Source organism: Sminthopsis crassicaudata, chromosome 3 (genome assembly GCF_048593235.1).
Source record: "Sminthopsis crassicaudata isolate SCR6 chromosome 3, ASM4859323v1, whole genome shotgun sequence".
Classification (NCBI taxonomy): domain Eukaryota; kingdom Metazoa; phylum Chordata; class Mammalia; order Dasyuromorphia; family Dasyuridae; genus Sminthopsis; species Sminthopsis crassicaudata.
This window is the reverse complement of record NC_133619.1, coordinates 402,677,952-402,748,238: the sequence shown is the minus strand read 5'-3', so window position 1 is coordinate 402,748,238 and position 70,287 is coordinate 402,677,952. Positions and strand designations below refer to the sequence as shown.

The window sequence follows — 70,287 nt, the reverse complement described above, 5'->3', positions numbered from 1 at the left end:
AGTTTAGGGCGGCTAGGTTTTACTGTAGGGCCTAGAGTCAGGGCTTAGCTAGACGGTTAGGGCGGCTAGGTTTTAGGGTAGGGCCTAGAGTCAGGGCTTAGCTAGACGGTTAGGGCGGCTAGGTTTTAGGGTAGGGCCTAGAGTCAGGGCTTAGCTAGACGGTTAGGGCGGCTAGGTTTTAGGGTAGGGCCTAGAGTCAGGGCTTAGCTAGAAGTTTAGGGCGGCTAGGATTTAGGGTAGGGCCTAGAGTCAGGGCTTAGCTAGACGGTTAGGGCGGCTAGGTTTTAGGGTAGGGCCTAGAGTCAGGGCTTAGCTAGACGGTTAGGGCGGCTAGGTTTTAGCGTAGGGCCTAGAGTCAGGGCTTAGCTAGACGGTTAGGGCGGCTAGGTTTTAGGTTAAGTCCTAGAGTCAGGGCTTAGCTAGACGGTTAGGGCGGCTAGGTTTTAGGGTAGGGCCTAGAGTCAGGGCTTAGCTACACTTTTTAGGGCGGCTAGGTTTTAGGGTAGGGCCTAGAGTCAGGGCTTAGCTAGACGGTTAGGGCGGCTAGGTTTTAGGGTAGGGCCTAGAGTCAGGGCTTAGCTAGACGGTTAGGGCGGCTAGGTTTTAGGGTAGGGCCTAGAGTCAGGGCTTAGCTAGACGGTTAGGGCGGCTAGGTTTTAGGGTAGGGCCTAGAGTCAGGGCTTAGCTAGACGGTTAGGGCGGCTAGGTTTTAGGGTAGGGCCTAGAGTCAGGGCTTAGCTAGACTTTTTAGGGCGGCTAGGTTTTAGGGTAGGGCCTAGAGTCAGGGCTTAGCTAGACTTTTTAGGGCGGCTAGGTTTTAGGGTAGGGCCTAGAGTCAGGGCTTAGCTAGACGGTTAGGGCGGCTAGGTTTTAGGGTAGGGCCTAGAGTCAGGGCTTAGCTAGACGGTTAGGGCGGCTAGGTTTTAGGGTAGGGCCTAGAGTCAGGGCTTAGCTAGACGGTTAGGGCGGCTAGGTTTTAGGGTAGGGCCTAGAGTCAGGGCTTAGCTAGACGGTTAGGGCGGCTAGGTTTTAGGGTAGGGCCTAGAGTCAGGGCTTAGCTAGACGGTTAGGGCGGCTAGGTTTTAGGGTAGGGCCTAGAGTCAGGGCTTAGCTAGACGGTTAGGGCGGCTAGGTTTTAGGGTAGGGCCTAGAGTCAGGGCTTAGCTAGACGGTTAGGGCGGCTAGGTTTTAGGGTAGGGCCTAGAGTCAGGGCTTAGCTAGACGGATAGGGCGGCTAGGTTTTAGGGTAGGGCCTAGAGTCAGGGCTTAGCTAGACGGTTAGGGCGGCTAGGTTTTAGGGTAGGGCCTAGAGTCAGGGCTTAGCTAGACGGTTAGGGCGGCTAGGTTTTAGGGTAGGGCCTAGAGTCAGGGCTTAGCTAGACGGTTAGGGCGGCTAGGTTTTAGGGTAGGGCCTAGAGTCAGGGGTTAGCTAGACTTTTTAGGGCGGCTAGGATTTAGGGTAGGGCCTAGAGTCAGGGCTTAGCCAGAAGTTTAGGGCGGCTAGGTTTTACTGTAGGGCCTAGAGTCAGGGCTTAGCTAGACGGTTAGGGCGGCTAGGTTTTAGGGTAGGGCCTAGAGTCAGGGCTTAGCTAGACGGTTAGGGCGGCTAGGTTTTAGGGTAGGGCCTAGAGTCAGGGCTTAGCTAGACGGTTAGGGCGGCTAGGTTTTAGGGTAGGGCCTAGAGTCAGGGCTTAGCTAGAAGTTTAGGGCGGCTAGGATTTAGGGTAGGGCCTAGAGTCAGGGCTTAGCTAGACGGTTAGGGCGGCTAGGTTTTAGGGTAGGGCCTAGAGTCAGGGCTTAGCTAGACGGTTAGGGCGGCTAGGTTTTAGGGTAGGGCCTAGAGTCAGGGCTTAGCTAGACGGTTAGGGCGGCTAGGTTTTAGGGTAAGTCCTAGAGTCAGGGCTTAGCTAGACGGTTAGGGCGGCTAGGTTTTAGGGTAGGGCCTAGAGTCAGGGCTTAGCTACACTTTTTAGGGCGGCTAGGTTTTAGGGTAGGGCCTAGAGTCAGGGCTTAGCTAGACTTTTTAGGGCGGCTTGGTTTTAGGGTAGGGCCTAGAGTCAGGGCTTAGCTAGACGGTTAGGGCGGCTAGGTTTTAGGGTAGGGCCTAGAGTCAGGGCTTAGCTAGACTTTTTAGGGCGGCTAGGTTTTAGGGTAGGGCCTAGAGTCAGGGCTTAGCTAGACTTTTTAGGGCGGCTAGGTTTTAGGGTAGGGCCTAGAGTCAGGGCTTAGCTAGACTTTTTAGGGCGACTAGGTTTTAGGGTAGGGCCTAGAGTCAGGGCTTAGCTAGAGGGTTAGGGCGGCTAGGTTTTAGGGTAGGGCCTAGAGTCAGGGCTTAGCTAGACGGTTAGGGCGGCTAGGTTTTAGGGTAGGGCCTAGAGTCAGGGCTTAGCTAGAGGGTTAGGGCGGCTAGGTTTTAGGGTAGGGCCTAGAGTCAGGGCTTAGCTAGAGGGTTAGGGCGGCTAGGTTTTAGGGTAGGGCCTAGAGTCAGGGCTTAGCTAGACGGTTAGGGCGGCTAGGTTTTAGGGTAGGGCCTAGAGTCAGGGCTTAGCTAGAGGGTTAGGGCGGCTAGGTTTTAGGGTAGGGCCTAGAGTCAGGGCTTAGCTAGACGGTTAGGGCGGCTAGGTTTTAGGGTAGGGCCTAGAGTCAGGGCTTAGCTAGACGGTTAGGGCGGCTAGGTTTTAGGGTAGGGCCTAGAGTCAGGGCTTAGCTAGACTTTTTAGGGCGGCTAGGTTTTAGTGTAGGGCCTAGAGTCAGGGCTTAGCTAGACTTTTTAGGGCGGCTAGGTTTTAGGGTAGGGCCTAGAGTCAGGGCTTAACTAGACGGTTAGGGCGGCTAGGTTTTAGGGTAGGGCCTAGAGTCAGGGCTTAGCTAGACGGTTAGGGCGCCTAGGTTTTAGGGTAGGGCCTAGAGTCAGGGCTTAGCTAGACGGTTAGGGCGGCTAGGTTTTAGGGTAGGGCCTAGAGTCAGGGCTTAGCTAGACGGTTAGGGCGGCTAGGTTTTAGGGTAGGGCCTAGAGTCAGGGCTTAGCTAGACGGTTAGGGCGGCTAGGTTTTAGGGTAGGGCCTAGAGTCAGGGCTTAGCTAGACGGTTAGGGCGGCTAGGTTTTAGGGTAGGGCCTAGAGTCAGGGCTTAGCTAGACGGTTAGGGCGGCTAGGTTTTAGGGTAGGGCCTAGAGTCAGGGCTTAGCTAGACTTTTTAGGGCGGCTAGGTTTTAGGGTAGGGCCTAGAGTCAGGGCTTAGCTAGACTTTTTAGGGCGGCTAGGTTTTAGGGTAGGGCCTAGAGTCAGGGCTTAGCTAGACGGTTAGGGCGGCTAGGTTTTAGGGTAGGGCCTAGAGTCAGGGCTTAGCTAGAGGGTTAGGGCGGCTAGGTTTTAGGGTAGGGCCTAGAGTCAGGGCTTAGCTAGACGGTTAGGGCGGCTAGGTTTTAGGGTAGGGCCTAGAGTCAGGGCTTAGCTAGACGGTTAGGGCGGCTAGGTTTTAGGGTAGGGCCTAGAGTCAGGGCTTAGCTAGACGGTTAGGGCGGCTAGGTTTTAGGGTAGGGCCTAGAGTCAGGGCTTAGCTAGACGGTTAGGGCGGCTAGGTTTTAGGGTAGGGCCTAGAGTCAGGGCTTAGCTAGACGGTTAGGGCGGCTAGGTTTTAGGGTAGGGCCTAGAGTCAGGGGTTAGCTAGACTTTTTAGGGCGGCTAGGATTTAGGGTAGGGCCTAGAGTCAGGGCTTAGCTAGACGGTTAGGGCGGCTAGGTTTTAGGGAAGGGCCTAGAGTCAGGGCTTAGCTAGACGGTTAGGGCGGCTAGGTTTTAGGGTAGGGCCTAGAGTCAGGGCTTAGCTAGACGGTTAGGGCGGCTAGGTTTTAGGGTAGGGCCTAGAGTCAGGGCTTAGCTAGACGGTTAGGGCGGCTAGGTTTTAGGGTAGGGCCTAGAGTCAGGGCTTAGCTAGACGGTTAGGGCGGCTAGCTTTTAGGGTAGGGCCTAGAGTCAGGGCTTAGCTAGACGGTTAGGGCGGCTAGGTTTTAGGGTAGGGCCTAGAGTCAGGGCTTAGCTAGACGGTTAGGGCGGCTAGGTTTTAGGGTAGGGCCTAGAGTCAGGGCTTAGCTAGACGGTTAGGGCGGCTAGGTTTTCGGGTAGGGCCTAGAGTCAGGGCTTAGCTAGACGGTTAGGGCGGCTAGGTTTTCGGGTAGGGCCTAGAGTCAGGGCTTAGCTAGACGGTTAGGGCGGCTAGGTTTTATGGAAGGGCCTAGAGTCAGGGCTTAGCTAGACGGTTAGGGCGGCTAGGTTTTAGGGTAGGGCCTAGAGTCAGGGCTTAGCTAGACTTTTTAGGGCGGCTAGGTTTTAGGGTAGGGCCTAGAGTCAGGGCTTAGCTAGACGGTTAGGGCAGCTAGGTTTTAGGGTAGGGCCTAGAGTCAGGGCTTAGCTAGAGGGTTAGGGCGGCTAGGTTTTAGGGTAGGGCCTAGAGTCAGGGCTTAGCTAGACGGTTAGGGCGGCTAGGTTTTAGGGTAGGGCCTAGAGTCAGGGCTTAGCTAGACGGTTAGGGCGGCTAGGTTTTAGGGTAGGGCCTAGAGTCAGGGCTTAGCTAGACGGTTAGGGCGGCTAGGTTTTAGGGTAGGGCCTAGAGTCAGGGCTTAGCTAGACGGTTAGGGCGGCTAGGTTTTAGGGTAGGGCCTAGAGTCAGGGCTTAGCTAGACGGTTAGGGCGGCTAGGTTTTAGGGTAGGGCCTAGAGTCAGGGCTTAGCTAGACGGTTAGGGCGGCTAGGTTTTAGGGTAGGGCCTAGAGTCAGGGCTTAGCTAGACGGTTAGGGCGGCTAGGTTTTAGGGTAGGGCCTAGAGTCAGGGCTTAGCTAGACGGTTAGGGCGGCTAGGTTTTAGGGTAGGGCCTAGAGTCAGGGCTTAGCTAGACGGTTAGGGCGGCTAGGTTTTAGGGTAGGGCCTAGAGTCAGGGCTTAGCTAGACTTTTTAGGGCGGCTAGGTTTTAGGGTAGGGCCTAGAGTCAGGGCTTAGCTAGACTTTTTAGGGCGGCTAGGTTCTAGGGTAGGGCCTAGAGTCAGGGCTTAGCTAGACTTTTTAGGGTGGCTAGGTTTTAGGGTAGGGCCTAGAGTCAGGGCTTAGCTAGACGGTTAGGGCGGCTAGGTTTTAGGGTAGGGCCTAGAGTCAGGGCTTAGCTAGACGGTTAGGGCGGCTAGGTTTTAGGGTAGGGCCTAGAGTCAGGGCTTAGCTAGACGGTTAGGGCGGCTAGGTTTTAGGGTAGGGCCTAGAGTCAGGGCTTAGCTAGACTTTTTAGGGCGGCTAGGATTTAGGGTAGGGCCTAGAGTCAGGGCTTAGCTAGAAGTTTAGGGCGGCTAGGTTTTACGTTAGGGCCTAGAGTCAGTGCTTAGCTAGACGGTTAGGGCGGCTAGGTTTTAGGGTAGGGCCTAGAGTCAGGGCTTAGCTAGACGGTTAGGGCGGCTAGGTTTTAGGGTAGGGCCTAGAGTCAGGGCTTAGCTAGACGGTTAGGGCGGCTAGGTTTTAGGGTAGGGACTAGAGTCAGGGCTTAGCTAGACTTTTTAGGGCGGCTAGGTTTTAGTGTAGGGCCTAGAGTCAGGGCTTAGCTAGACTTTTTAGGGCGGCTAGGTTTTAGGGTAGGGCCTAGAGTCAGGGCTTAGCTAGACGGTTAGGGCGGCTAGGTTTTAGGGTAGGGCCTAGAGTCAGGGCTTAGCTAGACGGTTAGGGCGGCTAGGTTTTAGGGTAGGGCCTAGAGTCAAAGCTTAGCTAGACGGTTAGGGCTGCTAGGTTTTAGGGTAGGGCCTAGAGTCAGGGCTTAGCTAGACGGTTAGGGCGGCTAGGTTTTAGGGTAGGGCCTAGAGTCAGGGCTTAGCTAGACGGTTAGGGCGGCTAGGTTTTAGGGTAGGGCCTAGAGTCAGGGCTTAGCTAGACGGTTAGGGCGGCTAGGTTTTAGGGTAGGGCCTAGAGTCAGGGCTTAGCTAGACGGTTAGGGCGGCTAGGTTTTAGGGTAGGGCCTAGAGTCAGGGCTTAGCTAGACTTTTTAGGGCGGCTAGGTTTTAGGGTAGGGCCTAGAGTCAGGGCTTAGCTAGACGGTTAGGGCGGCTAGGTTTTAGGGTAGGGCCTAGAGTCAGGGCTTAGCTAGACGGTTAGGGCGGCTAAGTTTTAGGGTAGGGCCTAGAGTCAGGGCTTAGCTAGACGGTTAGGGCGGCTAGGTTTTAGGGTAGGGCCTAGAGTCAGGGCTTAGCTAGACGGTTAGGGCGGCTAGGTTTTAGGGTAGGGCCTAGAGTCAGGGCTTAGCTAGACGGTTAGGGCGGCTAGGTTTTAGGGTAGGGCCTAGAGTCAGGGCTTAGCTAGACGGTTAGGGCGGCTAGGTTTTAGGGTAGGGCCTAGAGTCAGGGCTTAGCTAGACGGTTAGGGCGGCTAGGTTTTAGGGTAGGGCCTAGAGTCAGGGCTTAGCTAGACAATTAGGGCGGCTAGGTTTTAGGGTAGGGCCTAGAGTCAGGGCTTAGCTAGACGGTTAGGGCGGCTAGGTTTTAGGGTAGGGCCTAGAGTCAGGGGTTAGCTAGACTTTTTAGGGCGGCTAGGATTTAGGGTAGGGCCTAGAGTCAGGGCTTAGCTAGAAGTTTAGGGCGGCTAGGTTTTAGGGTAGGGCCTAGAGTCAGGGCTTAGCTAGACGGTTAGGGCGGCTAGGTTTTAGGGTAGGGCCTAGAGTCAGGGCTTAGCTAGACGGTTAGGGCGGCTAGGTTTTCGGGTAGGGCCTAGAGTCAGGGCTTAGCTAGAAGTTTAGGGCGGCTAGGTTTTAGGGTAGGGACTAGAGTCAGGGCTTAGCTAGACGGTTAGGGCGGCTAGGTTTTAGGGAAGGGCCTAGAGTCAGGGCTTAGCTAGACGGTTAGGGCGGCTAGGTTTTAGGGTAGGGCCTAGAGTCAGGGCTTAGCTAGACGGTTAGGGCGGCTAGGTTTTAGGGTAGGGCCTAGAGTCAGGGCTTAGCTAGACGGTTAGGGCGGCTAGGTTTTAGGGTAGGGCCTAGAGTCAGGGCTTAGCTAGACGGTTAGGGCGGCTAGCTTTTAGGGTGGGGCCTAGAGTCAGGGCTTAGCTAGACGGTTAGGGCGGCTAGGTTTTAGGGTAGGGCCTAGAGTCAGGGCTTAGCTAGACGGTTAGGGCGGCTAGGTTTTAGGGTAGGGCCTAGAGTCAGGGCTTAGCTAGACGGTTAGGGCGGCTAGGTTTTAGGGTAGGGCCTAGAGTCAGGGCTTAGCTAGACTTTTTAGGGCGGCTAGGATTTAGGGTAGGGCCTAGAGTCAGGGCTTAGCTAGAAGTTTAGGGCGGCTAGGTTTTACGTTAGGGCCTAGAGTCAGTGCTTAGCTAGACGGTTAGGGCGGCTAGGTTTTAGGGTAGGGCCTAGAGTCAGGGCTTAGCTAGACGGTTAGGGCGGCTAGGTTTTAGGGTAGGGCCTAGAGTCAGGGCTTAGCTAGACGGTTAGGGCGGCTAGGTTTTAGGGTAGGGCCTAGAGTCAGGGCTTAGCTAGACGGTTAGGGCGGCTAGCTTTTAGGGTAGGGCCTAGAGTCAGGGCTTAGCTAGACGGTTAGGGCGGCTATGTTTTAGGGTAGGGCCTAGAGTCAGGGCTTAGCTAGACGGTTAGGGCGGCTAGGATTTAGGGTAGGGCCTAGAGTCAGGGCTTAGCTAGACGGTTAGGGCGGCTAGGTTTTAGGGTAGGGACTAGAGTCAGGGCTTAGCTAGACTTTTTAGGGCGGCTAGGTTTTAGTGTAGGGCCTAGAGTCAGGGCTTAGCTAGACTTTTTAGGGCGGCTAGGTTTTAGGGTAGGGCCTAGAGTCAGGGCTTAGCTAGACGGTTAGGGCGGCTAGGTTTTAGGGTAGGGCCTAGAGTCAGGGCTTAGCTAGACGGTTAGGGCGGCTAGGTTTTAGGGTAGGGCCTAGAGTCAGGGCTTAGCTAGACGGTTAGGGCGGCTAGGTTTTAGGGTAGGGCCTAGAGTCAGGGCTTAGCTAGACGGTTAGGGCGGCTAGGTTTTAGGGTAGGGCCTAGAGTCAGGGCTTAGCTAGACGGTTAGGGCGGCTAGGTTTTAGGGTAGGGCCTAGAGTCATGGCTTAGCTAGACGGTTAGGGCGGCTAGGTTTTAGGGTAGGGCCTAGAGTCAAGGCTTAGCTAGAGGGTTAGGGCGGCTAGGTTTTAGGGTAGGGCCTAGAGTCAGGGCTTAGCTAGACAATTAGGGCGGCTAGGTTTTAGGGTAGGGCCTAGAGTCAGGGCTTAGCTAGACAATTAGGGCGGCTAGGTTTTAGGGTAGGGCCCAGAGTCAGGGCTTAGCTAGACGGTTAGGGCGGCTAGGTTTTAGGGTAGGGCCCAGAGTCAGGGCTTAGCTAGACGGTTAGGGCGGCTAGGTTTTAGGGTAGGGCCCAGAGTCAGGGCTTAGCTAGACGGTTAGGGCGGCTAGGTTTTAGGGTAGGGCCTAGAGTCAGGGCTTAGCTAGACTTTTTAGGGCGGCTAGGTTTTAGGGTAGGGCCTAGAGTCAGGGCTTAGCTAGACTTTTTAGGGCGGCTAGGTTTTAGGGTAGGGCCTAGAGTCAGGGCTTAGCTAGACGGTTAGGGCGGCTAGGTTTTAGGGTAGGGCCTAGAGTCAGGGGTTAGCTAGACTTTTTAGGGAGGCTAGGATTTAGGGTAGGGCCTTGAGTCAGGGCTTAGCTAGACGGTTAGGGCGGCTAGGTTTTAGGGTAGGGCCTAGAGTCAGGGTTTAGCTAGACTTTTTAAGGCGGCTAGGTTTTAGGGTAGGGCCTAGAGTCAGGGCTTAGCTAGACTTTTTAGGGCGGCTAGGTTTTAGGGTAGGGCATAGAGTCAGGGCTTAGCTAGACGGTTAGGGCGGCTAGGTTTTAGGGTAGGGCCTAGAGTCAGGGCTTAGCTAGACTTTTTAGGGCGGCTAGGTTTTAGGGTAGGGCCTAGAGTCAGGGCTTAGCTAGACTTTTTAGGGCGGCTAGGTTTTAGGGTAGTGCCTAGAGTCAGGGCTTAGCTAGACTTTTTAGGGCGGCTAGGTTTTAGGGTAGGGCCTAGAGTCAGGGCTTAGCTAGACGGTTAGGGCGGCTAGGTTTTAGGGTAGGGCCTAGAGTCAGGGCTTAGCTAGACGGTTAGGGCGGCTAGGTTTTAGGGTAGGGCCTAGAGTCAGGGCTTAGCTAGACGGTTAGGGCGGCTAGGTTTTAGGGTAGGGCCTAGAGTCAGGGCTTAGCTAGACTTTTTAGGGCGGCTAGGTTTTAGGGTAGGGCCTAGAGTCAGGGCTTAGCTAGACTTTTTAGGGCGGCTAGGTTTTAGGGTAGGGCCTAGAGTCAGGGCTTAGCTAGACGGTTAGGGCGGCTAGGTTTTAGGGTAGGGCCTAGAGTCATGGGTTAGCTAGACTTTTTAGGGCGGCTAGGATTTAAGGTAGGGCCTAGAGTCAGGGCTTAGCTAGACGGTTAGGGCGGCTAGGTTTTAGTGTAGGGCCTAGAGTCAGGGTTTAGCTAGACTTTTTAAGGCGGCTAGGTTTTAGGGTAGGGCCTAGAGTCAGGGCTTAGCTAGACTTTTTAGGGCGGCTAGGTTTTAGGGTAGGGCATAGAGTCAGGGCTTAGCTAGACGGTTAGGGAGGCTAGGTTTTAGGGTAGGGCCTAGAGTCAGGGCTTAGCTAGACTTTTTAGGGCGGCTAGGTTTTAGGGTAGGGCCTAGAGTCAGGGCTTAGCTAGACTTTTTAGGGCGGCTAGGTTTTAGGGTAGTGCCTAGAGTCAGGGCTTAGCTAGACTTTTTAGGGCGGCTAGGTTTTAGGGTAGGGCCTAGAGTCAGGGCTTAGCTAGACGGTTAGGGCGGCTAGGTTTTAGGTTAGGGCCTAGAGTCAGGGCTTAGCTAGACGTTTAGGGCGGCTAGGTTTTAGGGTAGGGCCTAGAGTCAGGGCTTAGCTAGACGGTTAGGGCGGCTAGGTTTTAGGGTAGGGCCTAGAGTCAGGGCTTAGCTAGACGGTTAGGGCGGCTAGGTTTTAGGGTAGGGCCTAGAGTCAGGTCTTAGCTAGACTTTTTAGGGCGGCTAGGTTTTAGGGTAGGGCCTAGAGTCAGGGCTTAGCTAGAGGGTTAGGGCGGCTAGGTTTTAGGGTAGGGCCTACAGTCAGGGCTTAGCTAGACTTTTTAGGGCGGCTAGGATTTAGGGTAGGGCCTAGAGTCAGGGCTTAGCTAGAGGGTTAGGGCGGCTAGGTTTTAAAGTAGGGCCTAGAGTCAGGGCTTAGCTAGAAGGTTAGGGCGGCTAGGTTTTAGGGTAGGGCCTAGAGTCAGGGCTTAGCTAGATGGTTAGGGCGGCTAGGTTTTAGGGTAGGGCCTAGAGTCAGGGCTTAGCTAGACGGTTAGGGCGGCTAGGATTTAGGTTAGGGCATAGAGTCAGGGCTTAGCTAGACTTTTTAGGGCGGCTAAGTTTTAGGGTAGGGCCTAGAGTCAGGGCTTGGCTAGACTTTTTAGGGCGGCTAGGTTTTAGGGTAGGGCCTAGAGTCAGGGCTTAGCTAGACGGTTAGGGCGGCTAGGTTTTAGGGTAGGGCCTAGAGTCAGGGATTAGCTAGACGGTTAGGGCGGCTAGGTTTTAGGATAGGGCCTAGAGTCAGGGCTTAGCTAGACGGTTAGGGCGGCTAGGTTTTAGGGTAGGGCCTAGAGTCAGGGCTTAGCTAGACTTTTTAGGGCGGCTAGGTTTTAGGGTAGGGCCTAGAGTCAGGGCTTAGCTAGACGGTTAGGGCGGCTAGGTTTTAGGGTAGGGCCTAGAGTCAGGGCTTAGCTAGACTTTTTAGGGCGGCTAGGTTTTAGGGTAGGGCCTAGAGTCAGGGCTTAGCTAGACGGATAGGGCGGCTAGGTTTTAGAGTAGGGCCTAGAGTCAGGGCTTAGCTAGACGGTTAGGGCGGCTAGGTTTTAGGGTAGGGCCTAGAGTCAGGGATTAGCTAGACGGTTAGGGCGTCTAGGTTTTAGGGTAGGGCCTAGAGTCAGGGCTTAGCTAGACGGTTAGGGCGGCTAGGTTTTAGGATAGGGCCTAGAGTCAGGGCTTAGCTAGACGGTTAGGGCGGCTAGGTTTTAGGGTAGTGCCTAGAGTCAGGGCTTAGCTAGACTTTTTAGGGCGGCTAGGTTTTAGGGTAGGGCCTAGAGTCAGGGCTTAGCTAGACGGTTAGGGCGGCTAGGTTTTAGGGTAGGGCCTAGAATCAGGGCTTAGCTAGACTTTTTAGGGCGGCTAGGTTTTAGGGTAGGGCCTAGAGTCAGGGCTTAGCTAGACGGTTAGGGCGCCTAGGTTTTAGGGTAGGGCCTAGAGTCAGGGCTTAGCTAGACTTTTTAGGGCGGCTAGGTTTTAGGGTAGGGCCTAGAGTCAGGGCTTAGCTAGACTTTTTAGGGCGGCTAGGTTTTAGGGTAGGGCCTAGAGTCAGGGCTTAGCTAGACTTTTTAGGGCAGCTAGGTTTTAGGGTAGGGCCTAGAGTCAGGGCTTAGCTAGACGGTTAGGGCGGCTAGGTTTTAGGTTAGGGCCTAGAGTCAGGGCTTAGCTAGACGGTTAGGGCGGCTAGGTTTTAGGGTAGGGCCTAGAGTCAGGGCTTAGCTAGACGGTTAAGGCGGCTAGGTTTTAGGATAGGGCCTAGAGTCAGGGCTTAGCTAGAAGGTTAGGGCGGCTAGGTTTTAGGGTAGGGCCTAGAGTCAGGGCTTAGCTAGACGGTTAGGGCGGCTAGGTTTTAGGGTAGGGCCTAGAGTCAGGGCTTAGCTAGACGGTTAGGGAGGCTAGGTTTTAGGGTAGGGCCTAGAGTCAGGGCTTAGCTAGACTTTTTAAGGCGGCTAGGTTTTAGGGTAGGGCCTAGATTCAGAGCTTAGCTAGACTTTTTAGGGCGGCTATGTTTTAGGGTAGGGCCTAGAGTCAGGGCTTAGCTAGACGGTTAGGGCGGCTAGGTTTTAGGGTAGGGCCTAGAGTCAGGGCTTAGCTAGAGGGTTAGGGCGGCTAGGTTTTAGGGTAGGGACTAGAGTCAGGGCTTAGCTAGAAGGTTAGGGCGGCTAGGTTTTAGGGTAGGGCCTAGAGTCAGGGATTAGCTAGACGGTTAGGGCGGCTAGGTTTTAGGATAGGGCCTAGAGTCAGGGCTTAGCTAGACGGTTAGGGCGGCTAGGTTTTAGGGTAGGGCCTAGAGTCAGGGCTTAGCTAGACTTTTTAGGGCGGCTAGGTTTTAGGGTAGGGCCTAGAGTCAGGGCTTAGCTAGACTTTTTAGGGCGGCTAGGTTTTAGGGTAGGGCCTAGAGTCAGGGCTTAGCTAGACGGTTAGGGCGGCTAGGTTTTAGAGTAGGGCCTAGAGTCAGGGCTTAGCTAGACGGTTAGGGCGGCTAGGTTTTAGGGTAGGGCCTAGAGTCAGGGATTAGCTAGACGGTTAGGGCGGCTAGGTTTTAGGGTAGGGCCTAGAGTCAGGGCTTAGCTAGACGGTTAGGGCGGCTAGGTTTTAGGATAGGGCCTAGAGTCAGGGCTTAGCTAGACGGTTAGGGCGGCTAGGTTTTAGGGTAGTGCCTAGAGTCAGGGCTTAGCTAGACTTTTTAGGGCGGCTAGGTTTTAGGGTAGGGCCTAGAGTCAGGGCTTAGCTAGACGGTTAGGGCGGCTAGGTTTTAGGGTAGGGCCTAGAATCAGGGCTTAGCTAGACTTTTTAGGGCGGCTAGGTTTTAGGGTAGGGCCTAGAGTCAGGGCTTAGCTAGACGGTTAGGGCGGCTAGGTTTTAGGGTAGGGCCTAGAGTCAGGGCTTAGCTAGACTTTTTAGGGCGGCTAGGTTTTAGGGTAGGGCCTAGAGTCAGGGCTTAGCTAGACTTTTTAGGGCGGCTAGGTTTTAGGGTAGGGCCTAGAGTCAGGGCTTAGCTAGACTTTTTAGGGCGGCTAGGTTTTAGGGTAGGGCCTAGAGTCAGGGCTTAGCTAGACGGTTAGGGCGGCTAGGTTTTAGGTTAGGGCCTAGAGTCAGGGCTTAGCTAGACGGTTAGGGCGGCTAGGTTTTAGGGTAGGGCCTAGAGTCAGGGCTTAGCTAGACGGTTAAGGCGGCTAGGTTTTAGGATAGGGCCTAGAGTCAGGGCTTAGCTAGAAGGTTAGGGCGGCTAGGTTTTAGGGTAGGGCCTAGAGTCAGGGCTTAGCTAGACGGTTAGGGCGGCTAGGTTTTAGGGTAGGGCCTAGAGTCAGGGCTTAGCTAGACGGTTAGGGAGGCTAGGTTTTAGGGTAGGGCCTAGAGTCAGGGCTTAGCTAGACTTTTTAAGGCGGCTAGGTTTTAGGGTAGGGCCTAGATTCAGAGCTTAGCTAGACTTTTTAGGGCGGCTAGGTTTTAGGGTAGGGCCTAGAGTCAGGGCTTAGCTAGACGGTTAGGGCGGCTAGGTTTTAGGGTAGGGCCTAGAGTCAGGGCTTAGCTAGACTTTTTAGGGCGGCTAGGTTTTAGGGTAGGGCCTAGAGTCAGGGCTTAGCTAGACTTTTTAGGGCGGCTAGGATTTAGGGTAGGGCCTAGAGTCAGGGCTTAGCTAGAGGGTTAGGGAGGCTAGGTTTTAGGGTAGGGCCTAGAGTCAGGGCTTAGCTAGACGGTTAGGGCGGCTAGGTTTTAGGGTAGGGCCTAGAGTCAGGGCTTAGCTAGACTTTTTAGGGCGGCTAGGTTTTAAGGTAGGGCCTAGAATCAGGGCTTAGCTAGACTTTTTAGGGCGGCTAGGTTTTAGGGTAGGGCCTAGAGTCAGGGCTTAGCTAGAGGGTTAGGGAGGCTAGGTTTTAGGGTAGGGCCTAGAGTCAGGGCTTAGCTAGAGGGTTAGGGCGGCTAGGTTTTAGGGTAGGGCCTAGAGTCAGGGCTTAGCTAGAGGGTTAGGGCGGCTAGGTTTTAGGGTAGGGCCTAGAGTCAGGGCTTAGCTAGACAATTAGGGCGGCTAGGTTTTAGGGTAGGGCCTAGAGTCAGGGCTTAGCTAGACAATTAGGGCGGCTAGGTTTTAGGGTAGGGCCTAGAGTCAGGGCTTAGCTAGACGGTTAGGGCGGCTAGGTTTTAGGGTAGGGCCTAGAGTCAGGGCTTAGCTAGACGGTTAGGGCGGCTAGGTTTTAGGGTAGGGCCTAGAGTCAGGGCTTAGCTAGACTTTTTAGGGCGGCTAGGTTTTAGGGTAGGGCCTAGAGTCAGGGCTTAGCTAGACTTTTTAGGGCGGCTAGGTTTTAGGGTAGGGCCTAGAGTCAGGGCTTAGCTAGACGGTTAGGGCGGCTAGGTTTTAGGGTAGGGCCTAGAGTCAGGGGTTAGCTAGACTTTTTAGGGCGGCTAGGATTTAGGGTAGGGCCTAGAGTCAGGGCTTAGCTAGACGGTTAGGGCGGCTAGGTTTTAGGGTAGGGCCTAGAGTCAGGGTTTAGCTAGACTTTTTAAGGCGGCTAGGTTTTAGGGTAGGACCTAGAGTCAGGGCTTAGCTAGACTTTTTAGGGCGGCTAGGTTTTAGGGTAGGGCATAGAGTCAGGGCTTAGCTAGACGGTTAGGGCGGCTAGGTTTTAGGGTAGGGCCTAGAGTCAGGGCTTAGCTAGACTTTTTAGGGCGGCTAGGTTTTAGGGTAGGGCCTAGAGTCAGGGCTTAGCTAGACTTTTTAGGGCGGCTAGGTTTTAGGGTAGGGCCTAGAGTCAGGGCTTAGCTAGAAGGTTAGGTCGGCTAGGTTTTAGGGTAGGGCCTAGAGTCAGGGCTTAGCTAGACGGTTAGGGCGGCTAGGTTTTAGGGTAGGGCCTAGAGTCAGGGCTTAGCTAGACGGTTAGGGCGGCTAGGTTTTAGGGTAGGGCCTAGAGTCAGGGCTTAGCTAGACGGTTAAGGCGGCTAGGTTTTAGGATAGGGCCTAGAGTCAGGGCTTAGCTAGAAGGTTAGGGCGGCTAGGTTTTAGGGTAGGGCCTAGAGTCAGGGCTTAGCTAGACGGTTAGGGCGGCTAGGTTTTAGGGTAGGGCCTAGAGTCAGGGCTTAGCTAGACGGTTAGGGAGGATAGGTTTTAGGGTAGGGCCTAGAGTCAGGGCTTAGCTAGACTTTTTAAGGCGGCTAAGTTTTAGGGTAGGGCCTAGAATCAGAGCTTAGCTAGACTTTTTAGGGCGGCTAGGTTTTAGGGTAGGGCCTAGAGTCAGGGCTTAGCTATACGGTTAGGGCCGCTAGGTTTTAGGGTAGGGCCTAGAGTCAGGGCTTAGCTAGACGGTTAGGGCGGCTAGGTTTTAGGGTAGGGCCTAGAGTCAGGGCTTAGCTAGACGGTTAAGGCGGCTAGGTTTTAGGGTAGGGCCTAGAGTCAGGGCTTAGCTAGACGGTTAGGGCCGCTAGGTTTTAGGGTAGGGCCTAGAGTCAGGGCTTAGCTAGACGGTTAGGGCGGCTAGGTTTTAGGGTAGGGCCTAGAGTCAGGGCTTAGCTAGACGGTTAGGGCGGCTAGGTTTTAGGGTAGGGCCTAGAGTCAGGGCTTAGCTAGACTTTTTAGGGCGGCTAGGTTTTAGGGTAGGGCCTAGAGTCAGGGCTTAGCTAGACGGTTAGGGCGGATAGGTTTTAGGGTAGGGCCTAGAGTCAAGGCTTAGCTAGACAATTAGGGCGGCTAGGTTTTAGGGTAGGGCCTAGAGTCAGGGCTTAGCTAGACTTTTTAGGGCGGCTAGGTTTTAGGGTAGGGCCTAGAGTCAGGGCTTAGCTAAATTGTTAGGGCGGCTAGGTTTTAGGGTAGGGCCTAGAGTCAGGGCTTAGCTAGACTTTTTAGGGCGGCTAGGTTTTAGGTTAGGGCCTAGAGTCAGGGCTTAGCTAGACGGTTAGGGCGGCTAGGTTTTAGGGTAGGGCCTAGAGTCAGGGCTTAGCTAGACGTTTAGGGCGGCTAGGTTTTAGGGTAGGGCCTAGAGTCAGGGCTTAGCTAGACGGTTAGGGCGGCTAGGTTTTAGGGTAGGGCCTAGAGTCAGGGCTTAGCTAGACGGTTAGGGCGGCTAGGTTTTAGGTTAGGGCCTAGAGTCAGGGCTTAGCTAGACGGTTAGGGCGGCTAGGTTTTAGGGTAGGGCCTAGAGTCAGGGCTTAGCTAGACTTTTTAGGGCGGCTAGGTTTTAGGGTAGGGCGTAGAGTCAGGGCTTAGCTAGACTTTTTAGGGCGGCTAGGTTTTAGGGTAGGGCCTAGAGTCAGGGCTTAGCTAGACGGTTAGGGCGGCTAGGTTTTAGGGTAGGGCCTAGAGTCAGGGCTTAGCTAGACTTTTTAGGGCGGCTAGGTTTTAGGGTAGGGCCTAGAGTCAGGGCTTAGCTAGACGGTTAGGGCGGCTAGGTTTTAGGGTAGGGCCTAGAGTCAGGGCTTAGCTAGACGGTTAGGGCGGCTAGGTTTTAGGGTAGGGCCTAGAGTCAGGGCTTAGCTAGACGGTTAGGGCGGCTAGGTTTTAGGGTAGGGCCTAGAGTCAGGGCTTAGCTAGACGGTTAGGGCGGCTAGGTTTTAGGGTAGGGCCTAGAATCAGGGCTTAGCTAGACTTTTTAGGGAGGCTAGGTTTTAGGGTAGGGGCTAGAGTCAGGGCTTAGCTAGACGGTTAGGGCGGCTAGGTTTTAGGGTAGGGCCTAGAGTCAGGGCTTAGCTAGACGGTTAGGGCGGCTAGGTTTTAGGGTAGGGCCTAGAGTCAGGGCTTAGCTAGACGGTTAGGGCGGCTAGGTTTTAGGGTAGGGCCTAGAGTCAGGGCTTAGCTAGACGGTTAGGGCGGCTAAGTTTTAGGGTAGGGCCTAGAGTCAGGGCTTAGCTAGACGGTTAGGGTGGCTAGGTTTTAGGGTAGGGCCTAGAGTCAGGGCTCAGCTAGACGGTTAGGGCGGCTAGGTTTTAGGGTAGGGCATAGAGTCAAGGCTTAGCTAGACGGTTAGGGCGGCTAGGTTTTAGGGTAGGGCCTAGAGTCAGGGCTTAGCTAGACGGTTAGGGCGGCTAGCTTTTAGGGTCGGGCTTAGAGTCAGGGCTTAGCTAGACGGGTAGGGCGGCTAGGTTTTAGGGTAGGGCCTAGAGTCAGGGCTTAGCTAGACGGTTAGGGCGGCTAGGTTTTAGGGTAGGGCCTAGAGTCAGGGCTTAGCCAGACGGTTAGGGCGGCTAGGTTTTAGGGTAGGGCCTAGAGTCAGGGCTTAGGTAGACTTTTTAGAGCGGCTAGGTTTTAGGGTTGGGCCTAGAGTCAGGGCTTAGCTAGACTTTTTAGGGCGGCTAGGTTTTAGGGTAGGGCCTAGAGTCAGTGCTTAGGTAGACTTTTTAGGGCGACTAGGTTTTAGGGTAGGGCCTAGACTCAGGGCTCAGCTAGACTTTTTAGGGCGGCTAGGTTTTAGGGTAGGGCCTAGAGTCAGGGCTTAGCTAGACTTTTTAGGGCGGCTAGGTTTTAGGGTACGGCCTAGAGTCAGGGCTTAGCTAGACTTTTTAGGGCGGCTAGGGTTTAGGGTAGGGCCTAGAGTCAGGGCTTAGCTAGACGGTTACGGCGGCTAGGTTTTAGGGTAGGGCCTAGAGTGAGGGCTTAGCTAGACATTTTAGGGCGGCTAGGTTTTAGGGTAGGGCCTAGAGTCAGGGCTTAGCTAGACGGTTAGGGCGGCTAGGTTTTAGGGTAGGGCCTAGAGTCAGGGCTTAGCTAGACGGTTAGGGCTGCTAGGTTTTAGGGTAGGGCCTAGAGTCAGGGCTTAGCTAGACTTTTTAAGGCGGCTAGGTTTTAGGGTAGGGCCTAGAGTCAGGGCTTAGCTAGACTTTTTAGGGCGGCTAGGTTTTAGGGTAGGGCCTAGAGTCAGGGCTTAGCTAGACGGTTAGGGCGGCTAGGTTTTAGGGTAGGGCCTAGAGTCATGGGTTAGCTAGACTTTTTAGGGCGGCTAGGATTTAGGGTAGGGCCTAGAGTCAGGGCTTAGCTAGACGGTTAGGGCGGCTAGGTTTTAGGGTAGGGCCTAGAGTCAGGGTTTAGCTAGACTTTTTAAGGCGGCTAGGTTTTAGGGTAGGGCCTAGAGTCAGGGCTTAGCTAGACTTTTTAGGGCGGCTAGGTTTTAGGGTAGGGCATAGAGTCAGGGCTTAGCTAGACGGTTAGGGAGGCTAGGTTTTAGGGTAGGGCCTAGAGTCAGGGCTTAGCTAGACTTTTTAGGGCGGCTAGGTTTTAGGGTAGGGCCTAGAGTCAGGGCTTAGCTAGACTTTTTAGGGCGGCTAGGTTTTAGGGTAGTGCCTAGAGTCAGGGCTTAGCTAGACTTTTTAGGGCGGCTAGGTTTTAGGGTAGGGCCTAGAGTCAGGGCTTAGCTAGAAGGTTAGGGCGGCTAGGTTTTAGGGTAGGGCCTAGAGTCAGGGCTTAGCTAGACGTTTAGGGCGGCTAGGTTTTAGGGTAGGGCCTAGAGTCAGGGCTTAGCTAGACGGTTAGGGCGGCTAGGTTTTAGGGTAGGGCCTAGAGTCAGGGCTTAGCTAGACGGTTAGGGCGGCTAGGTTTTAGGGTAGGGCCTAGAGTCAGGTCTTAGCTAGACTTTTTAGGGCGGCTAGGTTTTAGGGTAGGGCCTAGAGTCAGGGCTTAGCTAGAGGGTTAGGGCGGCTAGGTTTTAGGGTAGGGCCTACAGTCAGGGCTTAGCTAGACTTTTTAGGGCGGCTAGGATTTAGGGTAGGGCCTAGAGTCAGGGCTTAGCTAGAGGGTTAGGGCGGCTAGGTTTTAGGGTAGGGCCTAGAGTCAGGGCTTAGCTAGAAGGTTAGGGCGGCTAGGTTTTAGGGTAGGGCCTAGAGTCAGGGCTTAGCTAGATGGTTAGGGCGGCTAGGTTTTAGGGTAGGGCCTAGAGTCAGGGCTTAGCTAGACGGTTAGGGCGGCTAGGATTTAGGTTAGGGCATAGAGTCAGGGCTTAGCTAGACTTTTTAGGGCGGCTAAGTTTTAGGGTAGGGCCTAGAGTCAGGGCTTGGCTAGACTTTTTAGGGCGGCTAGGTTTTAGGGTAGGGCCTAGAGTCAGGGCTTAGCTAGACGGTTAGGGCGGCTAGGTTTTAGGGTAGGGCCTAGAGTCAGGGATTAGCTAGACGGTTAGGGCGGCTAGGTTTTAGGATAGGGCCTAGAGTCAGGGCTTAGCTAGACGGTTAGGGCGGCTAGGTTTTAGGGTAGGGCCTAGAGTCAGGGCTTAGCTAGACTTTTTAGGGCGGCTAGGTTTTAGGGTAGGGCCTAGAGTCAGGGCTTAGCTAGACGGTTAGGGCGGCTAGGTTTTAGGGTAGGGCCTAGAGTCAGGGCTTAGCTAGACTTTTTAGGGCGGCTAGGTTTTAGGGTAGGGCCTAGAGTCAGGGCTTAGCTAGACGGTTAGGGCGGCTAGGTTTTAGAGTAGGGCCTAGAGTCAGGGCTTAGCTAGACGGTTAGGGCGGCTAGGTTTTAGGGTAGGGCCTAGAGTCAGGGATTAGCTAGACGGTTAGGGCGTCTAGGTTTTAGGGTAGGGCCTAGAGTCAGGGCTTAGCTAGACGGTTAGGGCGGCTAGGTTTTAGGATAGGGCCTAGAGTCAGGGCTTAGCTAGACTTTTTAGGGCGGCTAGGTTTTAGGGTAGTGCCTAGAGTCAGGGCTTAGCTAGACTTTTTAGGGCGGCTAGGTTTTAGGGTAGGGCCTAGAGTCAGGGCTTAGCTAGACGGTTAGGGCGGCTAGGTTTTAGGGTAGGGCCTAGAATCAGGGCTTAGCTAGACTTTTTAGGGCGGCTAGGTTTTAGGGTAGGGCCTAGAGTCAGGGCTTAGCTAGACGGTTAGGGCGCCTAGGTTTTAGGGTAGGGCCTAGAGTCAGGGCTTAGCTAGACTTTTTAGGGCGGCTAGGTTTTAGGGTAGGGCCTAGAGTCAGGGCTTAGCTAGACTTTTTAGGGCGGCTAGGTTTTAGGGTAGGGCCTAGAGTCAGGGCTTAGCTAGACTTTTTAGGGCAGCTAGGTTTTAGGGTAGGGCCTAGAGTCAGGGCTTAGCTAGACGGTTAGGGCGGCTAGGTTTTAGGGTAGGGCCTAGAGTCAGGGCTTAGCTAGACGGTTAAGGCGGCTAGGTTTTAGGATAGGGCCTAGAGTCAGGGCTTAGCTAGAAGGTTAGGGCAGCTAGGTTTTAGGGTAGGGCCTAGAGTCAGGGCTTAGCTAGACGGTTAGGGCGGCTAGGTTTTAGTGTAGGGCCTAGAGTCAGGGCTTAGCTAGACGGTTAGGGAGGCTAGGTTTTAGGGTAGGGCCTAGAGTCAGGGCTTAGCTAGACTTTTTAAGGCGGCTAGGTTTTAGGGTAGGGCCTAGATTCAGAGCTTAGCTAGACTTTTTAGGGCGGCTATGTTTTAGGGTAGGGCCTAGAGTCAGGGCTTAGCTAGACGGTTAGGGCGGCTAGGTTTTAGGGTAGGGCCTAGAGTCAGGGCTTAGCTAGAGGGTTAGGGCGGCTAGGTTTTAGGGTAGGGACTAGAGTCAGGGCTTAGCTAGAAGGTTAGGGCGGCTAGGTTTTAGGGTAGGGCCTAGAGTCAGGGATTAGCTAGACGGTTAGGGCGGCTAGGTTTTAGGATAGGGCCTAGAGTCAGGGCTTAGCTAGACGGTTAGGGCGGCTAGGTTTTAGGGTAGGGCCTAGAGTCAGGGCTTAGCTAGACTTTTTAGGGCGGCTAGGTTTTAGGGTAGGGCCTAGAGTCAGGGCTTAGCTAGACGGTTAGGGCGGCTAGGTTTTAGGGTAGGGCCTAGAGTCAGGGCTTAGCTAGACTTTTTAGGGCGGCTAGGTTTTAGGGTAGGGCCTAGAGTCAGGGCTTAGCTAGACGGTTAGGGCGGCTAGGTTTTAGAGTAGGGCCTAGAGTCAGGGCTTAGCTAGATAGACGGTTAGGGCGGCTAGGTTTTAGGGTAGGGCCTAGAGTCAGGGATTAGCTAGACGGTTAGGGCGGCTAGGTTTTAGGGTAGGGCCTAGAGTCAGGGCTTAGCTAGACGGTTAGGGCGGCTAGGTTTTAGGATAGGGCCTAGAGTCAGGGCTTAGCTAGACGGTTAGGGCGGCTAGGTTTTAGGGTAGTGCCTAGAGTCAGGGCTTAGCTAGACTTTTTAGGGCGGCTAGGTTTTAGGGTAGGGCCTAGAGTCAGGGCTTAGCTAGACGGTTAGGGCGGCTAGGTTTTAGGGTAGGGCCTAGAATCAGGGCTTAGCTAGACTTTTTAGGGCGGCTAGGTTTTAGGGTAGGGCCTAGAGTCAGGGCTTAGCTAGACGGTTAGGGCGGCTAGGTTTTAGGGTAGGGCCTAGAGTCAGGGCTTAGCTAGACTTTTTAGGGCGGCTAGGTTTTAGGGTAGGGCCTAGAGTCAGGGCTTAGCTAGACTTTTTAGGGCGGCTAGGTTTTAGGGTAGGGCCTAGAGTCAGGGCTTAGCTAGACTTTTTAGGGCGGCTAGGTTTTAGGGTAGGGCCTAGAGTCAGGGCTTAGCTAGACGGTTAGGGCGGCTAGGTTTTAGGGTAGGGCCTAGAGTCAGGGCTTAGCTAGACGGTTAGGGCGGCTAGGTTTTAGGGTAGGGCCTAGAGTCAGGGCTTAGCTAGACGGTTAAGGCGGCTAGGTTTTAGGATAGGGCCTAGAGTCAGGGCTTAGCTAGAAGGTTAGGGCGGCTAGGTTTTAGGGTAGGGCCTAGAGTCAGGGCTTAGCTAGACGGTTAGGGCGGCTAGGTTTTAGGGTAGGGCCTAGAGTCAGGGCTTAGCTAGACGGTTAGGGAGGCTAGGTTTTAGGGTAGGGCCTAGAGTCAGGGCTTAGCTAGACTTTTTAAGGCGGCTAGGTTTTAGGGTAGGGCCTAGATTCAGAGCTTAGCTAGACTTTTTAGGGCGGCTAGGTTTTAGGGTAGGGCCTAGAGTCAGGGCTTAGCTAGACGGTTAGGGCGGCTAGGTTTTAGGGTAGGGCCTAGAGTCAGGGCTTAGCTAGACTTTTTAGGGCGGCTAGGTTTTAGGGTAGGGCCTAGAGTCAGGGCTTAGCTAGACTTTTTAGGGCGGCTAGGATTTAGGGTAGGGCCTAGAGTCAGGGCTTAGCTAGAGGGTTAGGGAGGCTAGGTTTTAGGGTAGGGCCTAGAGTCAGGGCTTAGCTAGACGGTTAGGGCGGCTAGGTTTTAGGGTAGGGCCTAGAGTCAGGGCTTAGCTAGACTTTTTAGGGCGGCTAGGTTTTAAGGTAGGGCCTAGAATCAGGGCTTAGCTAGACTTTTTAGGGCGGCTAGGTTTTAGGGTAGGGCCTAGAGTCAGGGCTTAGCTAGAGGGTTAGGGAGGCTAGGTTTTAGGGTAGGGCCTAGAGTCAGGGCTTAGCTAGAGGGTTAGGGCGGCTAGGTTTTAGGGTAGGGCCTAGAGTCAGGGCTTAGCTAGAGGGTTAGGGCGGCTAGGTTTTAGGGTAGGGCCTAGAGTCAGGGCTTAGCTAGACAATTAGGGCGGCTAGGTTTTAGGGTAGGGCCTATAGTCAGGGCTTAGCTAGACAATTAGGGCGGCTAGGTTTTAGGGTAGGGCCTAGAGTCAGGGCTTAGCTAGACGGTTAGGGCGGCTAGGTTTTAGGGTAGGGCCTAGAGTCAGGGCTTAGCTAGAGGTTAGGGCGGCTAGGTTTTAGGGTAGGGCCTAGAGTCAGGGCTTAGCTAGACTTTTTAGGGCGGCTAGGTTTTAGGGTAGGGCCTAGAGTCAGGGCTTAGCTAGACTTTTTAGGGCGGCTAGGTTTTAGGGTAGGGCCTAGAGTCAGGGCTTAGCTAGACGGTTAGGGCGGCTAGGTTTTAGGGTAGGGCCTAGAGTCAGGGGTTAGCTAGACTTTTTAGGGCGGCTAGGATTTAGGGTAGGGCCTAGAGTCAGGGCTTAGCTAGACGGTTAGGGCGGCTAGGTTTTAGGGTAGGGCCTAGAGTCATGGTTTAGCTAGACTTTTTAAGGCGGCTAGGTTTTAGGGTAGGACCTAGAGTCAGGGCTTAGCTAGACTTTTTAGGGCGGCTAGGTTTTAGGGTAGGGCATAGAGTCAGGGCTTAGCTAGACGGTTAGGGCGGCTAGGTTTTAGGGTAGGGCCTAGAGTCAGGGCTTAGCTAGACTTTTTAGGGCGGCTAGGTTTTAGGGTAGGGCCTAGAGTCAGGGCTTAGCTAGACTTTTTAGGGCGGCTAGGTTTTAGGGTAGGGCCTAGAGTCAGGGCTTAGCTAGACTTTTTAGGGCGGCTAGGTTTTAGGGTAGGGCCTAGAGTCAGGGCTTAGCTAGACGGTTAGGGCGGCTAGGTTTTAGGTTAGGGCCTAGAGTCAGGGCTTAGCTAGACGGTTAGGGCGGCTAGGTTTTAGGGTAGGGCCTAGAGTCAGGGCTTAGCTAGACGGTTAAGGCGGCTAGGTTTTAGGATAGGGCCTAGAGTCAGGGCTTAGCTAGAAGGTTAGGGCGGCTAGGTTTTAGGGTAGGGCCTAGAGTCAGGGCTTAGCTAGACGGTTAGGGCGGCTAGGTTTTAGGGTAGGGCCTAGAGTCAGGGCTTAGCTAGACGGTTAGGGAGGATAGGTTTTAGGGTAGGGCCTAGAGTCAGGGCTTAGCTAGACTTTTTAAGGCGGCTAAGTTTTAGGGTAGGGCCTAGAATCAGAGCTTAGCTAGACTTTTTAGGGCGGCTAGGTTTTAGGGTAGGGCCTAGAGTCAGGGCTTAGCTATACGGTTAGGGCCGCTAGGTTTTAGGGTAGGGCCTAGAGTCAGGGCTTAGCTAGACGGTTAGGGCGGCTAGGTTTTAGGGTAGGGCCTAGAGTCAGGGCTTAGCTAGACGGTTAAGGCGGCTAGGTTTTAGGGTAGGGCCTAGAGTCAGGGCTTAGCTAGACGGTTAGGGCCGCTAGGTTTTAGGGTAGGGCCTAGAGTCAGGGCTTAGCTAGACGGTTAGGGCGGCTAGGTTTTAGGGTAGGGCCTAGAGTCAGGGCTTAGCTAGACGGTTAGGGCGGCTAGGTTTTAGGGTAGGGCCTAGAGTCAGGGCTTAGCTAGACTTTTTAGGGCGGCTAGGTTTTAGGGTAGGGCCTAGAGTCAGGGCTTAGCTAGACGGTTAGGGCGGATAGGTTTTAGGGTAGGGCCTAGAGTCAAGGCTTAGCTAGACAATTAGGGCGGCTAGGTTTTAGGGTAGGGCCTAGAGTCAGGGCTTAGCTAGACTTTTTAGGGCGGCTAGGTTTTAGGGTAGGGCCTAGAGTCAGGGCTTAGCTAAATTGTTAGGGCGGCTAGGTTTTAGGGTAGGGCCTAGAGTCAGGGCTTAGCTAGACTTTTTAAGGCGGCTAGGTTTTAGGGTAGGGCCTAGATTCAGAGCTTAGCTAGACTTTTTAGGGCGGCTAGGTTTTAGGGTAGGGCCTAGAGTCAGGGCTTAGCTAGACGGTTAGGGCGGCTAGGTTTTAGGGTAGGGCCTAGAGTCAGGGCTTAGCTAGACTTTTTAGGGCGGCTAGGTTTTAGGGTAGGGCCTAGAGTCAGGGCTTAGCTAGACTTTTTAGGGCGGCTAGGATTTAGGGTAGGGCCTAGAGTCAGGGCTTAGCTAGAGGGTTAGGGAGGCTAGGTTTTAGGGTAGGGCCTAGAGTCAGGGCTTAGCTAGACGGTTAGGGCGGCTAGGTTTTAGGGTAGGGCCTAGAGTCAGGGCTTAGCTAGACTTTTTAGGGCGGCTAGGTTTTAAGGTAGGGCCTAGAATCAGGGCTTAGCTAGACTTTTTAGGGCGGCTAGGTTTTAGGGTAGGGCCTAGAGTCAGGGCTTAGCTAGAGGGTTAGGGAGGCTAGGTTTTAGGGTAGGGCCTAGAGTCAGGGCTTAGCTAGAGGGTTAGGGCGGCTAGGTTTTAGGGTAGGGCCTAGAGTCAGGGCTTAGCTAGAGGGTTAGGGCGGCTAGGTTTTAGGGTAGGGCCTAGAGTCAGGGCTTAGCTAGACAATTAGGGCGGCTAGGTTTTAGGGTAGGGCCTATAGTCAGGGCTTAGCTAGACAATTAGGGCGGCTAGGTTTTAGGGTAGGGCCTAGAGTCAGGGCTTAGCTAGACGGTTAGGGCGGCTAGGTTTTAGGGTAGGGCCTAGAGTCAGGGCTTAGCTAGACGGTTAGGGCGGCTAGGTTTTAGGGTAGGGCCTAGAGTCAGGGCTTAGCTAGACTTTTTAGGGCGGCTAGGTTTTAGGGTAGGGCCTAGAGTCAGGGCTTAGCTAGACTTTTTAGGGCGGCTAGGTTTTAGGGTAGGGCCTAGAGTCAGGGCTTAGCTAGACGGTTAGGGCGGCTAGGTTTTAGGGTAGGGCCTAGAGTCAGGGGTTAGCTAGACTTTTTAGGGCGGCTAGGATTTAGGGTAGGGCCTAGAGTCAGGGCTTAGCTAGACGGTTAGGGCGGCTAGGTTTTAGGGTAGGGCCTAGAGTCATGGTTTAGCTAGACTTTTTAAGGCGGCTAGGTTTTAGGGTAGGACCTAGAGTCAGGGCTTAGCTAGACTTTTTAGGGCGGCTAGGTTTTAGGGTAGGGCATAGAGTCAGGGCTTAGCTAGACGGTTAGGGCGGCTAGGTTTTAGGGTAGGGCCTAGAGTCAGGGCTTAGCTAGACTTTTTAGGGCGGCTAGGTTTTAGGGTAGGGCCTAGAGTCAGGGCTTAGCTAGACTTTTTAGGGCGGCTAGGTTTTAGGGTAGGGCCTAGAGTCAGGGCTTAGCTAGACTTTTTAGGGCGGCTAGGTTTTAGGGTAGGGCCTAGAGTCAGGGCTTAGCTAGACGGTTAGGGCGGCTAGGTTTTAGGTTAGGGCCTAGAGTCAGGGCTTAGCTAGACGGTTAGGGCGGCTAGGTTTTAGGGTAGGGCCTAGAGTCAGGGCTTAGCTAGACGGTTAAGGCGGCTAGGTTTTAGGATAGGGCCTAGAGTCAGGGCTTAGCTAGAAGGTTAGGGCGGCTAGGTTTTAGGGTAGGGCCTAGAGTCAGGGCTTAGCTAGACGGTTAGGGCGGCTAGGTTTTAGGGTAGGGCCTAGAGTCAGGGCTTAGCTAGACGGTTAGGGAGGATAGGTTTTAGGGTAGGGCCTAGAGTCAGGGCTTAGCTAGACTTTTTAAGGCGGCTAAGTTTTAGGGTAGGGCCTAGAATCAGAGCTTAGCTAGACTTTTTAGGGCGGCTAGGTTTTAGGGTAGGGCCTAGAGTCAGGGCTTAGCTATACGGTTAGGGCCGCTAGGTTTTAGGGTAGGGCCTAGAGTCAGGGCTTAGCTAGACGGTTAGGGCGGCTAGGTTTTAGGGTAGGGCCTAGAGTCAGGGCTTAGCTAGACGGTTAAGGCGGCTAGGTTTTAGGGTAGGGCCTAGAGTCAGGGCTTAGCTAGACGGTTAGGGCCGCTAGGTTTTAGGGTAGGGCCTAGAGTCAGGGCTTAGCTAGACGGTTAGGGCGGCTAGGTTTTAGGGTAGGGCCTAGAGTCAGGGCTTAGCTAGACGGTTAGGGCGGCTAGGTTTTAGGGTAGGGCCTAGAGTCAGGGCTTAGCTAGACTTTTTAGGGCGGCTAGGTTTTAGGGTAGGGCCTAGAGTCAGGGCTTAGCTAGACGGTTAGGGCGGATAGGTTTTAGGGTAGGGCCTAGAGTCAAGGCTTAGCTAGACAATTAGGGCGGCTAGGTTTTAGGGTAGGGCCTAGAGTCAGGGCTTAGCTAGACTTTTTAGGGCGGCTAGGTTTTAGGGTAGGGCCTAGAGTCAGGGCTTAGCTAAATTGTTAGGGCGGCTAGGTTTTAGGGTAGGGCCTAGAGTCAGGGCTTAGCTAGACTTTTTAGGGCGGCTAGGTTTTAGGTTAGGGCCTAGAGTCAGGGCTTAGCTAGACGGTTAGGGCGGCTAGGTTTTAGGGTAGGGCCTAGAGTCAGGGCTTAGCTAGACGTTTAGGGCGGCTAGGTTTTAGGGTAGGGCCTAGAGTCAGGGCTTAGCTAGACGGTTAGGGCGGCTAGGTTTTAGGGTAGGGCCTAGAGTCAGGGCTTAGCTAGACGGTTAGGGCGGCTAGGTTTTAGGTTAGGGCCTAGAGTCAGGGCTTAGCTAGACGGTTAGGGCGGCTAGGTTTTAGGGTAGGGCCTAGAGTCAGGGCTTAGCTAGACTTTTTAGGGCGGCTAGGTTTTAGGGTAGGGCGTAGAGTCAGGGCTTAGCTAGACTTTTTAGGGCGGCTAGGTTTTAGGGTAGGGCCTAGAGTCAGGGCTTAGCTAGACGGTTAGGGCGGCTAGGTTTTAGGGTAGGGCCTAGAGTCAGGGCTTAGCTAGACTTTTTAGGGCGGCTAGGTTTTAGGGTAGGGCCTAGAGTCAGGGCTTAGCTAGACGGTTAGGGCGGCTAGGTTTTAGGGTAGGGCCTAGAGTCAGGGCTTAGCTAGACGGTTAGGGCGGCTAGGTTTTAGGGTAGGGCCTAGAGTCAGGGCTTAGCTAGACGGTTAGGGCGGCTAGGTTTTAGGGTAGGGCCTAGAGTCAGGGCTTAGCTAGACGGTTAGGGCGGCTAGGTTTTAGGGTAGGGCCTAGAATCAGGGCTTAGCTAGACTTTTTAGGGAGGCTAGGTTTTAGGGTAGGGGCTAGAGTCAGGGCTTAGCTAGACGGTTAGGGCGGCTAGGTTTTAGGGTAGGGCCTAGAGTCAGGGCTTAGCTAGACGGTTAGGGCGGCTAGGTTTTAGGGTAGGGCCTAGAGTCAGGGCTTAGCTAGACGGTTAGGGCGGCTAGGTTTTAGGGTAGGGCCTAGAGTCAGGGCTTAGCTAGACGGTTAGGGCGGCTAGGTTTTAGGGTAGGGCCTAGAGTCAGGGCTTAGCTAGACGGTTAGGGCGGCTAGGTTTTAGGGTAGGGCCTAGAGTCAGGGCTTAGCTAGACGGTTAGGGCGGCTAGGTTTTAGGGTAGGGCCTAGAGTCAGGGCTTAGCTAGACGGTTAGGGCGGCTAGGTTTTAGGGTAGGGCCTAGAATCAGGGCTTAGCTAGACTTTTTAGGGAGGCTAGGTTTTAGGGTAGGGGCTAGAGTCAGGGCTTAGCTAGACGGTTAGGGCGGCTAGGTTTTAGGGTAGGGCCTAGAGTCAGGGCTTAGCTAGACGGTTAGGGCGGCTAGGTTTTAGGGTAGGGCCTAGAGTCAGGGCTTAGCTAGACGGTTAGGGCGGCTAGGTTTTAGGGTAGGGCCTAGAGTCAGGGCTTAGCTAGACGGTTAGGGCGGCTAAGTTTTAGGGTAGGGCCTAGAGTCAGGGCTTAGCTAGACGGTTAGGGTGGCTAGGTTTTAGGGTAGGGCCTAGAGTCAGGGCTCAGCTAGACGGTTAGGGCGGCTAGGTTTTAGGGTAGGGCATAGAGTCAAGGCTTAGCTAGACGGTTAGGGCGGCTAGGTTTTAGGGTAGGGCCTAGAGTCAGGGCTTAGCTAGACTTTTTAGGGCGGCTAGGTTTTAGGGTAGTGCCTAGAGTCAGGGCTTAGCTAGACGGGTAGGGCGGCTAGGTTTTAGGGTAGGGCCTAGAGTCAGGGCTTAGCTAGACTGTTAGGGCGGCTAGGTTTTAGGGTAGGGCCTAGAGTCAGGGCTTAGCCAGACGGTTAGGGCGGCTAGGTTTTAGGGTAGGGCCTAGAGTCAGGGCTTAGGTAGACTTTTTAGAGCGGCTAGGTTTTAGGGTTGGGCCTAGAGTCAGGGCTTAGCTAGACTTTTTAGGGCGGCTAGGTTTTAGGGTAGGGCCTAGAGTCAGTGCTTAGGTAGACTTTTTAGGGCGACTAGGTTTTAGGGTAGGGCCTAGACTCAGGGCTCAGCTAGACTTTTTAGGGCGGCTAGGTTTTAGGGTAGGGCCTAGAGTCAGGGCTTAGCTAGACTTTTTAGGGCGGCTAGGTTTTAGGGTACGGCCTAGAGTCAGGGCTTAGCTAGACTTTTTAGGGCGGCTAGGTTTTAGGGTAGGGCCTAGAGTCAGGGCTTAGCTAGACGGTTACGGCGGCTAGGTTTTAGGGTAGGGCCTAGAGTGAGGGCTTAGCTAGACATTTTAGGGCGGCTAGGTTTTAGGGTAGGGCCTAGAGTCAGGGCTTAGCTAGACTTTTTAGGGCCGCTAGGTTTTAGGGTAGGGCCTAGAGTCAGGGCTTAGCTAGACGGTTAGGGCGGCTAGCTTTTAGGGGAGGGCTTTGAGTCAGGGCTTAGCTAGACGGTTAGGGCGGCTAGGTTTTAGGGTAGGGCCTAGAGTCAGGGCTTAGCTAGACTTTTTAGGGCGGCTAGGTTTTAGGGTAGGGCCTAGAGTCAGGGCTTAGCTAGACTTTTTAGGGCGGCTAGGTTTTAGGGTAGGGCCTAGAGTCAGGGCTTAGCTAGACTTTTTAGGGCGGCTAGGTTTTAGGGTAGGGCCTAGAGTCAGGGCTTAGCTAGACGGTTAGGGCGGCTAGGTTTTAGGGTAGGGCCTGGAATCAGGGCTTAGCTAGACTTTTTAGGGCTGCTAGCTTTTAGGGTAGGGCCTAGAGTCAGGGCTTAGCTAGACTTTTTAGGGCTGCTAGGTTTTAGGGTAGGGCCTAGAGTCAGGGCTTAGCTAGACGGTTAGGTCGGCTAGCTTTTAGTGTAGGGCCTAGAGTCAGGGCTTAGCTAGGCTTTTTAGGGCAGCTAGGTTTCAGGGTAGGGCCTAGAGTCAGGGCTTAGCTAGACTTTTTAGGGCCGCTAGGTTTTAGGGTAGGGCCTAGAGTCAGGGCTTAGGTAGACGGTTAGGGCGGCTAGGTTTTAGAATAGAGCCTAGAGTCAGGGCGTATCTAGACCTTTTTAGGGCCGCTAGGTTTTAGGGTAGGGCCTAGAGTCAGGGCGTAGCTAGACTTTTTAGGGCGGCTAGGTTTTAGGGTATGGCCTAGAGTCAGGGCATAACTAGACGGTTAGGGCGTCTAGGTTTTTGGGTAGGGCCTATAGTCAGGGCTTAGCTAGACGGTTAGGGCGGCTAGGTTTTAGGGTAGGGCCTAGAGTCAGGGCTTAGGTAGACGGTTAGGGCGGCTAGGTTTTAGAATAGAGCCTAGAGTCAGGGCGTATCTAGACTTTTTAGGGCCGCTAGGTTTTAGGGTATGGCCTAGAGTCAGGGCGTAGCTAGACTTTTTAGGGCGGCTAGGTTTTAGGGTAGGGCCTAGAGTCAGGGCTTAGCTAGAAGTTTAGGGCGGCTAGGTTTTAGAATAGAGCCTAGAGTCAGGGCTTAGCTAGACTTTTTAGGGCCGCTAGGTTTTAGGGTAGGGCCTAGAGTCAGGGCTTAGGTAGACTTTTTAGGGCGACTAGGTTTTAGGTTAGGGCCTAGACTCAGGGCTTAGCTAGACTTTTTAGGGCGGCTAGGTTTTAGGGTAGGGCCTAGAGTCAGGGCTTAGCTAGACTTTTTAGGGCGGCTAGGTTTTAGGGTACGGCCTAGAGTCAGGGCTTAGCTAGACTTTTTAGGGCGGCTAGGTTTTAGGGTAGGGCCTAGAGTCAGGGCTTAGCTAGACGGTTAGGGCGGCTAGGTTTTAGGGTAGGGCCTAGAGTCAGGGCTTAGCTAGACTTTTTAGGGCGGCTAGGTTTTAGGGTAGGGCCTAGAGTCAGGGCTTAGCTAGAGGGTTAGGGAGGCTAGGTTTTAGGGTAGGGCTTAGAGTCAGGGCTTAGCTAGACGGTTAGGGCGGCTAGGTTTTAGGGTAGGGCCTAGAGTCAGGGCTTAGCTAGAGGGTTAGGGCGGCTAGGTTTTAGGGTAGGGCCTAGAGTCAGGGCTTAGCTAGACGGTTAGGGCGGCTAGGTTTTAGGGTAGGGCCTAGAGTCAGGGCGTATTTAGACTTTTTAGGGCCGCTTGGTTTTAGGGTAGGGCCTAGAGTCAGGGCGTAGCTAGACTTTTTAGGGCGGCTAGGTTTTAGGGTAGGGCCTAGAGTCAGGGCATAACTAGACGGTTAGGGCGTCTAGGTTTTTGGGTAGGGCCTATAGTCAGGGCTTAGCTAGATGGTTAGGGCGGCTAGGTTTTAGGGTAGGGCCTAGAGTCAGGGCTTAGCTAGACGGTTAGGGCGGCTAGGTTTTAGGGTAGGGCCTAGAGTCAGGGCTTAGCCAGACGGTTAGGGCGGCTACCTTTTAGGGTAGGGCCTAGAGTCAGGGCTTAGCTAGACTTTTTAGAGCGGCTAGGTTTTAGGGTAGGGCCTAGAGTCAGGCCTTAGCTAGACTTTTTAGGGCGGCTATGTTTTAGGGTAGGGCCTAGAGTAAGGGCGTAGCTATACTTTTTAGGGCGGCTAGGTTTTAGGGTAGGGCCTAGAGTCAGGGCTCAGCTAGACTTTTTAGGGCGGCTAGATTTTAGGGTAGGGCCTAGAGTCAGGGCTCAGCTAAACTTTTTAGGGCGGATAGGTTTTAGGGTAGGGCCTAGAGTCAGGACTTAGCTAGACTTTTTTGGACAGCTCGGTTTTAGGGTAGGGCCTACAGTCAGGGCTTACCTAGATGTTTAGAGTGGCTAGGTGTTAGGGTAGGGTCTAGGGTCAAGGATTAGCTAGACTGTTAGGGCTGCTAGGTTTTAGGGTAGGGCCTAGAGTCAGGGCTTAGCTAGCCTTTTAGGGCGGCTAGGTTTTAGGGTAGGGCCTAGAGTCAGGGCGTATCTAGACGGTTAATGCCGGTAGGTTTTAAGCTCAGGGCCAAGAGTCAGGGCTTGGCTAGATGGTTAGTGCTGGCAGGTTTTTAGCTCAGGGCCTAGTGTCAGGGCTTGGCTAGAGGGTTAGGGCCGGCAGGTTTTTAGCTCAAGTTGTAGCTAGATGCTCAGCTAGACGCTCATCTAGACGGCCTTAGAGCCAAGCCCTGCCTTGAAAGACCTGTGCTGCGCCTGACCACCCTGGCTGTAGACACTAGCCCTGCTTGGAAAGCCCTGAGCTGCGCCTGACCGCCCAGGCCCTAGAGCCAAGCCCTGCCTTGAAAGACCTTAGCTGGGCCTGACCACTTTGGCCGAGAGCCCAGCCCTCCCTGGAAAGCCCTGATCTGTGCCCGTCTGCCCGGGCTGTAGAGCCAAGCCCTGCCTCTGTATGCTTTAATTTAGTCCCTAGACCCATGGTTTTGCTACACGGTTGGGGCTGGCATATTTTTAGGTCAGGGCCTAGACCCAGAGCTTCGCTAGAAGGTAAGTCAAGACAGGTTTTTAACTCAGGTCCTAGAGTTAGGGATTCACTCGATGGTTAGCGCAGGCAGGCTTTTGTCTCAGGGAGTAGACTCAAGGCCTGGCTAGACGGTTAGGGCCGGCAGGGTTTTAGCTCAGGTCCTAGAGTGAGTGCTTGGCTTGACGGTTAGCACCATCAGGATTTTGTATCAGGGCCTAGACTCAAGGCCTGGCTAGATGGTTAGGGCCGGCAGGTTTTTAGCTCAGGGCCTAGTGTCAGGGCTTGGCTAGAGGGTTAGGGCCGGCAGGTTTTTAGCTCAAGTCGTAGCTAGACGCTCAGCTAGACGCTCATCTAGACGGCCTTAGAGCCAAGCCCTGCCTCGAAAACCCTGAGCTGAGCCTGACCGCCCTGGCGGTAGAGGCAAGCCCTGCCTCGAAAGCCCTGTGCTGCGCCTGACCGCCCTGGCCGTAGACACAAGCCCTGCTTCGAAAGCCCTGAGCTGCGCCTGACCGCCCAGGCCCTAGAGCCAAGCCCTGCCTTGAAAGACCTTAGCTGCGCCTGACCACTTTGGCCGAGAGCCCAGCCCTCCCTCAAAAGCCCTGATCTGCGCCCGTCCGCCCGGGCTGTAGAGCCAAGCCCTGCCTGGAAAGCCCTGAGCTGCCCCTCACCGCCCTGGCCTTAGAGCCTAGCCCTGCCTCGAAAACCCTGAGCTGCGCCTGATCTCCCTGGCAGTAGAGCCAAGCCCTGCCTCGAAAGCCCTGAGCTAAGCCTAACCCCCCAGGCCCTTTGCAGATGATATGACAGTATACTTAGAGAACTCCAGAGATTCTACTAAACAGCTATTAGAAACAATCCACAACTTTAGCAAAGTTGCAGTACACAAAATAAAACCACATAAATCATCATCATTCTTATATATCACTAATAAAATTCAACAGTTAGAGATACAAAAAGAAATTCCATTTAAAGTAACTACTGATAGTATAAAATATTTGGGAATCCATCTGCCAAGGGAAAGTCAGGAACTATATGAGCAAAACTGCAAAACACTTTCCAAATAAATAAAGACAGATCTAACCAATTGGGAAAAAATATTAAGTGCTCTTGTATAGATCCAGTGAATATAATAAATATGCCAATAATATCTACACTAATCTATTTATTTAGTAGTGTACCAGATTCCCAAAAAATATTTTAGTGACCTAGAAAAAAATAACGAAAATCATCTGGGAGAACAAAAGGTCAATGTTTTCTAGGGAACTAATGAAAAAATAAATCAAATGAAGGTGGCCTAGCTGTACCAGATCTAATACTTTATTATAAAATACTTTATTATTAAAACAAACAAAAAAACAAACAAAAAAAAAACATTTCATACTGACCAAGAAATGGACTAGTTGATCAGTAGAATAGCTTATGTTCATAGGACAAAACAGTCAATAACGTTAATAATCTAGTGTTTGACAAACCCCAAAACCACAGCTTTTGGGAGAATAATTCACTGTTTGACAAAAACTGCTTGGAAAATTGGAAATTAGTATGGCAGAAGCTAGGTATTGACCCACACTTAAGACCATTCACCAATAAAAGGTCAAAACGGGGTCGTGATCTAGGCATAAAGAATGAAATTATAAATTAATTAGAAGAACATAGGATAGTTTACCACTCATACTTCTGGAGGAGGAAGGAATTTGTGACCAAAGAAAAACTAGAGATCATTATTGATCACAAAATAGAAAATTTTGATTATATCAAATTGAAAAGATTTTGTACAAACAAAACTAATGCAGACAAGGTTAGAAGGGAAACAATAAACTGGGAAAACCTTTTTACAGTCAAAGGTTCTGATAAAAGCCTCATTTCCAAAACATATAAGAGAATTGACTCAAATTTCTAAGAAATCAAGCCATTCTCCAATTGATAAATAGTCAAAAGATATGCCCAGGCAATTTTCAGATAAAGAAATTGAAAGTATTTGGGCAGAGCCAAAGTGGTGGAGAAGGCACAAGCAAGATGTGAGCTCCTCTCATACCCTCATTACCAATTTTTAAAGTCAGCCTCAAAAATAGATCTAGACTGGTAAGGTTCACAAAGATTGGAAGTACAACAACTCACCAGCCAAAGATAATCAGGAATATGGCCAGAAAAGATTTGTCCTGAGTGGCAGGAACAGACCATTGCAGGGTGGGTGTGTGTGGGGGGGCGGCCTCTGTGCTTGGAAGGTTTCCATAAAGCTCTCTGCCATACCCTGACTGCTTTGCTTTGATCACAGAGTAGTGGACCAGCAGAGAAATTGGAGCCTACACTGAGGGATGCCAGAGCCTAAGAGGATCTGACTGCACCCACCCAGGACCAGAAGTGACTCAGCACAGACCATAACACAGCTCTTTGCAGCATTCTGTAGCTAGGGGCTCTTGTTGGGGGGGGCAGTCACAAACCTGCAGGGTGGGAGCACAGCCCAGGGAAGCCTCTCATCTGCCCAGTGGGGGGCTCGGCCTGGGATAATGGAATTTCCTCAGCTTGACTGCACTCCCAAGGCAGAGACACTTCTGGTGTGGTGCTGTTTGTAGGGAGGCAGTGATACTTTTGCTGCTTAAACTCTAGCCCCAAGGAAGTCACTAATCCTAAACAGTGTGGATTCTAGCAGGGCACTTACACAGCCTGGCCCTTGATACCCAGGCCTAGTCACTTCCATGTGGAGCTCTTCCCAGAGCACTCCCACAGCTCGACCCACTCCTTGCAGCCATTGAGAGGACAGCTTCTGCCATACACACATCCTTGCTCTGCAGAGGAAGCTGGTAACCTCCTTGTCTTGAAGACAGACCCTAAAGCCTTTAAAAATGAGTAAAAAAATGAAGAGAATGATTGATAGCTTCTATACAGAAAGAGAGAGGGTTTCCAATCCCAAGGAGACTAATAGCAAACAGCCTCCAGACAATACCCCAAATAATGCTCTCCTAGAAGAGACTATTAAAAATCTCAAAAAAAAGAGAGTTAGAAGAAAAATGGGGAAAGGAAAGAGAAGCTATGAAAGAAAATAACAACTTCCTGAAATGTGAATTGGAAAAGGTAAAGATTCACAGGAAGTGCAGGGAAACAGAATTAGGGAATTGGAAAAGGTAAATCATAGGAAGGTAGGATCTGTGAATTGGAAAAGATAAAGAATTTCCAAGAAAGTAGGATGTGTGAATTGGAAAAAGAAAATAGCTCACTAAAAATAAATTTAATGAAATGGAAAAAAATCCCACAGAGCAAAGCAACTCATTTAAAAACTCAATTGGACATATACAAAAAGAACTAAAAAAAAAAAAAGCTAATGAAGAAAATAACTCGTTACAAATCAGAACTGAACAAATAGAGACACCATGAATTAGTCAAGCAAAGTCAAAAAAGTGAAAACCTGGAGAAAAATGTCAAATATCTACTTGGCAAAATGACAGACCTTGAAAATAGTTTGAGGAGAGATAATTTGAGGATTATTGGACTTCCCAAAAATTATGATGAGAAAAAGAGCCTAGATACTATTTTACAGGAAATCATCAAGGAGAACTGCCCACAGCTAATCAAACCAGAAGGTAAAATAGGCATTGAAAGAATTCATCAAACACCTTCTGAAAAAGACACTTAAAAAAAAAATGGAATATTGTAGCCAAATTTTCGAACTATCAGACTAAGGGGAAAATATTACAAGCAGCCAGGGGAAAAAAAACAATTCAAATACCAAGGTACTACAATAAGGTCACTCAAGATCTGGCTGCCTCTACATAAAAGGATGAAAGGCCCTGGAATCTGATATTCTGAAAGGCAAAAGAACTTGGAATGAAGCCAAGAATAAACTGTCCAGCTAAGTTGAGCATTTTCTTCCATGGAAGAAGATGGACATTTAATGAAACAGATGAATTCCATTTGTTTCTAAGGAATAAAAGAGATCTAAACAAAAAAGTTGATCTCCAACCATAGAACTCAAGAGAAGCAGAACTTCAAGAGAAGAGTAAAAAGAACTCTTAAGGACTGTATTTCTGTTGCAGATATACAGAAAGAGTACATGTATAATTTGATTTTACTGATAATAAAAAGGGAAGTAGAAATAGAATGGGGATATTGTCAGAAAAAGGGAAAATGGGAGATAAAAAGAGGGAAATTACATTCCATGAAGAGGCAAAGAAAAACTATCATATCTCAGGGAAGTTAGAGAGGGAGAGGAACATTATGTGAATCTTACTCTCATCAGAATTGGCTCAAAGAGAAAATAACTGACATATTTTTTTTACAGAGAATTCTCTCTGACCTCATCAAAAAAGTGGGAGAGGAAAAGGGAAAAGGAAAAGAGTAATAAGGGAAGGGTAGAAGAAAGGGAAAGGGATTTGAAGGGAAGAAGAAGGGTTACTAAAGAGGGAGAGCTGTGTAAGACAAGTGGGGCCCATAAGTTTAATACTGGGAAAGAGGTTAAGGAGGGACAAGGGAAAAAAAGCATAATCTGGGGATAATATGATGGCAGAAAATACAGAATTAGTAATTTTAACTGTAAATATGAATGGGATGAACTCTCCCATTAAGCGGCGATGTATAGCAGACGGGATCAAAAGTCAGAACCCTACAATATGTTGTTTACAGGAAATACATTTAAAGCAGGGAGACACATACAGAGAAAAGGTGAAAGGTTGGAGCAGAATCTATTGTGCTTCAAGTGCAATCAAAAAAGCAGGGATAGCCATCCTTATCACAGATCAAGCAAAAGCAAAAATTGATTTAATCAAAAGAGATAGGGAAAGAAACTATATCTAGCATAAACAATGAAGCAATATCAATACTAAATATATATGCACCAAGTGGTATAGAATCTAACCCTCTAAAGGAGAAGTTAAGAGAGTTTCAATTAGAAATAGACAACAAAACTTATATTATTATAGATATTATTATAACTATTATGTGGGAGATCTCAACCTTTCACTCTCAGAATTAGATAAATCAAACTACAAAACAAATATGAAATTAATTAAAGAGGTAAACAGAATATTAGGAAAATTAGGCATGATAGAGCTTTGGAGAAAACTGAATGGTGACAGCAAGGATTATACTTTCTTCTCAGCAGTTCAAGGAATCTATACAAAAATTGGCCATATATTAGGACATAAAGATCTCAAAATTAAATGCAGGAAGGCACAAATAGTAAAGGCTTTCTTTTCAGATAATGATCAATAAAAACTACATTCAACAAAAAGTTAGGGGTAAATAGACCAGAAAATAAATGGAAATGAAATAATCTTATCTTAAAGAATAATTGGGTGACACAGCAAATTATAGACACAATTACTAATTTCACTCAAGATAATGACAACGATGAGACATCATACCAAAATTTGTAGGTTGCAGCCAAAGTGGTCATGTAGGAAAATATTATATCTTTAGAGGCTTACTTGAACAAAATAGAGAAAGAGAAGATCAATGATTTGGGTTGCAACTTAAAAAGCTAGAAAAAGACCAAATTAAACCCCCCCAATCCAAAACTAAACTTGAAATTCAAAAATTAAAAAGAGAAATTAATAATATTGAAAGTAAAAAAAAATACAAAATATTGAACAAATAAATACAACTAACAGTTGGTTTTATGAAAAACCCATAAAATAGATAAACCTTTGGTAAATATAATTAGAAAAAGGAGAGAGGAAAATCAAATTGTTAGTCTTAAAAATGAAAAGGGGGAACTTTCAACCAATGAAAAGGAAATTAGAGAAATAATAAGGAGTTACTTTGCCTAATTTTTTAGCAATAAATCGGATAACCTACGTGAAATGGATGACTACCTCCAAAAATATAGAATTCCCAGATTAACAGAGGAGGAAGTAAATTTCTTAAATATTCCCATTTCAGAAAAAAGAAATAGAAAAAGCTATTAATCAACTCCCCAGGAAAATATCCCCAGGGCCAGAACGATTTACATGGGAATTCTGCCAAACATTTAAAGAACAATTAGCCCCAATGTTATATAAACTATTTGAAAAAATAGGGAATGAAGGAGTCCTACCAAATTCCTTTTATGACAGAGATATAAACCTCCCTCAACCAGGTAGGTTGAAAACACAGAAAGAAAACTATAGACCAATTTGCTTAATGAATATTGATGCTAAAATCTTAAATAAGATATTAGCAAAAAGACTACAGAATATCATCCCCAGGATAATACATCATGATCAAGTAGGATTTATACCAGGAATGCAGGGCTGGTTTAATATGAGGAAACTATTAATATAATTGACCATATTAATCATCAAATTAACAAAAATCATATGATCATCTCAATAGATGCAGAAAAAGCATTTGATAAAATCCAACATCCATTCCTACTAAAAATACGTGAGAGTATGAGAATAAATGGACTATTCTTTAAATGTTCAGGAGCATATATTTAAAACCACCAGTAAGTATCATATGTAATGGGGATAAATTGGAACCTTTTCTAGTAAGATCAGGAGTGAAACAAGGTTGCCCACTGTCATGATTACGATTCAATATTGTATTAGAAATGCTAGCCTGGGCAATAAGAGTCGAGAAAGAGGTAATGAGGAAACCAAACTATCACTCTTTGCAGATGATATGATGGTATACTTAGAGAACCCCAGAGATTCTAGTAAAAAGCTATTAGAAATAACTCACAAATTTCGCAAAGTTACAGGATACAAAATAAACTCACATAAATTATTAGCATTGTTATATGTCACTAACAAAATCCAACAGTTAAGAGTTACAAAGAGAAATTCCATTTAAAGTAACTACTGATAGTATAACATATTTAGGAATCTATCTGCCAAGGAAAAATCAGTAACTATATGAGCAAAACTATAAAACACTTTCCATACAAATTAAGCCGGATCTAACCAATTGGAAAAATATGAAATGCTCTTGGATAGAGTGAGCAAATATAATAAAGATGACAATACTACCTAAAATAATCTATTTATTTAGCACTATACCAATCAGACTCCCAAAAAACTACTTTAATAACCTACAAAAAATAACACCAAAGTTCATATGGAGAAACAAAAGGTCAAGAATTTCACGGGAATTAAGGAAAAAAAATGAAATGAAGGTGGCCTAGCTGCACCAGATCTAAAATTATATTATATAGCAAAACCATGTGATATTGGCTAAGAAATAGACTAGTTGATCAGTGGAATAGGTTATGTACAAAGGACAAAATAATCATTAACTTTAATAATGTAGATTTTGACAAACCCAAGGACACCAGCTTTGAGATAAGAACTCAATGTTTGACAAAAATTGCTGGGAAAATTGGAAATTAATATGGCAGAAACTAGGCATTGACCCACACTTAACACTATACACCAAGGACAGGTCAAAGTGGGTTCATGGCCTAGGCATAAAGAATGAGATTATAAATAAATTAAAGGAACATAGGATAGTTTACCTCTCAGACCTGTGGAAGAGGAATGAATTTATGTCGAAAGAAGAACTAGAGATCATTATTGATCACAAAGTAGAAAACTTTGATTATATCAAATTAAAAAGATTTTGTACAAACTAAACTAATGCAGATAAGATTAGAAGGGAAACAATAAACTGGGAAAACATTTTTACACTCAAAGGTTCCAATAAAGACCTCATTTTCAAAATATATAGAGAATTGACTCTATAAGAAATCAAGACATTCTCCAATTGATAAATGGTCAAAGGAAATGAACAGACAATTCTCAGATGAAGAAATTGAAACTATTTCTAGCCATATGAAAAGATGCTCCAAGTCATTATTAATCAGAGAAATGCAAATTAAGACAACTCTGAGATACCACTACATACCTGTCAGATTGGATAGAATGACAGAGAAAGATAATGGGCAATGGTGGAAGGGATTGGGAAAACATGGACACTGATAAATTGTTGGTGGAATTGTGAATACATCCAGCCATTCTGGAGAACAATTTGGAACTAGGCTCAAAAAGTTATCAAACAGTGCATATCCTGTTATTCTTGTGCAACAAGAAATTCGTTTCTGCACGCATATATTTTATTTGGATTTACTATAACACATATAACATGTATGAGACTGCCTGCCATCTAGGAGGGAGAAAATAAACTCACATGTACACTCAAACAAGCACCTCACACACACACACACCCACGCACACACATGCACAAATAAGCCCCCTCTGGCCTCTTTGTCTAGTCACTGCCAGTCAGTCCTTGGTAAGCATTATGTCTATAATTTGCTTTTTCACCCATTCTTTAAAATGAGATTATTTAGTTTCCAATTTCTTTTTTCTGTATTTACCCCTAACTTTTTGTTGGATGTATTTTTTTTTTTTATTGCAGCAAGATCTGAAAAGAAAGCATTTACAATTTCTGCCTTCCTACCATTGCTTTTATTTTTTGAGGGAAGGGTTTTGCCATGTTAGGAAACGGGAGGAGTTTATAAAGTTTATTGAAGTAGTCTGTTTTAATAAACTTATTATTGCCAAATGTATATTCTCACAACTGAGCTCACAACTGTCTCACATAACTATCTCACAACAGTTCCTTGTAATAAAAAGATACATGTAGCTATGCACGCATATATTCAGAGATGCTTGATAAAGAGGGCAGCAATAGTAGCCAACATCATTGCATGTGACAGAACATTCTATGTTTGTAGCCTACAACTTTTCTACCCCATGGAAAGAACTATATTTCATTTCTTGTTGTCTAGGCTGAAGTTCAGCTTTTTTTCCAATATGATTACCATGAGAATGACAATCTTGCAGTATTCAATAGCCTCCTTATTCTTAGTATCTCATTCCTCAACACTTGATCAAAATTTAGCCAAGCTGCTCTACAAATGTACGGCCTAAACATTTTCTTTGTCTACTTCTTAATGTGTGGTTTAACAATATTATGTGAGCTCCTTGAGGGTAGCTGACTGTTTTTGCCTCCTTTCTTTGTATCCATCAAGTTCAGCACAGTGAATGAGACAGGTGATATATGGTCAAGAGAGGCTTCTTAAATCTCTAGACATATCACCTTTTCTTCATGTTCTGTACTCTGTTCAACCTAGTTCTGATGAATAGGCCTGGGCTTTGTTTAACAAAAGGAAAACTGGACTGCATGTATGGAACTTTTTTCTTGCCTTTGATGTTTTTTGAAGCAGATGTGCCAAAGAGTGGGATCCATGATTCAAAGGGTAGGGTTTTTTGAATGACCTTTATTACATAAAGCCAAATGCTGAGTGTTTAAGTTCTTTCAGTAACATATAAATAACCTATCTTCCCCTAACCACTTCTGTATTACATGATATTTGCTTCCATTGTACATATTTGATTATTCTTTCCATATTAAAGGGTAGCCAAGAGAGATTATCATGTTGAATTGGGTATGAGGTGTTTCTAAACCTGCCTTGTTCCTCAATGTTTTGAAGGATTTTTGCAAATTTTCCTCAGACAAGACGACAAGACATCTTTCCCACACTCATTTGTGTTCTTTGGTTCCTTTTATAATGGTTTTCTGGGGCCATTTCTTTCTTAGGTTTTGATTATCTGAGCCCTGTAAGTCCCTTTTCATTTATAAACAACAAAGAGTGTTGATGAGAATTTTTATAAAGTAGTTTGGCATATAATAATGCCAGCACTTTTTGTTTCCTATTTTTTCTTACAATTTTCCCCCTGAAAATCTGTAGTAGTCTTTTAATTGTTGAATCTTAGGGCTCTTTGTCAGTCTTTGTAGTTTGTCTCTCCTCAACCATCTCTGACATAGTAGAGTTAATTCCCCTTCCACATACAGATTCCCTTCTCTGCCGTGTTTCACAAAACTCTTCTCTCTAGCTGTCCTTCCTACTCAGTCATATACCTCTAATTGCTCTATGTTCTATTACCTTCCATTGCCCATTCAATCAGATTGATTATCTTCTGACTCACATAAACTTTTCTCTCTACACTACCATTTTCTGGATCCTCATCAGCACTCTTTGGGGGAATGATTATCTCTCTACAGGAGACTCACAAATCTTTAGAACCAGGTAGACCCTGTCTCTTGAGATTTTGAGCCAATCAATTAAGCAACAGGCATCTTGGACTCCACATAGCCAAATCTCTTCCCTCAAAACTTGAAACTCCCTTCAATTTTGCTGCTTCAATTGAGGATACTGTCTTCTCATTCTGCCCCTAGACTCATCTCTTACCCTTCACTCCTCACTCACTTAGATCTTTTATATGATTCAATTAGCAGTTTGGTAACATATTTGCTAATGAATGTATTCTTGCTGTCACAGAATAGTACTTACCCTGATTCTCAATCCTGTTACTTCCTGCTTGAGTTAAATATTGTTTTTTTGTAAAAGTAAATGAACTTATTAATGACTTATCTTTAATATATATATATATATATATACATACCGCAATTTCTTCTGGTTTCTCAAACCCTTGCACACTCTCACCGACCCATTTTGATTAAAAACATTTTAATGCAATATAATAGAAGAGTGTCAAAACCATCAATATATTGAAAACAGTTGGAAAACATAGGCAACAGAATACCTTCTACATCTTACCTCTGCAAAGTGGTGAGGGGAAGGAGAGAGTCTCTTTTTCCATCTCTTATTCAGGGCCTTGTTGCTGTTACTAATTTGCAAAATTATCTTCAATGTCATGTAGAGTAAAGAAAAATTCTTTCAGATGTGTCAATAGAAATTATTTTCTCAGTTTGTTAGTCTGGACTGTTGCCTGAATCCTTTTGAATATATGAGTCACTTCTATTACATTGTTTGCTCAAGGTCCATGTCACACTTTCATATGTTCTGCCTTGAAAGGGGTGTTCAAGATATAAATTATCTATTTCTAAAAAAAATGTTTTTCTGCTGGGGGAATAACCAAGTAAGTACTCTTCTCACTTAAAAGACATACTCTTCTGGTTTTGTTTTTCAGAGCACATTAATATAGGGGCAATGGAGGAGGAGAGAAACAATACCGTAAGTTTGTCCAATTACTGCACATTTTTCTCATTGGAATTCTTTAAGGATTTGTTTAGGCTGGCTTCCATGAACTCTCCAAAAAACTCTGGATTACAGTGAGGAGAATTCAGAAGAGATCTCAAAACAATTTCTGTAGCATGGGGCTTGCTGGGAGTTCTGTGAGAATTTCACAACTTAAACAAAGTTAAACTGCCACAGATACAATAGGAATCCCACGTTTTTAGGAAATTAGAATTAAGGAAGAAATTCATTTTCAGCACTGATGGGATGTAAGTGTGTGCGAGTAGTACTAGTAATCATATATTATTCACTATTTTTCCAAAAGGACATTTCCTTCCTTCCTTCCTTCCTTCCTTCCTTCCTTCCTTCCTTCCTTCCTTCCTTCCTTCCTTCCTTCCTTCCTTCCTTCCTTCCTTCCTTCCTTCCTTCCTTCCTCCCTTCCTCCCTTCCTCCCTTCCTCCCTTCCTCCCTTCCTCCCTTTCTTTCTTTCTTTCTTTCTTTCTTTCTTTCTTTCTTTCTTTCTTTCTTTCTTTCTTTCTTTCTTTCTTTCTTTCTTTCTTTCTTTCTTTCTTTCTTTCTTTCTTTCTTTCTTTCTTTCTTTCTTTCTTTCTTTCTTTCTTTCTTTCTTTCTTTCTTTCTTTCATTTGTTTAGGCCATTGGGATTTAGTGACTTGCCCGGGATCACACAGTTTGGAAGTGTTAATTATTTGATGTCAGATTTGAACTCAGGTCCTCCTGGTATTCTATCCACTGTGCCACCTAGCTGTCTCCAAAAAGGACTATTTATTACTCTTCTTACCTTCAACACTTCTAAACACCAGAAAACAATGTGACTTCCACATGTCAATTATTTGGATAGGCAGTAATTTACAAAGTTGAATGCAAATATATTATAAGTTCCAGTCTCAAGACCTAAAACCTAGCCTTTCATCATTGAGTCAGTTCCTTGTAAAGCAAAAATGTGTGTGAGTGTGTGTGTGTATGTGTGTGTGTGCACATGTATGAGTATGTGTGTATATACACATATGTAAAGTACGGGCTACCTTCAGGGTTAGCCAGAATCAGATTAAATTAAAGTCCTTGGTTTTTAGGGGCAGAAGTAAAGGAGGCAGCAGAGCAAAATCTTGGATCCTGGAGTCCAGAGTCACCAGCCTCTCTACTCCTTTTCCTGCAGCCATGTGCCTCTGACTCCCTTTTTCTGCCCTCCAATCCTTGCCTAGGTTTATCTTAACACCAAACATTCAGCAAGCACCAACTGTGAGAAGAGCCATTTATCCAAATATGTGTCTACTGGGTAGAGGAACCATGTTTAATTTTCTGTTTAATAGGCTAAAGCTATGGCTTTCAACACAATTAGGAGACCGTCAATCTTACATTTTGTTTTCATTTCCATGAGTTTTGTATTAGTGAATATCCTCCTTATTTTGTATTTTGCATCACTTCAACAAAGTTTACTTAGGCTGCTCTGAAATCTTTGATTGTGTCACTGCTGAGAGAAGGAAGGTGTAATTTTCAAATAATCAGTGATGACTTCTGGCTTAAATTTAAAGACTTTCTCTCAGTTCTTGTTTGATCTCTCTGGAGAATGGGCTTTCCTCTCTCAATACTTGTGTCATTGAGCTTCTCCTGTGTGTTTTGATCTGATTCTCTTTTTCTAGAATATACATTCAGACCATGGCTCCACTCATGGCTGTGTCCTGCAAGGCACTGTTGCCTTTGCCTCTTTAATTTCACATTCTGTAACATCTTGCTCTACTAGTAAGATTGTGTGTTCTCCACTATTGTTCCCCATGTATTTGGCCATCTCTACATCTTCTTTCTTGTACAGAAAAAAAAATTCAAGTCTGTAGATCCAAGTACACCTTTTCCAGAAAAATGAAGTATCTTCACATGCATCTCATTTACTACACCATCAAAATTACCTTTTCCAACCCATATCAGTTATCAAATCTTGTCACTTCTACCTCTTCCATATCTCTATTTATTCCTTTCTCTATTCACACAGCAGCATTACTTATTCTGGTTTTTGCTCCTATCATCTCTTGTTGGCACTCCTGAAATCCCCCCCCCTTTTTTTTTTCAATAGCGAAAGCAAAAATTTTACTTGAGAGCTTTTGATTTTGAAGATCATTATAATTTCTTCTGTTTTTCTTCTTCACAGTGATCTTTCATACACTTTATAAGGAAAAAATAACAATAAAAGAGATAGTAGAGAGAAAAACTAATGATCCCAAACACATTCAATGCATTTAAAATATGAAAAAAGTATGAAATTACAGACAATATTGAAACTCATATCTGCCAACATGGGAGGGGAGAAAGTTTCTTTTGGTGATGCTTGCTCTTTAAAGTTTGCAAAATGATGTCCACTGAGATGCAGAGATTAAAGAACAATTGGCACAGATGTGTCAATAGGATTTCCCTTATGTGTTTGCTAATTTTGACTGTTGGACATTGGCTCTTCTATTTCTTTTACATGGTTTACTCCCTGTAACATTGGTTGACTGTGTGCTTTTGAACACGATGTTATCCTTCTTATTTGGACTAAACTCTTAAGAATTTCTTCCAAGGCCTGTTCTGGCACTTTAACTGGTTCTGACATGGAAGAGTTACAGATAAAAATGTCTAATATCTCCTTCAGAAATCTTTCCAGAGGTAGGGGAGACAGAGGAAACCCTTTCCAGTGATATAAGTTCAAAGTAGTCTCATTTTACTGATTTCCTTAAGTTGGCTAGAATTCTCATTACAATGTCCTTTTACTTCTCTTTGATTTGATAAAGTTCTCTTTATTGTTTATAAGGTTCTCTTTACTTTAATAAGCTTTTCTTTATTAGGAAAATAAGAAAGATTCAAGCCCTGGCAGGCCATTGGGTTTTAAAGCAAATTGCAAAAAATATTGGCAGCGCTTCCTAAAGAGGCTGGGAATCGACCACCACTACCCCAAAAGTACAAAAATTGCCACACAAGAAGAGGTAAGTGAATTACACATAAAGAGGGATACCACCAGCAAATTAAGACATCAAAAAATATTTTATTGATCAGACTGATGGATAGGGGAAGATTTTAGAACCAAAGACAGAGAGCATTAGACAGAGAGCATTACAAAATAAAAAGTAGATTATTTTGAATATATACAATGACAAAGTTTTGACAGATAAAAGCAATTAACAATGAAAATTAGAAGGAAAGCAGAAAACTTGGGGAAATTTTATTTTGCAATAAGTCTCTCTGATAAAGGTCTCTTTTCTTAAATAAGTAGAGACTGAGTCAAATTTTTCAAAATATACATGTCATCTTCAATTGATAAACAGTGAAAGTATATGAACAGGCAATGTTCAGACAAATCAAAGTTAATTATCATCATGAGAACTATTTCAAATCATTAATGATCAAAGAAATGCTAATTAAAACAACTCTCAGGTACTACTTTCACACCTCTGAGAGTGGCTAAGATGTCCCAAAAAAATGTTTTAGATATTGGAGGGGAAGTGGAAAAGTGGGATACTACTGTACTGTGGTAAATTGAATCAACCCTTCAGAGAGTAATGTGGAACCATAACTAAAAAGCTATCAAACTGCATCCTCTTTCACTCAGCACTATTAAGTCTAATCTCCTAAAAAAAAATTAGGAAAAACTGTTCTCTTTGTACAATTATATTTATAACTAGGTCTAGATGCCTTTCAAATGGAGAACAGCCAAAGAAGCCATGATGCATATTTATAAATGAATATTATGGTATTGTGCCCTAAGAAATGTGAAGCGGGTTGATTTTAGGAAAATATGGAAAGACGTGAATTGATATATAATGAAGTGAACAAAAACCAGAAAGATGTAGTAAAAAAGTAACATAATATAGTTGGATGAATAACTGTGAATGATAATACTCAAACAAATCAAATCAATCCAAAACAACTAATGACGATGCTATCTTGCAGAGAAAAGACTAATCTTGATTGAATACTGACTGAGTCACTTTCTTTTGTTCTTTTATTTTTTCTTTTATTTGAGCCTTCTTGTCTAAAATGACTAATATGGAAATGTTTTACATCACTGCACAAAAATCATTTGTTTGCTTACTGATTGCAAACTTGGCAGAAGGGAAGGGGAAGAAATGAGGAAATGTTAGGATTTAGAACTCAAAACATTAAAGAAAAATCATTATAAAAATGTTTCTTTCCCACAGCAGAGAGATTTTGATGAAAAAATCCGACATGTTATAGTTGCACCAGCACCATACAGTTCCAGGTAAACTAATGTACTATTAGTGGGGTTTCAGAATGATAGACTCACATTTCAAATCGCCAAGGCAGTATCTTAGTGAAATTATAGAAATAAGTCTACCCCATATCTGTTTTTGTCTTCATTTATTGGGAAATAACAAATGGAATATATGTACAAGCAGGTCAAAGGAAGAGATTATATTTATATTGAAAGAAAATTTTTCAAGCTATTCTTATGTTGATGCCTGAAATGCCTGACAATTTGAGACTAGCTGAAGAAATTCTAGATTACCAATCAAAAATAATAAAACCAAGAATTAACATTGGTATAAGAAAATAAAAAATTCTGGACACCTCTCTGAATTAATGGGAACACAACAATTAAAACCAAAAGAAAAGCACATAACCTCATTTAGTAATCACCAATAAGGAAAAGAAAACATTTTGAATGACAGGAGAAATAAAAAAAGTGATGAATGCAAAAACATTAAAGGAGACACACAAAAGAATAACTGACAAAAAAAACCTGTCCATATTATTTTCATTTCAATGAATATAATGCAGAGTATCTTAATACACATTATTGATTTTGTTTTCCAGAGAAGTTCTATGCAAAATTAAAGAGGAAAACAATAGTCTTAGAACAAAGTAAATAATGGGATAAAATCAAAGGCACAAATCCCAAGGTGGCAGAATTGAATTCAAGGATACATTTATAATTTGGAACACATAAAGCTTTATCAACACCTATTTGTGTGCCCTCTCTGGAAGACTTTCTCATAGTGAGAAAAGAGATGACAAAGTCATAAAACAAAGGGGATGGAAGACACTTTAAATGGGAATTCTAAAACACAAAAACCTTTTATGATGAAAGGCAATGCTATTCCCTATTTTAAAGTAGGGGAAAAATTTAAAATCATTTTAAAATTATTGTTTTATACTGGAAGTAATACTATAGTCACTGTTCCCAAAAATATGATTACTTAAACAAATCATCTTTACTAGTTTCAACAATATATATAAAAACAAACAAACAAAAAAGCCTAGCGAAATTCATCACTGAAGTTATTAGAGGGGAAAATTATTGAACTATTACATATTTATAACTTGGCCATTCTCAAATTTGTTTCCACACCCTCACCACTGAGCCAACTCCCTTTAATTCAAAGATACATTAAATAGTTTTCAATTCTACAAGACTCAGATTCTGTCTTCTGAAAAGATCCTTTGGTAGTGAGTCTTCCTTCTCCATACTCAATGCGTGACTAATATTTTCCTCTGAGATTGTTTTGCATTTAGGTATCTTTTGCATATAGTTCTCGAGTTATTGCTTTCTAATTCAATGGGTACTCTTTGAAGAGTAATCTAGTATATTTTCTCAGTTCATTCTATGTTCAAAATTAAGCAAAGTTGCTTAGACAAAATAAATTCTTGTTGACTATCTCAATATAATATCACTATATCAGTCTCCCAGGATTTTTTCAGTCAAGTTCTGGGATCTAATGAATCTACATTGTTAGCTAAAGTTTTCTTTTACAACTCTTCTTGTGCAACTTTTCTCTTGCTCTTGATATATCTGCACCCTATGTACCCAATACTGGGTTCAAAAATTCAAGTGGCATGATCATTTTCATAATCTCTTTTTCCAAAATTATAAAAGTTTTTAAATAAATATTATACCTTTTTCTATATCTCTTTTTAAATATTAGCCCGATTATGTATATTTATACATATAGTCTGAAGGAAATGAAAACCACGTGGTTTAATTGCCATTTCCCTTCTTATTCATGATATAGTATAGTGTCCTTTTTCCTTAAGGGTGTTTAACTCTTTTTTGGAAATCTATTTGTTTATAATGTAATTGAATAATTCACTGCTGGTGGGCAAAAGGATGATAGGGAAGAATTAAATATTTTCAGTTTATATTCATTATTTTAAAATCCTGAATAATTGTGCTTGTAATTGTGAGCATGATCATAAACATTTGTTCCTAACATTTTACCTCTTTTAATCTGCACTGATTGATTTGCTTCTTATAAATGTTTGCTGATATGCAGTGTAATTGAAATGCTTTTTTTTTCTTTAATATGGCCTTTTTCAGTTTTTGAGAGTAAATCCCACCCTTCTCCCCAAAATTCACATCACAGAAAGAAAACTCCTATTTTAAATGAGAACTTATTAGTCTTTTCTTATACCAAGCCTAAAGTGGTACGACCAGAATTTATCCTGGTTACTTGTGTATGAGGCTACTCTAAACTTACTTTATGACACTTTTGCAAGGTTTCTAGGGCAAAGAATTGTTTTCCCACTCTTCCTATACTTCAAATTACTTGTATAATAGATTTTTGGGTTTACTTGCTTCTAAGCTCTTAGTTATCCAGACATTTCCAATCATTTTTCTTTATTTTCTTTGCCTTTTACCAAAGATTTTTGATAGAGACTGGGTTTTTTTGTTTGTTTATTTGTTTGTTTTTGTTTTTGTCTTTGTGTTTGTGTTTGTTTGTTTGTTTTAGATGTACTTTACATGTAGTAGTGGTGGAATCCTTTAGAAACTTTTTTTTTATATAAATTTTTATAGCTCAAATTATAACAATGTTTTAATTTTCAAGCCTTAGGTTTTTTCTCAGTCTTTCTAGTTCCTGGACATTCTATTCCTTTTTATGAAGCAGATTTTTCCTTCTGTACCCTCTATCTTCCTGATACTATTTTCTTCTGGTACCTCTTCTGCTGAGTAATGTAGACACTTCCCATTTCTTTCTTGTGGGTCAACTTCAATTTTTCACTGAATAACACTGAGTGACTTCTAGCAATTCATCACTTGTAAAAACTATATTCTTTTTCCCCTCAATATCATCAGGTCTCTTTGGGTGTATAAATAGCTCACTGCAGAAGAATCCTAAATCTATACATCCAAGTGATGGGGTATAGCCAAATGATGAGATCTTAGAAAAGGGATACCTAAATAAAATTAGGATTACTTGAGGTCTAGTGGCAGTTTTGGGGTACAGGGAGTCAAATGGAGCTCCCCTGCAACCTCTTTGGATTCGGCGCAAGGATACAAAGTTAAATAATTTCTAATGGTGGCACGAGAGTCCCCTGTAAATAATGAATTTACAGGTCCGAAAAGTTAGATTGATTAAAAAAAAAAAAAAAAAATTTTTTTTTTTTTTTTTTTTTAATCAAAGTTTATTGTAGGAATTTGGAAGTAAAGTTGAAGGTAGAAAGTCATCAGGGCCAAAGGTGGTCCCTGGGAGGGCAGGAACCCTTACATGGCCGGAAGCATACCATATTTGGGGGAAAGGGCTCCTGCCCAGAGAGAGCTCCAGCTTGGCTCTTTTATACCTAAAAGGGGCTTGTGGGGGGTACCAAGTTCTTGGCGGGCTTTTAAATAAGGAAGAAACTGTTTATGGGGCGTTGGGGAAACCTGAGCCGATAGTAGGGGCTGAAAAACCCAAGTCAGCTCAGATCCGGTGGGGGCTGGGGCCAGATCTTGTAAATCAAAGGTCAGTCATAGGGGTGGGGATCAGAAAAGGAATCTTAAAGGGGCCACTGCCCGTATCTCAAATAATCAGTCAACATAAATCTCATTATCAACAAACCCAAATTATCTCCTTTTAAAATCTCCACTCATTTTGTTCCTTTCATTGAGGACACTTCCTCATTTTTATATAGCATTATATTAGTTGTTAAATGTTTTACGTGTAAAGCATCTTAGGCATTTACTCCTTTCTCTTTGCTCATATGAACACTACTTATCCTGCTTTACATTCTGTTGCCTCTAGGTCGGAGTATTTAAATAATATTTTTCTAAATACCATTGTTATTGATAACTTTTCTTTAAAATATTGTCAATATTTCTCCCTGTTTTTTCTCACTTGCATAGATTCCCCACATGCTTTATGAAAAATATTTTACAACACTTAAATAGAAAAGCCAAAAAGGGAAAAACATTAGCCACCACAAAGCATTGAAATTATAGGCGATATTAAACTCTCTTGTACCTCCAATTCTGCAAGGAGGTGGGGGGAGAGAATCTCTTCTTAAATTTCCTGTGCAAGGTCTTTCTTGCTGTTGCAAGTCTGTAAAGATAAAAATGACCTCCTTTGAGATTCAGATGAAAGATTCCTTCAAATATGTCATACTTCCACATGTCTGTTTTGGAAGGTGTTTGTGCGGGAAACGACTTCTCTCTTTCAAAAACCTTTTTGTTACTGGGTCAGTAATTCAGCAGAGCATTCTTTCAGAGTTTTCCCAGTTTACTTATTTCACAAATTTTGACTTAATTTTTATTAGAAATTTATTTTACTTAAAAAAAAAAAAAAAGGTTTCTTGTCCTGAGGAGAACACAGCAGAAGATTTGGAAATAAAAACTTCCCCTAAGAAGAAGAAAAATAAAGAAAATCTAATTGGTAATGATCTTGAAAATTGAAATCCCGATGCTTCAAAAATGGGCATCTTTCTGGACAACCAGAACCACTCATGAACCCCCAATGGGCTTAAGAATATTAGAATCCCTTTGGAAATTGTGATAGCTTCCTAATCAAATTACAAAAGTTACAAAAATTGGGACTTCTATCATTTTAATAAGAATAAACCAAATGGAATGTAGACTACAAATGTGAAAAAGGGAAGCTATTTTTAAATAGTCTTTTTTGTAATATTCTTGTGTCACTGCAAAAGCTTGGAGATGCCTGTACAATCGGACATGTTGAGACTGGCTGAAGAAATTCTACATGTGACAGAAGCAGTAATAATATCATGAACTAAAATCAATGAATTTAAGGAAAATCCTAGAGATATCTTTGTGAATGTATATGAGCTCTTCCCCGTAATTAGAACCATAACAAAAGCTAAGCAATAGTTTAGTAACCACTCCATCAAAAAAACTATTAGAGAACACAGGAGAAAAATAAGAAGTTGTCAATAACAGATTGCAAAGCATGGAATTCAGTACACTTGATTTACTCAGCTCTTAATAGTGAAAGAAGTGGGGATCCCAACACAAGATGCTCAATAGCCAAATGAGCACTCTTCTCATACTCTGGTGGGGCGGAGCCAAGATGGAGGAGAAGATACACGCGATTTTGTAAGCTCCCTTCTTCCCACAATACCAATTAGTTAAATCAGACTCAAAAATAACGCTGGACTGATAGAAACCACAAGGACTGGAAACACGACTCACCAGTTGAAGAGAATCTGGAGTTTCAACAGAAAAGGTCAGTTCCCAGGGGAGGAAGGAAAAAGGCCAACACAGACAGTTAGGTGCTAGCACAACTGTGCCAATCAGGCTGGGGAGAACTCTGGGATCAGAGAATCCACTGAGATAGAGGAATCTGGCACAGGCTGTTAGCTCTTCTTTGCTTATAAAACAGCAGTTCAGAAGAGAAATCAAGCCACTTTAAAATATAAAGCCAGATCCTAGAACCACCCCAATCCGGAAGTGACCTAACAGATCTCGGTAAGGCTGTGCAGCCGATTTCGGCTGCCCGGGTTTCATCTTAGGGTAGTTAAGAGCATGAACAGCAGGGACACAGCCCAAGGCAACATCTAATTCACATAGTGCGGAAAGTCCCAGAGAAGCGGAACCTTTGAAATAGGGAACACGGTTTCAGGGAAGACACTTCCAGTTTGAGCACAGGGGCTTTTCACATCAGCTGCTGACATCCACGCCCCATGGAACACAATGGCTGGGCTTTGTGCCGCCTTTACTGTTCAGTCTTAAACCTCAGGGAAGTCTCTAGGACACACAGCGGGGGTCCTTCACTGGGCAACCCTCACAGTGCAGCTGTACTAATCACCCCTGAGGCACTTCCAGGGAGGGGGAGGGGAACTCTCTCCCAGAGCTCTCTCTTAGCTCAGGCACAGGAGCCGCTGCATCCATCCAGTCTGGGAGGAAGCTGGTAAAGAAATAAACTTCTTACCCCAAGTACAGACTCCAAAAGATATTTTAACAATGAGTAAAAAGCTAAAGAGAACTACTGATTCCTTCTACACAGAGAAAGAGCGGGTATCCAACCCTGAGGAAGTTAATAGTAGAGAGTCAGCAGATAACAGCCTAAAGGTGAATGATACTTGCCCACCATCACATAACTCTCTCCTAGAAGAGACTATTAAAAAGTTAAGAGAGTTTGAAGAAAAATGGGGAAAGGAAAGGGAAGCTATGATAGAGAATAACAACGTCCTGAAATTGGAATTGGAAAAAATAAAGAATTCAAAGGAGATGCAGGATAACAAAATTTGTGAATTAGAAAAGGTTAAAAAAATCACAGGAAAGTAGCATTTCTGAATTGGAAAAGATAAAAAAAGTCTCAAGAAAGAAAGATTTCTGAATTGGAAAAAGAAAATAATTCTTTCTAAAAAAAATTAGGGAAATGGAAAAAAATTCAATAAAGCAAAATAATTCATTTAAAAACTCAATTGGGCATAAACAAAAAGAATTTAAAAATGTGAATGAAGATAACTCATTAAAAATCAGGAAGGAACAAATAGAAATGAATGATTCATTGAAAACCCAAGAATCAGGCAAAACAAAACAAAACAAAAAAAAAAAAAATGGAAAAGCTGGAGAATAACGTCAAATACTTACTGGGAAAATCTATAGACCTGGAAAATAGATCTAGGAGAGATAATCTGAGGATCATTGTACTGCCTGAAAACTATGACCAAAAAAAGAGCCTAGACTCTATTTTACAGGAAATCATCAAAGAGAACTGTACAGAGCTAATAGAAAAAGGGAAAATAGGCATTGAAAGAATTCATCGAACACCTTCTGAAAAAGATCCTAAAAAAAGAACTCCATGGAATATTGTGGCTAAGCTGCAGAATTACCACACAAAGGAAAAAAATATTGCAAGTAGCTAGAAAAAAGGAATTCAAATATCAAGGGGACACAATAAGGGTCACTCAAGATCTGGCTGCCTCCACATTAAAAGATAGAAGGGCCTGGAATCTGATATTCCGAAAGGCAAAAGATCAAGGATTGCAACCAAGGATAAACTACCCAGCTAAGTTTAGCATTTTCTTCTATGAAAGAAGATGGACATTCAATGAAACAGAGGAATTCCATTTGTTTCTAAGAAAAAAACCAGACTTAAACAAAAAATTTGATCTACATCCACAAGACTGAAGAGAAACAGAAAAAGGTAAAAAGAACTCTTGAGAACTGTATCTATGTTGTGGATATATAGAAAGTCCGCATGGATAATTTGATTTTACTGATATAAAAAAGGGAAGGGGGTAGTATCAGAAAAAGGGGAACGAGTGATAAAAAGAGGGAAACTACATCCCAGGAAGAGGCATAGAAAATAAACCATATCTGAGGGAATTTAGAGAGGGGGAGAAACATTGTGTGAATCTTACTCTCATCAGAATAGGCTGAAAGAGTAAATAATTGACATATTTGTTTTTCAGAGAATTCTCTCTCACCTCATTAAAAGGGGGGAGAAGAAAAGGGAAAAGGAAAAGGGGAATAAGGGAAGGGGCTTGGAAGGAGGAGGGAGGGATACTAAAAAAAGGGAGGGCTGCACGTCACAAGTGGGGTCTATAAATTAAATATTGGGGAAAGGGTTCAGGGGGGTCAAGGGAAAAAGCCTAATCTGGGGATAATATAATGGCAGGAAATACAGAATTAGTAATTTTAACTGTAAAGGTGAATGGGATGAACTCTCCCATCAAACGGAGACGGATAGCAGACTAGATCAAAAATCAGAACCCTACAATATGTTGTTTACAGGAAACACACTTAAAGCAGGGAGATATATACAGAGTAAAGGTAAAAGGTTGGAGCAGAATCTATTATGCTTCAGGTAAAGCCAAAAAAGCAGGGGTAGCCATCCTCATCTCAGATCAAGCAAAAGCAGAAGTTGATCTAATTAAAAGAGATAAGGAGGGAAACTATATCCTGCTAAAAGGTAGCATAAATAATGAAGCCATATCAATACTAAACATATATGCACCAAGTGGTATAACATCTAACTTTCTAAAGGAAAAGTTAAGAGAGTTGCAAGAAGAAATAGACACTAAAACTATAATAGTGGGAGATCTCAACCTTGCACTCTTAGATTTAGACAAATCAAACCACAAAACAAATAAGAAAGAAATTAAAAAAGTAAATAGAACATTAAAAAAACTAGGTATGATAGACCTTTGGAGAAAACTGAATGGCAATAGAAAGGAATATACCTTCTTCTCAGCAGTTCATGGATCCTATACAAAAATTGACCATATATTAGGACATAAAGATCTCAAAATTAAATGCAGGAAGGCAGAAATAATACATGCCATCTTCTTAGATCACAATACAATAAAAGCTACATTCAGTAAGAAGTTAGGGGTAAATAGACCAAAAAGTAATTGGATACTGAATAATCTCATCTTAAAGAATGACTGGGTGAAGCAGCAAATTATAGAAACAATAATTTTACCCAAGATAGTGACAATGATGAGACATCATACCAAAATCTGTTGGATGCAGCTAAAGCGGTAATAAGGGGAAATTGTATATCTTTAGAGGTTTATTTGAATAAAGAAAGAGAAGACTAATGAATTGGGCCTGCAAATTAAAAAGCCAGAAAAAGACCAAATTAATACCCCCCCATCAAAAATCAAACTTGAAATACAAAAATTAAAAGGAGAAATCAATAATATTGAAAGTAAAAAAAAAAATTTTGAATTAAGAAATAAAATCAAGAGTTGGTTTTATGAAAAAGCCAATAAAATAGATATACCTTTGGTAAATCTGATCAGAAAAAGGAAAGAGGAAAATCAAATTGTTAGTCTTAGAAATGAAAAGGGGGATCTTTCCACCAATGAAGAGGAAATTAGAGAAATAATGAGCTACTTTGCCCAACTTTATGCCAATAAATTTGAAAACTTAAGTGAAATAGATGACTTCCTCCAAAAATACAGGCTTCCTAGATTAACAGAGGAGGAGATAAATTGCTTAAATAGTCCCATTTCAGAAAAAGAAATAGAAGAAGCTATTAATCAACTCTCAGGAAAAAATCCCCAGGACCAGATGGATTAACATGTGAATTCTACCAAACATTTAAAGAACAATTAGCGCCAATGTTATATAAACTATTTCAAAAATTAGCAGATGAAGAAGTTTTACGAAACTACTTTTATGACACAGACATGGTACTGATAGCTAAATCAGGTAGATCGAAAACTGAGGAAGAAAATAATAGACCAATTTCCTTAATGAATATTGATGCTACAATTTTAAATAAGTTATTAGCAAAAAGACATCAGAGAATCATCCCCAGGATAATACACTATGATCAAGTAGGATTCATACCAGGAATGCAGGGCTGGTTTAATATTAGGAAAACTATTAGTATAATTGACCAAATTAATAATCAAATTAATAAAAACCATATGATCATCTCAATAGATGCAGAAAAAGCATTTGATAAAATCCAACATCCATTCCTACTAAAAACGCTTGAGAGTATAGGAATAAATGGACTATTCCATAGAATAATCAGGAGCATTTATTTACCACCATCAGTAAGGATAAAATGCAATAGAGATAAACTGGAACCTTTCCCAGTAAGATCAGGAGTGAAACAAGGTTGCCCACTATCACCATTACTATTCAATATAGTACTAGAAACTCTAGCCTCGGCAATAAGAGCCAAGAAAAGACATTCAAGGAATTTGAGTAGGAAATGAGGAAATCAAACTATCACTCTTTGCAGATGACATGATGGTATATTTAGAGAACCCCAAAGACTCTGCTAAAAAGCTATTAGAAATAATTCAGAATTTTAGCAAAGTGGCAGGATACAAAATAAATCCACATAAATCCTCAGCATTCTTATATATCACCAACAAAATGCAACAGCAAGAGATACAAAGAGAAATTTCATTCCAAACAAATGCTGAGAGTATAAAATATTTGCAAATCAATCTACCAAAGAATAGTCAGGAATTGTATAAGCAAAATTACAAAACACTTGCCAAAAAAATAAAGTCAGATTTAAATAATTGGAAAGACATTCAGTGCTCTTGGATAGGCCGAGCGAATATAATAAAGATGACAATATTCCCCAAACTCATCTATTTATTTACTGGTATACCAATCAGACTCCCAAGAAACTATTTTAATGACTTAGAAAAAATAACAACAAAATTCATATGGAAGAATAAAAGGTCGAGAATTGTAAGGGAACTAATGAAAACAAGTCAGATGACGGTGTTCTAGGTGTACCTGATCTAAAGCGGTATTATATAGCAGCAGTCACAAAAACCATTTGGTAATGGCTAAGAAATAGACCAGTTGATCAGTGGAACAGATTAGGTACAAAGGACAAAAAAAGGTACATCTATAGCAATCTAGTCTTTGACAAACCCAAAGATACCAACATTAGGGATACAAATTCATTATTTGAAAAAATCCATTGGGAAAACTGGAAATTAGTATGGCAGAAATTAGATATGGATCCACACGTAACACCATATACCAAGATAAGATCAAAATAGGTTCATGATTTAGGCATAAAGAATGAGATCATAAATAGATTAGAGGAACAGAGAACAGTCTACCTCTCAGACCTGTGGAGGAGGAAGGAATTTATGACCAGAGGGGAACTAGAGGTCATAACTGATCATAAAATAGAACATTTGGTTACATCAAACTAAAAAGCTTCTGTACAAACAAAACTAATGCAAACAAGATTAGAAGGGAAGTAACAAATTGGGAAAATATTTTTACAGTTAAAGGTTCTGATAAAGGTCTCATTTCCAAAATATATGGAGAACTGACCCTAAATTATAAGAAATCAAACCATTCTCCAATTGATAAATGGTCAAAGAATATGAACAGACAATTCTCAGATGATGAAATTGAAATTATATCCACTCATATGAAAGAGTGTTCCAAATCACTACTGATCAGAGAAATGCAAATTAAGACACCTCTGAGATACCACTACACACCTGTCAGATTGGCTAAGATGACAGGAACAAATAATGATGAATGTTGGAGGGGATGTAGGAAAACTGGGACACTATTACATTGTTGGTGGAGTTGTGAAAGAATCCAAACATTCTGGAGAGCAATTTGGAACTATGCCCCAAATTATCAAACTGTGCATACCCTTTGACCCAGCAGTGCTACTACTGGGCTTATATCCCAAGGAAATACTAAAGAGCGGAAAGAGACATATATGTGCCAAAATGTTTGTGGCAGCTCGTTTTGTTGTAGCTAGAAACTGGAAGTTGAATGGATGTCCATCAGTTGGAGATTGGTTGGGTAAATTATGGTATATGAAGGTTATGGAATATTATTGCTCTGTAAGAAATGACCAGCAAGAAGAATACAGAGAGGCTTGGAAAGACTTGCATCAACCGATGATGAGTGAAATGAATAGAACCAGAAGATCGCTGTACACTTCAATGTTATATGCTGATGTATTCTGATGGAAGTGGATATCTTCAACATAAAGAAGATCCAACTCACTTCCGGTTGATCAATGATGGACAGAAACAAATACACCCAGAGAAGGAATACTGGGAAGTGAATGTAAATTGTTAGCATTACTGTCTATCTACTCAGGTTACTTACACCTTCGGAATCTAATACTTAATGTGCAACAAGAAAATGGGATATACACACGTATATTGTTTCTAGTTTATATTGTAACACATGTAAAATATATGGGATTTCCTGTCATCTAGGGGAGGGAGTAAAGGGAGGGAGGGGATAATTTGGAAAAATGAATACAAGGGATAATGTATAAAAAATTACTCATGCATATATACTGTCAAAAAATTATAAATAAAATAAAAAATACTTTTTTTTTTTTTTTTTTTTTTACAGACAAATTGAATTTAAAAACCTTGAAGAAGAAACAGAAGAAACAAACAGCATGGTAAGTAAGTCCAATTCCTGGGGATTTTTCTCATTTGTATTCTTTCAGGATTTTTTTAGGGCTGGCTTCTATGCATTCTCCTGAAAACTCTGGGATACAGTGAGGAGGATGCAGAACAGGCCTCAAAACAATGTAACATGGAGTTTGCTGGGAGTTTTGTCAGACTCTCATGACTTGAACAAACTAAAACTGCCACAAACACAATTATTCTTATTCTTAGGAATTGGGAATTAGGGAAGAAGTCCTTTTTCAATACTCTAATGTGATGTTAGTTTTTACAAGTGGTACTAGGAATATACATTCACTGTCTCCAACAGGATTGTTCCTTACAATCACTCTTCTCACCCTAAGCAATTTGAAACACCAGGAAACAATGTAAATCAGAGCTTTATTTCCCCTAAAGTTCTCTTGACACCTTCTTTTTGCTGATCTTTTCAGCTGCCAAGGAATGAAAATCTGTGTAGAAAAGCCCAAACCTGTAGATCCAAGTATAACCTTTCCAGACTAATGAATTAATATATCCCCATGGATATCATCCTCTACACATCCAAATTACCTTCTCCAACTCCTGGCATTCAGATTTATAGATAACTCTCAGTGCTCTCGGCCCTTACACCTAAATAGTAACATACCAGTTACCAAATCTTGTCTGTTCCAATTCTTCCATATCTCCATATTTATTCCTTTCTCTATTCCTACAGCAATATTACACACTCTGCTTCTTGCTCTTATCACTACTTGTTTGCACTTTTTTTCAATAGAGAAACAATTGGAAAAGATTGCTGCAGAGGAAAAAGAAAGTTCATCCAATAAAAAAAGTTTGTGAATTCCACATAAAGAGGGATACCTGCCAGCAAATTAAGACAGCAGGGAATAGTTTATCTGTCAGGTTGATGGATCAGGGAAGAATTTAGCAACAAAGACGACAGAGGGCATTACAAAATAGAAAGTACATTGTTTTGGTTATATGTCAAAAAAAAAAGTTTTGACAGACACAACCAATGCACCCAACATTAGAGGGAAAACAGAAAAGTGAGGGAAATGTTGTTTTGCAATAAGTATCTCTGGTAAAGGTCTCATTTCTTAGATATATAGAGACTGAGTCAAATTTGTTAAGCTATATATGTCATCATCAATTGGTAAATGCTCAGAATACCTGATCAAGCAATTTTCAGACTAGGAAATCAAAATTATCTATTGTCATACAAAAATATTCTTAATAATCACTAATGATCAGAGAAATGCACATTAAACTAACTCTGAGTTATCATCTCACACTTCTGAGAGTGGCTAATATGAGCAAAAGTAGTTGGATGTTGGAGGGGATGTGGGAAAAGTGGGACAGTACAAGTACTGTTGTGGAGTTGTAAATTGAATCAACCCTTCTGGAGAGCAATTTGGAACAATAACCAAAGGGATATCAAATCTGCATCCTCTGTGACCCAGAAATAACACTATTAGATCTAGAAAAGGAGGTACAAAAATATTTATAGCAGCGCTTTTGGTAGCTAAGAATTAGAAATCAAAGGGGATTTGACCAATTGCAGGATGACTCAAGAAGTTGCGGTATATGTAATATTGTAATGAAATAATATTGTTTTATGTCTTAAGAAATGAGAAGCAGGTAATTTCAGGAAAACATGGTAAGGCCTGAATTAATTTATAGTGAACAGGATCAGGAAGTAGTACATTGAAACAAGAGGATTGTTGGATAAAGAACTTTGAATAACAATTATTTTCAAACAATAAAATAATCCAAAAAGACAGATGATGAAAATATCTGTCTGCAGAGAAATAACTGATCTTGATTTGACTATTGACTGAAGCACGGTATTTTCAAGTTTCTTTTTCTTTCATTTTTTTTCATTGAGTCTTCTTTTCTAAAATGACTATAATGGAAATGTTTTACATTATTGCACAACTGTAATTTAAATCTGACCACTTACTGTTTCAGGAAGAAGTGGAAGGAAAGAAGTGAGGAAGTGATAGGATGTCAAACTCAAAACTTTAAATAAAATTATTTTTAAAAATAATATATTTTGCTTAATCTAGCAATGTTTCTTTTCCACAGAAAACATCCTTTGAGGACGAAGCACAAATTTTTAAAGTTGTCATAAAAGCAAAAATATATTCTGCAAGGTAAACTAATGCAGTATTGGTGGGGTTTCAGAATGGTAGACTATCATTACAAATCACCATAGCAGTATCCTCGTGAAATTACAGAAATCAATGTACCCCTCCTCTGTTTCTATCTTCACCTTATTAGGAATGTAACAAATGGAGTGTAGTGTGCAAAGAAGTCAAAAGAAGAGATTATGTTTATGTTCAAAGACCACTTCTCATAGCATTCTTGTGGACATGCCTGATAAGTGGAGACTGACTAAATAAATCCTAGATTCCTAATCAAAAAGAAACAAACTAGTCATTAAAATAGATTGATTTAAGAAAATGGAAAATTCTGGATACCTCTCTGAATTAATGAGTACGATAATTAAAACCAAATTAAAAGCACATAAAGTCATTTAGTAACAACCAATAAGATTTATATAAATACATTTTTTTTAATTACAAGAGAAATAATTTGTTGTAACGCCTGAGAAACTGAGCCAGATAGAGATTAAAGAATATTTAATAATTTATTTAATGGAGAGATATAATGGGACCAAATGGATCCATGGTTTGGTCCCAAGGCTGAATGAGACTATTGTCTCTAAGAATCCAGCAAACAATGTGAGTTCTCAAAGACATATATACACATGGCACAGATACAGGGGGTAGACTGAGGCAAGGGCGGAGTCAGGGTGCTGAGAGTGGGAAGGGGACTCTGACAGGGTGGCTTGAGGCATTGGAGGTGAGATGGCATAATCCGGGGGAGGCACCCCGGACATGGGGAGAGACATTTGATAAGATGGTATCTGACATCCCATAGCTTGGGATGGGGAGAGCCATTCTGATATTCTAAAACAAACGATCTTTTAACCTTATCAAATATTCTGATAAAGAGCAGGAGGAGGTTTTGTAGGACTGAGCTTTGACTGAAGCTGAGACTTGGTCAGGATAATTAGGGAGACTGAGAACTGTGGCATAACATTCCAAATAGTAATTCATGGCAAAATCCTCAAAGGAAAGAAACCCAAGGGAATAACGGATAAAAAGCTGTCAATGTTATATTCACTTTAATGAAAATAATACAAAATACCTTAAAATACATCATTCCTGTTTTCCAGAGACATGCTACAGGCAATTGCCGAAGAAAGAAACACATTAAATTTGAAAAAAGGTAGGAGAGTTCAGTTCAAGGATACAGTTATAATTTGGGTTCCAACAAGTTTTATTTGGAGTCTAATTATAAGCCCTCTCCTGAAAATTGTTTCCTATATTGAGAAAGGCGATGGTAAAGTCATTGAAATCAAGGCTTCATACATGGGACTTTAAGGCACTTTTGGGGGGCATTCTAAAATATCAAAATCTTTTACGATGAAAGACCATGTCATTCCCCTCTTATTAAGAATTCTGAATGGGGGGGCTTTTAAAACTGTTTTAAAGTTATTCTTTAATAGTTGAAATAATATTGTACATAGTCACTGCTCCCAAAAGGATTATGACTTAAACAAATCACCTTTACTAGTTTCAACAATATGAAAGAGAATTTAGTAAAATTCATCACCGGAACTATTGGAGGGGAGAATTATTGAAATATTATTTATAACATGGCCATTCTGAAATGTATTCCCACACTCTCAACACTGAGCCAGATCCTTGCAATTCAGTGAAAGATGCATAGACACATAGATTAGGTACACATACACATATATGCTTTATAAAAAAAGTTCAGCAAAAATTATGAAACTGAAAAGAATATACAATGTTAAGTTTACGTCTTCCACAGCCTCTCTGCCAATGAGAGATTTATACTTTTTTTTTTCCTTAGGCTAGGGCTAGGATTTTTCTCTTCTTCTTTCTTCTTTCTTCTTTCTTCTTTCTTCTTCTTCTTCTTCTTCTTCTTCTTCTTCTTCTTCTTCTTCTTCTTCTTCTTCTTCTTCTTCTTCTTCTTCTTCTTCTTCTTCTTCTTCTTCTTCTTCTTCTTCTTCTTCTTCTTCTTCTTCTTCTTCTTCTTCTTCTTCTTCTTCTTCTTCTTCTTCTTCTTCTTCTTCTTCTTCTTCTTCTTCTTCTTCTTCTCCTCCTCCTCCTTCTCCTCCTCCTCCTCCTTCTTCTCCTTCTTCTTCTTCTCCTCTTCTTCTTCTTTCTCCTTCTCCTCCTTCTTCTCCTTCTTCTCCTTCTCCTTCTCCTTCTTCTCCTCCTTCTCCTCCTTCTCCTCCTTCTCCTCCTTCTCCTTCTTCTCCTCCTTCTCCTTCTTCTTCTCCTTCTCCTTCTTCTTCTCCTTCTCCTCCTCCTTCTTCTCCTTCTTCTCCTTCTTCTCCTTCTTCTTCCTTCTTCTTCCTTCTTCTTCTTTTTCTTCTTCTTCTTCTTCTTCTTCTTCTTCTTCTTCTTCTTCTTCTTCTTCTTCTTCTTCTTCTTCTTCTTCTTCTTCTTCTTCTTCTTCTTCTTCTTCTTCTTCTTTCTTCTTCTTTTTTTTTGGAGGCACTTTTTTTCTTTCCTTTTTTATTATTAAAGCTTTTTATTTTCAAAACATGTGTATAGATAATTTTCAACATTCACTCCTGCAAAACTCTGTTCTAAATTTTTTCCCTTTCTTTCCCAACTCTCTCCCCTACATGATAAGCAATCCAATATACGTAAACATGTGCGATTCTTTTACACACACTTCCATAATTATGCTGCACAAGAAAAATCAGATCAAAAAGTGAAAAAAAATGAAAAAGAAAACAAAATGCAAGCAAACAATAATAAAAAAGTGGAAATTATATGCTGTGATTCATACTCAGTCTCTACAGTTTTTTCTGGATGCAACTGTCTCTCTCCATCACAAGACCACCAGAACTGGCCTGATTCACCTTGAAGTTGAAAAGAGGCATGTCTATCAGAATGTGTACAATGTTCTGATTCTTCTCACTTCACTTAGCATCAGTTCATATAAGTCTCTCTAGATCTCTCTGAAATCCTCCTGCTGATTGTTTCTTAAAGAACAATAATATTCCATATATCTGGTATCTTTTCCAAGAAAACCTCCTGAACAGTATGGTCTATCGGGTCACAAAAAGTCAGATATGATTGAACAACTGAACACTGATAGTGAGTCAATAAAAAACCTAGTTGAAAATTTTAAAACATCAGCAAAGTAGAAAGATATTAAATAAACCTATACAAATAATTACTATTTCTACATAATTACCAATAAGTTTCCACAAAAGGAAATAGAAAGAAGTTCCATCTAAAACAAGATAAAATACTTGGGAGTTTTCCTGCCAAGACCAACAAATCCAGGAACATGTGAAGACATTGCAAAATACTTTTCACAAAAATAAAGTTAGATCTAAATAATTGGAAAAATATTAAACTGCTTATGGGTAGACTGAGCCAATATAACAAAAATGAAAATTCTACCTAAATTAACATTTATTTAATGCCATACCAATAAAACTATGAAACAATTATTTAACAGTTAGAAAAGAATAACAAAATTCTTCTGGAAGAACAAGAAGTCAAGAATATCAAGGAAAATCAATGAAAAAGTGTGAAGGAATGTACTCTACTAATACCAGATCTCAAACTGTATTACAAAGTACTCATCACCACAGCTATCTGGCACTGTTTAAGAAATGGAGTGTTTAAACAGTAGAATAGATTGGGTATACAAGACACATTAGTAAATGACCAAAGTAATCTATGAGGTTTAATAATATTTGAGATAATATTTGACAAAAATTACTGGAAAAACTGAAAAAACAGTTTAGCAGAAATTAGGTATATATAAACATCTCAGACCATATTATCTGATAAGGTCAAAATGGGGATATAAACTTATATCATAAATAAATTATATAATACTTGACTTGTCAAATCTATGGATAAAGGAAAAATTTGTGACCAAATAAGAGATAAAGAGCATTACAGGATCCAAATAGACAATTTTGATTACATCAAATTAAAAAAAATTTTACACAAATAAGAACCAATGCAGCCAAATTAGAAAAATGAAGGTAAATGATGTGTAGGGCAGGGAATTATAGCAACTCTTTTTGACAAAGGCCTCATTTTTCAAAGACATAGAGAACTGAATCAGATTTATGACATTATGAGTCATTCCCCAATTGATAAATGATAAAAAATTATAAACAGTCAATTTTCAGAAGAAAAATCAGGGCAGCTAGGTGGTATAGTCTATAGAGCATTGGCCCTGGAGTGAAGAGGACCTGAGTTCAAATTTGGATTCTAACATTTATTAGCTATGTGACCCTGGGCAACTACTTAACCCCAATTACTGCCCTTTACCAAATAAAAGGAAGTCAAAACTATTTATAGTCATATGAAAAAAAAAAGTTCTAAACCACTATTGATTAGAGAAATGCAAGTTAAAACAACTGTTGTATACCATTTCATATTTATTGGATTTGCTAATGTAAGAAAAAGGGAAAATGACAAATATTGAAGAGGATGTAGAAAAAAACCCACTAATATACTCTTGATGGAATTGTGAACTCATCCAAATATTCTGGAAAATAATTTCAAATGATATCTAAAGAACTCTAAAATTGTACATACCTGTTGACCCAGCAGTACCACTACTAGTTTTATTTCTCAGAGATTTTTTTAAAAAGAGAGAAGGTGTCATATATACAAAATCATTTGTAGCAGCTCTTTTTATGGTGGCAAAAAAATTGGAAATTGAGAGAAAATTAATTGGTGAATAGCTGAACAAGTTGTGGCATATAATTGCAATGGAATTGCAAGATGCAGGATGATTTCATAAAAGTCTGGGAAGACATATAAAACTGCTGCAAAGTCACATAGAACCCAGAAAATACTATGCATATTATATGGCAAAACATGCTATCTATCTTGAGAAAAAGACCTGATGGAGTATGAATGTAGGTCAAAACATACTTAAAAATTTATTTCTTGTGGGTTTTTTGTCTATTTTTTTTCACACATGACTAAAATGGAAATAAGTTTTGTAAGACAACATGTTTGCCTTCTCAGAGGGATGAGGAAAAATTAGAAGGAATTGTAGTGAGGACAGATTTGAATCAGGGTAACTATCAGGATAGTGCAATAATAAAAAAAGTGAGCTAATAAGAGCTTGTGCTAAAGTGATATACTGTGGTTGGAATCAGGAACTCATCTTCATGATTTCAAATCTAGCCTCAGACACTTACTACTTATGTGACACTGAGTAAATCATTTAATCCTGTTTGCCTTAGTTCTCATCCAAATGAGTGGTAAAAGAAAATGCAAATCACTCCAATATCTACTGCCAAGAAAGCTCTAGATGGCGTAGAGGAGAGTTAGGAATGACTAAAATAACTCAACACCAGCAACAGCAATGTATCATATGTACATAGATATTTGTAGGTAGTCTCGCTCATTAGAATATGAATTCCTTGATCATAAAAAGGTAAAAAAAACCCTGCACATCCAAAGATGTTTGTAGCAGCTCTTTTTGTAGTGGTAGGGAACTGGAAATTGAATGGATGTCCATCAGTTGGGGAATGGCTGAATCAATTATGGTATATGAATGTTATGAACTATTATTTTTTTATAAGAGGCAATCAGCAGGATGATTTCAGAAAGGCCTCGAGAGACTTACATGAACTAATGCTAAGTGAAGTGAGTAGAACCACAAGAACTTTATACATAGCAACAAGATTATCTGATGATCAACACTCATGGACATGGCTGTTTTCAACAATGAGGCGATTTAGACCAATTCCAGAGGAATTTTATTGGAGAGAACCATCTTTATCCAGAAAGAGGATCACAACATCGCATTTTTACCTTTTTTTGTTGTTTGCTTGCTTTTTTTTTTCTCATCCCCCCCCTTTTTTGATCTGATTTATCTAGTGCAACATGAGGACACAGCATATGTTTTTGCCTTTCCTTGTATCTCTAGACTTACTTAGCACAGTACTTGACATGTAGTAAGCCCTTAATATGCTTATTGATTGACTGATCTTAAACTAGGACAGTGTTGGAATTGAAGACTAGCTTGTAGAACATGAAATAGCAGCATTTTATGAGACTTTCAGAGTTGAAAGATAAGGACTCTGGATTCCTTGTTTTAAAGTCAGAGAGGCAATATTTGACAAAATATGCTTGAGTAGGTAACAGAAAGATAAGCTGCTTCACTAGGATCAATACCCAGTATTAATAAGTGAGTAAATGCCAAGCATGTAAAGGTGATAAAAATATTAAAAAATATATAAATTTTTTGATGCACTACTAAATTGCATGTTCAACTGTTAACAGAAAATATATATTTTCTATATTTAAAAAAGTTATATACATATACATGGATATAGAGAAAGGTCATTCTCTGCTATTCCAAATTGGTATTATGGTTTAGTTGTGTCCAGCTTCTTGTAACTCCATGGACCATAGCACACCAATTATGTCCATTGGTTTGTTTGTTTTGTTTTTTTTTGTTTTTGTTTTTTTAGTTTGTTTAAATTCAGTGGTTTGCCTTTCATTCACTGCAAAGTCCAGGCTAGCTCCCTGAAAGGCTCAGAATCAGCCAGAGTCAGGATAAGCAAAAGTCCTTGCCCCAAGTTGGGTGCCAAAATGTAAAGTTCTTCTGTTGTCTCTAGACTGTGAATCATTCCCTGGGAGGAGATTTCTTGGGGAGCTTCTGGGGAGGCAGCTTTAGTTTTAGTTCCAGTACCAGTAATCCCCAAAATGAAGCCAGGAGTTAAAGTCCTTTACTATCTCTTTCCAAATCTCCAGCCAGCTTCAGTCTCCAGCCAGTTATCAGAACAATTGCAAAACAGCTAGGAGGCACAAATTTAGGAAGCTGGCAACAAAAGGAGAACAAGTAGAGAATAACAATAAAAGACTCAACTACTGGGGCTATGGTGAAAGCTCCAGCTGCTAAGAGAAAAAGTGAAATCAACACAAGACCCTATTGGGATATGGAATAAGTTACCTTTGTAACTTATTTTTATTTATATTTTATATTATTTATATAATATATATTTATATTATTTATATTTTATTATTTGTAGCAGAGATTTAGGTCTAGGGGAACAATGTGCATTCATTTTTAAGAAATTGGGACACAAGGTAGAGAAAAAAACAAACAACAACAACTTATCATCAAGACAATCAAAAGAACTATGGTAGTGTACTAAAATATTAGAAAAAATAAATATAAATTGAATGAAAAAAATGAACATTCAATAAACTGTCAAGAATTTTCAAATAAATCTGAACTCATGTAAAAGATACCTCTAAGATTGTCAATGGTAATTGACTCATTCAAAGAAAGATTTGGGTAGAGCTTAGTAGAATGTGATTATAAAAAGCAAAATCATGTAGAAGAAGGTAAAAACAGTAATTATACTATATGAATAAGGTGCAACAGAAAGAACCAACACAGAGAAATTATATGGGAGAAGAGGGCTGGTAGTTTTGAAATCATATTCATATCAATAACAGATTAAAGAGGAAAATATATATACCAAGAAGAGTATAACACCCTCCAAAATCTATAAAGAAATAAGTGGGGAAGGGAATAGGGTAAAGTGGGTTATAGAAATGTGTGTAGATTTACAAGAGTGGAATAAGACATGTAGAGTAATGGGAAAGGGAATAAAAGGCATAAAGAGGGAGGGAAAAGATAAGTGATAAAGGAGGGATTGTTGGGGCTGGAACAGGGGGAGGTTAAGTAATAGCAAGGCAAGTTAGTAGGTAGAAGTAAAGTAGAATAATTAGTAGGATAGGAAGCAAGACATAATGTATATCGATGTTTGCATATATGTGTGTGTATTGTGTATGTATATGTATTTATCCATGTACATGTGTATATGTAAAAATAAATATTTTTCATGTTTAATTGTAGTCTGCTTAGGGAATTTAGGGGAAGAAAGGGGGGGAAAGAATGAAGTTAAAAAGTATACAACAGAGAACAAAAGAAAACCTACAAGGAAGAAAGATGGACACTTCTGAATGAAATGAAATTATGTTATTTTCTGCTTCCTTGAAATGGAAATTTGTTATATATTTTGAATCCTCTAATATGAGAATTCATGTGCAAATGACAATTTTTTCTTTTTCTGTTTTTTCTTTTTTCATTTTTTTTCTGTTTTCTCTTTGTTTTAAGATAAATTTTTTAAAATTTGAAAAAAAATTCCCTTTCCCCACAAGATAAACGAATACAAAGCATTCATTTGCTCTTTTTCTTTCAGTAAGTTCTCCTAAATGCTTCTTTACCTCATAGGATAATCATACCATCTCTTAGCAGGACTATCCATCTCAATAATTCTTCTGCTATTTTCTGTGCTCACTGTTTCCTCTATATTGTAAAGGCATACAACCATTACTTTGCAGCCATCCAAGGTATACAGTTATTATGAACCTAAGGATTCCTGGTTGGGGGTGGAGGGGGCTGTTTTCATGCAGTTATGCTTATATTCTTCATCTTTATGCTGCCCTATTGTAGCCCAAATGAGTGTTGCCACTAGCTCATACAGACATTTCTCTAGACTAGATGGTGAGTTTCACTAATGTTGGTATTTTAACTCTCCTATGTTTTCTGCTCATTGTTATTCCATGCATTTGTATTGTTTTCTATATTGAAAATCAGCTCATCAGAAGGCAGACACTGAGCCTTCTCTACCTGTTGCACCCATCTAATCTCTCTTCTTTTTCTATGGGCCTAGAGTCTTATCTTAAACCTGCTTCTATTCCTTGGCTGGATTCTGTGATTGAAGTGTTGAATAATATTGTCATTCTGTCCCTGAATCCCTTTATAAATACACTGAGGAACAATAAAGTGAAATTGGCATTGAGAAAAGTACTGCACATCAAGTCAACACATCAAGAATGTAAGACATGGGACCATTTCTTCCTTATACCTGCAGCTCAGTTTCTGAGTTGTTCAAGTAGTCCATTTCATCTCATTCCTGGATGGTATTGTTCCCAAGAGGGGAGATGAAAGTCAGGGAGCACAGAAAGTTTGATCATGTGTGAAGATCACACTTTTGTTATTAAAAGATATTACTGCTATCTCAAAAGGAAACATTCAAAGACTAGATGCCCAGCAATGACTTTTTATCAGAAGTCTTTCCAGATTTATTCATAAAGACCTCTCTGTAATTTGTTGAAATAATTTCAAATTCACCTTTCCTATTTCACTTATTTTTATAATTTTGCACTCATTAGAATTGTCAACATTTCTATTTTGTTTAACCTAATAGATTCTTAGCTTTGTTAGGGCCCAGGATGATGTCACTTTTGTTATTGCTGTTGCTTTGATAAAGATCCTTTATCCACTGGATAAAGATTCAAAGAGATAAAGATCTCTTTACAATACAGACCCTGTAGTGACACTGTTGGTTAAAAAGGTAGGCACAGTTTTATAGCCCTTTGGATATAGTTC

At 43.6% G+C, this 70,287-nt stretch overlaps 1 pseudogene; it reads left to right on the top strand.

Annotated features, from left to right (window-relative positions):
* The first annotated feature begins 42,669 nt into the window (after nt 1-42,669).
* On the top strand, nt 42,670-69,843 carry LOC141562187 (olfactory receptor 10D3-like; annotated as a pseudogene).
* The last annotated feature ends 444 nt before the right edge of the window (nt 69,844-70,287 follow it).